Source organism: Pelobates fuscus, chromosome 9, assembly GCF_036172605.1.
Source record: "Pelobates fuscus isolate aPelFus1 chromosome 9, aPelFus1.pri, whole genome shotgun sequence".
NCBI classification, from domain to species: Eukaryota; Metazoa; Chordata; class Amphibia; order Anura; family Pelobatidae; genus Pelobates; species Pelobates fuscus.
This window is the reverse complement of record NC_086325.1, coordinates 55105327-55177415: the sequence shown is the minus strand read 5'-3', so window position 1 is coordinate 55177415 and position 72089 is coordinate 55105327. Positions and strand designations below refer to the sequence as shown.

General features: G+C 40.5%; 1 protein-coding gene across 2 annotated transcripts; it reads left to right on the top strand.

Annotated features, from left to right (window-relative positions):
• Positions 1-26283: 26283 nt before the first annotated feature.
• On the top strand, positions 26284-56141 carry FMR1 (fragile X messenger ribonucleoprotein 1). 2 transcript variants are annotated; one of them, XM_063431979.1, is made up of 16 exons: positions 26284-26662; positions 30080-30132; positions 30678-30771; positions 30892-30924; positions 40253-40324; positions 40553-40701; positions 43614-43707; positions 44448-44564; positions 46962-47132; positions 48256-48334; positions 50849-50958; positions 51688-51774; positions 52259-52454; positions 54268-54444; positions 55073-55155; positions 55710-56141. In XM_063431979.1, the coding sequence occupies exons 1-16, from the start codon at positions 26612-26614 to the stop codon at positions 55869-55871; spliced, it is 1728 nt and encodes a 575-aa protein (XP_063288049.1). In that variant the 5' UTR covers positions 26284-26611; the 3' UTR covers positions 55872-56141. The 2 variants fall into 2 exon arrangements, with proteins under 2 accessions (XP_063288049.1, XP_063288050.1); XM_063431980.1 differs by lacking the exon at positions 30892-30924.
• The last annotated feature ends 15948 nt before the right edge of the window (positions 56142-72089 follow it).

Sequence of the window (72089 nt, the reverse complement as noted above, 5' to 3'; positions counted from 1 at the left end):
CCGTTCCCATAGTTCTGCGGTACCCATGGTTGAAAAAACATAACCCTATTATCGATTGGGAGTTAGGAGAGATACTCTCGTGGGGCCAGGGCTGCCAGGATCGGTGTTTGTGCAAGGTTTCTCCATTAGCTAATATTAACATACCGGAGAATCCTACTCAGTCCACAGAAAGACAAATACCAGACCTTTACCTAGACTTAAGGGCAGTGTTTGACAAGAAGAATGCCGATTCTTTGCCTCCACACAGGTCATTTGACTGTAAGATTAAGCTTCTACCCGGCACTATGCCTCCGAGGGGCCATGTATATCCTTTGTCTGTTCAGGAAAACTCGGTTCTAGAGGAGTATATTCGGGAGAATTTAGAAAAGGGATTCATCAGGAGGTCTTCTTCTCCGGCCGGGGCTGGGTTCTTTTTCATTAAGAAGAAGGATGGCACGCTGAGACCTTGTATCGATTACCGAGGCTTGAATAAAATAACTGTCAGAAATGCCTATCCTATCCCACTGATTACTGAGTTATTTGATCGTCTTAAGGGCTCCAAAATCTTCACCAAGTTAGATCTCAGAGGGGCTTACAATTTGGTGAGAATCCAGCAAGGTCACGAGTGGATGACGGCATTCAATACCCGGTATGGCCATTACGAATACACTGTTATGCCATTTGGACTATGCAATGCTCCTGCAGTATTTCAAGATTTGATTAATGAGGTACTTAGGGAGTTTCAGCATGATTGTTTTATTGTTTATCTGGACGACATACTAATACACTCTAAGGAGATTGAGACTCACCATAGACAGGTCAGAAAGGTATTACACAAGCTGCTGCAACATGGTCTATATTGCAAATTGGAGAAGTGCAGTTTTGATCAGTCTCAGGTAGACTTTCTTGGATACGTGATTTCTGGGGAGGGTTTTAAAATGGATCCTGTAAAACTTCAATCTATTTTAGACTGGCCCTTGCCCAAAGGACTCAAGGCTATCCAAAGGTTTATTGGTTTTTCCAACTACTATAGGCGCTTCATTAAAGGATACTCCTCTATCATTGCGCCTATTACCAATATGACCAAACAAGGGGCTGATACTAAGTTCTGGTCTAAGGAAGCTCTGGGTGCTTTCAAGACTCTCAAGGAACTTTTTGCCTCGGCTCCCATTCTAGTCCATCCTGATACGACTCTGCCTTTCTTGCTCGAGGTCGATGCCTCTGAGACAGCAGTTGGGGCTGTTCTGTCTCAAAGGTTAGGGGTGGATAAACCGTTACACCCTTGTGGTTTCTTCTCTAAGAAATTTTCTGGGCCTGAGAGCAGATATGATATCGGGGAAAGGGAACTGTTAGCAGTCATTAAAGCCTTAAAGGAGTGGAGACATTTGTTGGAGGGGACCCTACACCCTATTACGATTTTGACGGACCACAAAAACTTGTCCTATATTGGGGAGGCTAAGCGCTTATCCTCTAGACAAGCTCGTTGGTCCTTATTCCTGACTCACTTCAATTATGTACTGACTTACAGACCTGGTTCTAAAAACTCTAAAGCCGATGCATTATCTCGCCAATATGAACCTTCTACTGTACCTGAACCAGTTCTTTCTTCTATAGTTCCGAAATGCAATATCATTGCTAATACGAATCTCAGGATTCATTCTCCATTACTGGCCGAGATCATTAAGTTGCAACATCTAGCACCTAAACAGACTCCTGCGGGCCGTCATTTCGTTCCTCCTGCTCTTCAACTGGAACTTTTACAGTGTTTACATAATAGCAAGATGGCGGGACATCCTGGTATTCGCAAAACTTACGCGTTGATCTCTAAGGACTTCTGGTGGCCTGCTTTACGGAGGGATATTGAGGAGTTCATCGCTGCATGTGAAGTTTGTACTAAAACCAAACAACCCCATACGCTTCCATGTGGATTCCTGCAACCCTTGGAGGTTCCAGAAAAACCATGGTCCTGTTTGGCCATGGACTTTATTGTCGATCTACCTATCTCTAAAAGACAGACTGTTATCCTCACCGTGGTTGACAGGTTTACTAAGATGGCACACTTCATTCCCCTGCCTAAACTCCCGTCTTCTCCCGAATTGGCAGAGATATTCGCTAAGGAGATTTTTCGCCTACATGGGATACCCTCTCAAATTGTATCGGACAGAGGCTCCCAATTTGTTTCCCGCTTTTGGAGGTCCTTCTGCTCTCAACTTGGTATTAAATTAAACTTTTCTTCTGCCTATCATCCTCAGTCTAACGGAGCTGCTGAACGTACCAACCAGAAAATTGAACAATATTTACGATGCTTTGTTTCTGAACACCAGGATGATTGGGTCGGTTTGATTCCTTGGGCGGAGTTTGCACACAACAATCTCGTTTGCGATTCTACTCATTCAAGCCCCTTCTTCATGAATTATGGTTTTCATCCGTCTATTCTTCCTTCGGATTCCCCTTCCCAGGGGGTGCCGTCGGTTGATGTTCATGTTGCCAATTTGAGGAAGTTGTGGGATCAAACTCGACAAATCCTTGTGCACAACTCTATGTTGGTCAAGAAACACGCTGATAAACGTAGAAGGGCGGCTCCGGTCTTTGTTCCAGGTGATAGGGTATGGCTGAGCACGAGGAACATCCGTTTAAAAGTGCCCTCCATGAAGTTCGCTCCTCGTTATATTGGACCCTACAGGGTGCTGACCCGTATCAATCCAGTTGCGTATCGTTTAGCTCTTCCTAATACCTTACGCATCCCGAACTCGTTTCACGTTTCATTGCTGAAACCACTCATATGTAACAGATTTTCCTCCACAATAGCCCCTCCTCGCCCCGTTCAGGTGGAGGGTCAGGAGGAGTATGAGGTTAACTCTATTATTGATTCTCGAATCTCCCGGGGGAGAGTACAATATCTGGTTGATTGGAAGGGATATGGTCCTGAGGAGAGGAGTTGGGTACCTCAGGAGGATGTTCATGCTCCCCGTCTCCGCAGGGCGTATCACTCTCGCTTCCCATCTCGTCCCGGTTCATTCCGCCCGGTGGGCGTATCTGAGAGGGGGGGTACTGTCAGGGTACCTGTGGTCTCTACCTCCGAAAGAGGTAGAGACTTAGCTGTTCCTCCATCCAGACGGTCTGATGGCTCCCTTCCCCGCGGTCTATCCGGTCATGCTAGGCCGGCCGCGAGGGAGTGACTGCCTTTTACAGCATCTAGGCAGGAAGTAGTCATCAGGACACTCCCCCGGAACAACCTGTCAGTCAATGGCTGCAGGACCAATCAGGACGCCTTGGAGGCGTGGTTACTGCTCTGAACAGGGTATTTAACAGAGCTTCTTTCATTAGCTCATTGCCCTGTCGTGGTTCTAGCTTGTTCTAGTCACTCAGTGCTTGTGTATTCTATTATCCCTTTTGGTTTTGACCCGGCTTGTTTACCTTACTCTGCTTATCTCTGTTACCCTTGATTCGGCTTGTCTCTCGCTTACCTGTCTTCTGTTACCCTCGACCTCGGCTTGTCTTTGACCATTCTATACTGTACTACTTACGTTAGTCCGGCCATTCTAAGGTCCGGTATACGTATCTGGCTACTGTTTGTACTCTGCGTGTTGGATCCCTGTCCCGATCCTGACAGTTATGGACAACATCTCCCATAATGCTCTCACAGCCAAAATGTTGGAAAAACATCAGTGAAAACTTAGTCCACAACATTTGGAGTTCTGAAAGTTGACTTCCCCTGTACATAGCCCCCTCTTGAAATTGCTTAAAAAAAAAAAAAAAAGACAGTCATAAAATCAGGAAACACATAACTCACTATTTGAGGAACCAAGAAGAAACCATGACAGGGCAAGGACATCGGGGCTAAATGTTTACTTAAAGACTGGGCACTGATAACTGAGAACTCTAACTAACCCAAAATCTATACATAATCTTTCCTAACCCAGTGGCGTAACAAGGAGAGCAGTTGTCCCCAGGCACTAGTCTGAAGGGCACCACTGGGGCCAACTGCCCAGCACTCTACTGTCATCAGAGAGTTGCTTCAACATACACAATCAGAGGCAGAGGGATGCTAGGAAGAACAAGAATTTCTCCCAAATGCTCACAATTAATTTATTTTAGTCATTAGTCATGTAGCATCAGTTGTTCTACTCTTTGTTTTCTGTCTCCATAGCCATCTCAGTACCTTGTGACGCTTGGAGGCAGATTGTTGTTAATGAAGAGGGCAAATGCATGGGGAGAGGAGAACACAGAGCATGCAGGGTAAGGAGAGATGAGCCATGGGGGCTATGAAGTGTAATAGGAGGAGTGGCAAGGAGATATCAGCTAAGAGGGTTATGCAGTGTAAAAGGGGGAGTGTGAAAGGTTGCAGAGTGATGGGTGCATTCAGAATAGGAGGAGGGATGTATTATTATTAAAAATAAATTGTTTAAGAATTAAATTTGTATTGTATATAACTATGATTTGGTTCGGGCACGGATAAAATAAATGACCCTGGGCACCTCATGACCTTGTTATGCCTCTGCTTTAACGCTTATCAACACTAACTCTTCACAATCCTATCCACGCTCCCTAACCATAGCTTTATTTAACCTCTAAAAGTCATATTAATGATCTTAAGATTATTCTGATGCTATCTCCCAATTCCTTTATTGAAACCTTAGAATGTAAATGTAAAATTTGAAAACTGTAATGTGCTGTCCAAAATAAAATACTGTAGCCATTAAGAATGTTAGCATGTAGCTGAGCAGAATGTATTAGAATCATAGAATGTAGCTGATAATGTACTGGCATTTATCATGTAAACAATATCCAGATAAAATGCTGTGAAGATGCAAATAAGTAATGAAAATAAATGTATCTCTTTAATTTTAGCAGAAACATGGAGTAGATACACCCTTTATAAATTAACCTAGTTTGTCTAATTTTATATATTTTTTACACAGAATATTTCAACTGGTGGGCTTTTTCACTGCCCCTAATAAAGCATACAAAAAGCAAACTAAAAATCAAATGAAAAACTGAATTGGCTTCTTCCAAGTGTGGCTCTGTAATTTTAGGTTGCTGGCAAAACTATGTCAAACAGGAATTGCAATTTTCTGTAAATGTCAGTGAACATAATTGGGACTTATTCACTAAACTCAGAAATGTAGAAAACGGAAAACCAAATTGCTAAATCTAGGCAACAAAAGCTGAAAATTCTCCAAACTAGTTATATTCACTACATTGTATGATTGGCTGCATTTTGCAATTCACTATCAATGCATCAGGCATACATAAATTGCAATGCAGGGAGCACTTTAAAAAAAAAAAAAAATAGCAATAGAAGAGATGGTAGTTACAACATCAAAAGTGCCAAAATGTCCATAGGTCAACAACTTTGGGTATCTATATACTAACCCCTTAAGGACTGAGCCAGATGTACATGTTGTGATCAAAACAAAATGTAAACAAAAACTTGAATTTGTGCTATATGTCTGTTCAGGCGTAATTCGCCTCTTTCATATTATGTGCACCCACACTTATTATACATCATTTTATTCAGGGGAAACAGGGCTTTCATTTAACATCAAATATTTAGGTATGAAACATAATTTTATATGAATAAAATATAAAAGAAATGGGGAAAGAATAAGAATTTGAAAAAAAATAATTGTTCTATGTGACATTCTAACGGTGAGTGTCATAATACTGTTTGCTTTTACTGCAATAAAATACACATATTTGTATTAAGCGATGTCTCACGTGTTAAACAGTACCCCCTATGTACAGGTTTTATGGTGTTTTGGGAAGTTACAGGGACAAATATAGCATGTTAAATTTTTCAGTTTTTTTCACATTGAAATTCGCCAGATTGGTTACGTTGCAGGAATGAAAATTACTAGGGATCGACCGATTATCGGTTTTACCGATATAATCGGCCGATATTCGGTATTTTCGGCAATATCGGTATCGGCCAATAGAGACAACGATACTGCCGAGAACACCTCCCAGGACCGCCGGGCTCATTACAAGCCCAGCAGTCCTGGGGGGGCCGGCAGCAAGCACTGACTTACCCTCCCAGCAACTCCATGTCTAAATCTCGCAAGACCCGCGGCCGCAGAGCGTTGCCACGGGTTACCATGGCAACGCTCCGTGCGGCACTAAGTGCAGCGAGATTTACACTGGGGAGCTGGAGGAGCTGCTGGGAGGTATGTCAGCGCTTGCTGCCGCCCCCCCCCAGGACTTAACAAACCACCGGACCACCAGGGAATACTATATCCCCCCTCCCTGGTAAGAAGCAGGGAGGGGGGACTAAAAGAAAAGAAATAAAACACTATTTAAATATAAAAAAAAATAATTAACATAAAAAATCCCCCCCCCATTTTACACAAATTACATCACTACACAAACACACTACACACACTGCATTACATACATGCACACTACACAAACACATACACGCTGCATTACATACATCACTACACAAACACACACACACTGCATTACATACATCACTACACAAACACACACACACACACACACACATACTGCATTACATACATAAATACACTACACAAACACACACACTGCATTACATACATACACAAACACACACTGCATTACATACACACACACTACACAAATACTCACTGCATTACATACATACACACACACTGCATTACATACACTACACAAACACACACTGCATTACATTCATACACACACTGCATTACATACACACACACACACACACACTACATTATATACACACACTACACAAACACACACTGCATTATATACACACACACTACACAAAAACACACTGCATTATATACACACACTACACAAACACACACACACTGCATTCACTTTACCCACACTACACACACTGCATTCACTATACACACTACACAAACACACTCTGCATTCACTATACACACTACACAAAGACACACTCTGCGTTCACTATACACACTACACAAACACTCACTGAATTCACTATACACACTACACAAACACACACAGCTCCCCTGTCTAAATACACTTCATCCACTACATGTGGCATGTATATTTTGTGCATTTACCGTTAGAAATAGTTTATTTTTTCAAAATGGTAAATGTACAGAATATCGGCAAGGTATCGGCTATCGGCCTGAAAGTTCACAGATTATCGGTATCGGCTCTAAAAAATCAATATCGGTCGATCCCTTAAAATTACCCCCATAATGGCATACCATTTGCAAAAGTAGACAACCCCATGAATTGCAAATGGAGTATGTCCAGTCTTTTTTAGTAGCCACTTTTTACAAACACTGGCCAAAGTTAGTGTTAATATTTGTTTGTGTGTGAAAAATGCAAAAAACTAATTTAAATGCCAATTTTGGCCAGTGTTTGTGACTAAGTGGCTACTAAAAAAGATTGGACATACTCCATTTGCAATACTTTGGGTTGTCTACTATTGCAAATGGTATGCCATCATGGGGGTAATTTTCATTCCTGCAACGTAACCAATCTGGCGAATTTCAATGTGAAAAAAACTGAAACGCAAGCCTTATATTTGACTCTGTAACTTTTGAAAACACCATAAAAACTGTACATGAGGGGTACTGTTATCCTCAGGAGACTTCGCTGAACACAAATATTAGTGTTTCAAAACAGTAAAACATATCACAACAATTATAGGACCTCGCGATCACATGGCCCAGGGGGCCAAAACAGACGGAGGGGGACTCCCTGTGCTGCCAGGTAAGTCCCCATTCCGGGATCACTGGCGACCGGGTAAGTAGAAAGGACAGATTGGGCGTTCTATGCCGCCCTCCGGCGTTTAGAGCTGGTTCCCTAAGGACGGCATGGCGTGGGATCGCCAGTGACCGGGTAAGTAGAAAAGATGGCGCCCCCCCGGCGTTTAGAGCCGGGTCCCCAAGGACAGCATAGCACACCTGCCGTCCTTAAGGTGTTAAAAATAGAATACCAACGCTTTCAAAATATCAGTCTGATCTGCTTCTTTCTAATTTCACCCAAAAATAAAATATAATGCTTATGCATATAATGTTTAGTCCATATTGGGTCAAATTATTGCATCCCCTGAGGATTTACTTTTAGTTGTAATAATTGTATTACAATGAATATAAGCAAAACTGTAGTTTTTCATATTAAATTAGGTTATTAAATTATGAGTAAACTTGGCATGATCTCCAGTAAGCACAAAACTGGCCTGGAACTTAAAGACTGTAAACATGCGTGCAGCTGTGCCTGGATATTCCATAACATTTCTGCTTCGGATGGCTAACTTGCTGGCAGCCTGTCAGCCTGGCTGCATGCAAGCCTGAATGACATACCCACTTTACAGCTGTGCGCTTCACCAGTGACACAAATTTTTATTCCTATATGTGTGTCTGAATATATCCGTAAATTTGAATTTTGAGAGTGTTTGTAAGCATACCTGTATGTGTTTATTTATTTATAAAATATTTTACCAGGATGGATACATTGAGATTTTGTTGCATTGTTACAATAGGATACAATATTAGAAAAATACAATATACAAACTATATATATATATATATATATATATATATATATATATATATATATGTATGTATATATATATATATATATATATATATACACATACACACATATATAAATGTAATACATAACAGGTAGTGTTGTCCCGAACAGTTCGCCAGGAACCGTTCGCCGGCGAACACGCGCGATGTTCGGTCCGCCCCCTATTCGTCATCATTGAGTAAACTTTGACCCTGTACCTCACAGTCAGCAGACACATTCCAGCCAATCAGCAGCAGACCCTTCCACCTCCATCACGAATAGGGGGCGGATCAAACATCGCTCGTGTTCGCAACCGCGAACACGCTATGTTCGCCAGGGAACGGTTCCTGGCGAACTGTTAGGGACATCACTAATAACAGGTAATAAATATATTCAACCATGACAGGTGCATTCTGTGCTGAGGTATATTGCCATAGATCTCTTAAAGGGACCCTCAAGGCAGAGTAGTTTACTCACCTCTTTCCAGCACCGGGAGCCTCATGAAGCCGCGCCCCCTATTTAGTCAAAATGACGAAATAGGCGGGCGCGAGCAGGGAGTAATCAGATGCTTCCATTTGGAAGAGTCATTGATCCCTTGTGCGCATGCACAGTGCCTTCTCTCTCCTGCACACGTCAGACGTATTTTAATACGTCTGACGTGTACAAGGCCTTTTTAGAGCCCTACATGATATGAAGTCCCTCTGTTGGCCGTCTGAGTAACGGCCAATGGAGGTATTCCTATCAATCAATGTAAACACTGTATTTTCTCTAAAAATATAGTGTTTACATTAGATTGCCTGCAGGGAGCTATAGATCTCACCTGAACAACTACATTAAGCTGTAGTTGTTCAGGTGACTATAGTGTCCCTTTAAAATATTTTAGATTAAATGAAGATTTGACTGTGTCCCTGAGGTTATTCCATAATTGCGTTGCGCTGCAGGAAAAAGAGGATCGAGAAACTTTATTTTTGTTTTGCGGTATGCAATATATCATGCTAGCACTGGATCAGAGGTTGTAGGAGGTGGGAACAGGTGGGGAGAGCATTTTACTCAGGTAGGGTGGGAGCTTCCCAGAAATGCTCTTATTCACAAAGCTAGAAAGATGAAGATTGCCTCGGGATTCCAGCGATAGCCAGTTTAGCTCTTTTAACATGTCACAGTGGTGGGTAAAGTGAGTTGTCTTTGTGCCTGTGAGGATGTTAACCTGTCATTACTATCTTTACATTTTGGAATGAAAATGTAAATATATATGTTTTTCTTATACAAAGAGCTATATATGATAACCCATCTCTTGTCAGTGAGAGTGAAAGTGTTTAGAATCAGAGTTTACAAAACATAAAACAGCATTTTAACATGAATATAACCTATGAGAACAATACAACTACTAAATAATAAAGCTGGGCAATAAGCATTTTGGTGCTTGATGGTTTTAAGTGTATTGGTTTACTAGTGTTTGAGCAGTAGTTTTCAAGTAATAAAACAGTCCTACTTTTTCCTTCTGCCAACAATAGGACCGGGATATGAATGGAGCAGTGGGTGCCCTCTTAAACAGGAACCTGGATAGCTCATTCAGTAGAGCATCAGATGTTTCATTTATGGGTCTTGGATCAAGTCCCTGTTTGGACACTTTTTAGCTCGCCTATGTAAAGTGGGGGTATCTGCTCCGTTTTCAGAACGCACTTGATGAAAGGTAAGATCTGCTCCACTGAAAAGCAAAACTGCAGCTTCATAGTTACTTAGGCTGAAAAGAGACGTGTCCATCAAGTTCAGCCTTTCTCACATCTGTTTTTTGCTGTTGATCCAAAAGAAGGCAAAAAAAAAAGCTTCTTGACCCCAGAGTAGCAGTCAGATTTACCCTTGGACAAAGAAACTATTACCCCACAATTAAAAAACTGTATCCTTTAATATTATGTTTTTGCAAGTATGCATCTAGTTGCTATTTAAACATCTGAACAAACTCTGATAAAACCACATCTTCAGGCAGATAATTCCACATCCCTACTGCTCTTACTGTGCCTTAGGCTAAATCTCCTTCTTCCAGTCTAAACGTGTATCATATGTATAGTTCTGATTGTGAATACAGACAATGGTTTGTATAGGCCCCGGGTATTTTTGTATAATGCTTTCAGATCCCCTCTGAGGTTTTAGTTTTTCTCAATTAAAGAGGTTTGTAACGGAACCGCTGGCACCCCGACCGGGTACCCTCCGCTGACGGATGCTCCTAGTGCTTTCCGAGGACTCCAAGCACTCTGCCCGACACCATAACCACTGCAGACCCCACAAAACGCCGCAGCTTGGTTGGGGTCTCACCATCTCCACCCACTCTGGGCCCAAGACCAGGGTCCAGCTTCCAGTAGGTGGACATCTCCGAATTCCAGAGAGCAGGAACAAAAACAAGCTCTTAGCAGAGCTTAGTGATTATACCCTGGGGAGTATAGTGATTATAGCAATCCCCAGAGTGTAGTTCTCCAATCCCCCAAACATGAGCCGAAACTTCATGAAGGTCCAAGATGATCTGACGTGCTAGCACACCCAGTCTGGCTTTTATTACAGTTGTTGCAAATACAGGACCGCCCACAGGGAGGGATAAAATAACCAATCATATCACAGTTACATCCCACATATTCCCTCCCCTTATCCTGAGAGAAAACCCAATTATACATACAGTTAAAACATACTTTTTACCCAACTTTCATAACTCTAAAACCATAATCCAATCTCCATAAAAATTACATATTCAGACTCAGCATACTTTAAACATAAACATTCTCAAAAATCATACAAATCCCTCCAGTAGATAAAAAGTTACACGGAAGTCCTTTTATGACCGACCGCAAGCACATTTTCTGGCCCAAAACAGTTCCATGGATTTGGGCTGTGCGGTCGGTCAATTTCCTGTATAAAAAACGGCTAAGTCCCGTTCGAAGTGTTGCCGGTACTTCGACTTTAGTCGAAGTGTCGAAGCGGAGGCGATGGTATGTGTCGGCAGTGTTCGACGATAAAATGGCCGCCGCCACGTGGTCCTTTGTCCGATGCCGGTCACTTGGACGACTTCGACAACTTCGGCTTTAGTCGAAGTGTCGAAGTGGAGGCGATGGTAAGGGTCGGCGATGTTCGACGTTAAAATGGCCGCCGCCACGTGGCCCTTTGTCCGATGCCGGTCACTTCGGCAACTTCGGCAGCATCTGAAGTGCCATATAAAAAGTGACAATCCTTCTCCCACAGTAATTAAAGGGCCAGAATGAGTGACATGCACTCTGTTAGGGCTAAACACTGTTTTTAAAGGGCCCAATCTCCCAGGGCCATAGTCCAAAGGTAGGAGGCGGGCAAACAGGCTTCTCCAATGCCCAGTGGCGAGGTTGGTTTCGTCACAAGGTTTAAATGTGTTAAGCTTTTTTCATAACTAGAATGTTCCATTCCTTTATTAAAGAACCACTATAGTGCCAGGAAAACAAACTCGTTTTCCTGGCACTATAGGGTCATTAGCCCCCCCCCCCCCACCCTCAAGGCCCCCCTCCCGCTGGGCTGAAGTGACTTACCTTTCTCCAGCGCCGGGCTCCCTCGGCACTGGTGACCTCTCCTCCCCCTGTCGAAGTCAGATCTGAAAGCGAGCGCACATTCAAACCACACATAGGAAAGCATTACTCAATGCTTTCCTATGGACGTCCAGTGTCTTCTCACTGTGATTTTCACATTGAGAATTGTGGAAGTGCCTCTAGCGGCTGTCAGTGAGACAGACACTAGAGGCTGGATTAACCCTCAGTGAAACAATGTTTTCAGCTGCAGGGTTAAAACTAGAGGGACCTGGCACCCAGACCACTTCATTGAGCTGAAGTGGTCTGGGTGCCTATAGCGGTCCTTTAATTTTGTAGTGCCATAATATCTTTCTTTAGAACAGGTGCCCAAAAGTGCACAGTATATTCAAGATATGGTCTTACCAGTGATTAATAAAAAGGCAAAATTATATTCTCACCCCGAGAATTAAAGGACCACTCTAGTGCCAGGAAAACATACTCGTTTTCCTGGCACTAGAGTGCCCTGAGGGTGCCCCCACCCTCAGGGTACCCCTCCCGCCCGGCTCTGGAAAGGGGAAAAGGGGTAAAACTTACCTTTTTCCAGCGCTGGGCGGGGAGCTCTCCTCCTCCTCTCCGCCTCCGATCCTCCCTTTCGGCTGAATGCGCATGCGCGGCAAGAGCTGCGCGCGCATTCAGCCGGTCGCATAGGAAAGCATTTACAATGCTTTCCTATGGACGCTTGCGTGCTCTCACTGATTTTCACAGTGAGAATCACGCAAGCGCCTCTAGCGGCTGTCAGTGAGACAGCCACTAGAGGATTTGGGGGAAGGCTTAACCCATTGATAAACATAGCAGTTTCTCTGAAACTGCTATGTTTATAAAAAAATGGGTTAACCCTAGCTGGACCTGGCACCCAGACCACTTCATTAAGCTGAAGTGGTCTGGGTGCCTAGAGTGGTCCTTTAATGCCTGTTTTCATACATGACGTAATTAAAGGACCACTATAATGCCAGGAAAACATACTCGTTTTCCTGGCACTATAGTGCCCTGAGGGTGCCCGCACCCTCAGGGAAGCCCTCCCGCCGGGCTCTGGAGAGAGGAAAGGGGTTAAAACTTACCTTTCTCCAGCGCTGGGCGGGGAGCTCTTCTCCTCCGATCCTCCTCCTCTCCTCCCATTCGGCTGAATGCGCACGCACGGCAAAAGGTGCGCGCGCATTCAGCCGGTCTCATAGGAAAGCATCAATGCTTTCCTATGGACGTTTGCGTGCTCTCACTGTGATTTTCACAGTGAGAATCACGCAAGCGCCTCTAGCGGCTGTCAGTGAGACAGCCACTAGAGGATTTGAGGGCTGGATTAACCCATTTATAAACATAGCAGTTTCTCTGAAACTGCTATGTTTATAAAAAAATGGGTTAACCCTAGCTGGACCTGGCACCCAGACCACTTCATTAAGCTGAAGTGGTCTGGGTGCCTAGAGTGGTCCTTTAATCAGACTATAGAACATCAGACTTTTAGTCTGACGGTTCAGGGTATAAAGTACAACTTTATACATTTGATAGATTTTGGCCTCATTAATATGCAGTATGTTTGCTTGCTCAAAATACATAAAATAAGTAAATGTTTTGATGAATATTGCATCACAAGCCTGCCTCCTCAGCCACACCTCTCATGCCAGAAAGACTTCCTTATCAAATACATGCACACAGCCAAGCAGGGCCGGTGCAAGGATTTTTGGATACATAGGCGAAGATGAATTTTTCCGCCCCCCCCCCCCTCTAAAATTAACATCTTCACCTATGTGCCTCCTAACCAGCCCCTCCCTCTTCCCCGTCCCTTAGTGTTCCTCTCTCCTCCCCCCTCTTTTCCCTGTCCCTTGGTTTTTCTCTCCCCTTTCCTCTGTCCCTTGGTGCACCCCCCACTCTCTTAGCGGTCACACTCCCCTTCCTGGTGTGCCTCCTACCTGTCTTGTAGCGTTGCGGAGCAGACCCTCTACAGGAGCTTCAGTTTTCTGTACCTGGCTGGACTGACAGGAAGTGCTCTCTCAGTGAGCACATCCTCTCGGTCTGGCCGGGTACAGGAAACAGAAGCTCCTGTACTGCGCTCCGCTCCGCCACGCTACACTCAGTGGTGTATACACACTAACAGCCACACACACTCAATGACAAACACACAGACGTCACTGACAGACACAGACTCACTGATCTGACACACACTCATTCATTCATTGACAGACACTCACAAACACACACACACACACACACATTCATACAATCATTCACAGACACACACATACACACACTCACATACACAGACACACACAGTTACAGACAAACACATACACAGACACACACACACACAGAAACACTCACAGACAAACACATACACAGACACACACTCACAAACACATACACACACTCACACACACTCACAGACAAACACATACAGACACACACTCACAGAAAAACATACACACACAAAGACAAACACATACACACACACTCACAGACACATACACACACACTCACAGACAAACACACACAGACACACACATTTAGACAAACACACACTCACACATACACTTTCAGACACAGACACACACAATCACAGACACACACTTTCAGACACACACACTCACAGACACACACACATTTAGACAAACACACACTCACACATACACTTTCAGACACAGACACACACACTCACAGACACACACTCACACATACACTTCCAGACACACACACTTTCAGACACACACACACACTCACAGATACACACAGACACACACATACACTTTCAGACACACACACTTTCAGACACACACACACACTCACACATACACTTTCAGACACAGACACTCACACATACACTTTCAGACACACACAATTAAATATTAATATCCACCCAGCCTCCCTACCTGGAGAGCTGGTGTGGATGTGTCCCTGGGGTCCAGTGGGGCTTCCGTGCGGCTGGCGGCAGCGTTCTAATGAGAGGCTGCGAGGGAGCTCTAACCTGTCTGCTCTGCTCCCTCGCGCGCTGTCTGCTGATGCCGGGAGCCGGAATATGACGTCATATTCCGGCTCCCGCAGCATCAGCACACGGCGCGCGAGGGAGCAGAGCAGACAGGTTAGAGCTCCCTCGCCGCCTCTCATTAGAACGCTGCCGCCCGCCGGGGATCCAGAAGGTGACCTGGCAGGAGGGAGCGCTTCCCTCCTGCCGGTCACTGAAATCTGGCGCCCCCAGAGCCGGTGCGCCCTAAGGCGGCCGCCTGTGCTGCCTTATGGACGTGCCGGCCCTGCAGCCAAGCCACTGACAACAGTAAGCTGCTTTTAATTCAAACCTTGCTGTAGACAGTCAGAGAAACTACAAACAGGTAGTGATATTCTTACTATATGCCTCCCAGGGGGTGTGCATACATTTGATAAGGAAGTATTTTTGTGAGTGGGTGTGGGTAAAGAGGCAGACTTATGGTGAAGCATTCTGATTTTTTTTTTATATATTTTATGCAAAAACTATAAAGGTTTGAGCATGCGCAAAAATAATAATCAAATGATTTAAAGTAGTATTGGTGCCTCTGAGTGTCCCTTTAAATGTCTATTTGTGTACTCCCCACCATTTATATCACCTTCATAAAAAGGTCCATCTGCAACGCTACCACACTCAAACATTTAATGCAGTTTAGGACTTATTCTCCACTGAATAGCAAAACTACAAAATGGGACACTGCAAAGCAAGTTCATAAGGCAGTCCAGCTTAAAAAAGGTCTGTTGCCTAAACTTAGAGTCCATTTACCATAGTCAATATTCTTGTGGCAGATGGACATATCAGGGTTTCACAATAAAGAAAAATTATTCCAGCACACCCTTCAAACAATGCCCCTTCCGGGTGAAAGGTAAGTGATCCCAACAGTCCATCCCCCCCCCCCAAAGACCACCCAATGGGCAGGGAGCATACGGCTTATGCAGAAAGCATGCATGAAAAGAACACAAAATAAGGGAAGCATGGACATCAGAGGAAGAGACCCATGAGCGATCCTCAGAAACATACCTGAACCCCAAGTGATGTGCAGGAATCAAGGAGAGACTGAACCTCACATTCATCATGAGACAGGCTTTGGTACATACCAAGTAAACTTATTCTGAATCAAGGGCTTTAACAGGGAAGTATGAAATGTATTAGGGATACAAAGTAACCGAGGCAAGTAAATGAGACAGAATTTACCAGCTGAAGAACTCAATAAGGTGAGAACTTCATAGAAGGACATCAGAGATGTATGTCTTACGTGATAACCAAACTCTATCACCAGCCAAATAAGATGGATCCAGAGCCCGAAGGCGGTAAGAATTTTTTTTCTGGGACATGTCTGTTTGAGACAAGGTGTTCTGAATGTGCTCCCGCAAAACATGTAAAGTAGCAAGATGTGTGTCCAAAGGGGGTCTTCCCTTTTCAGAAAATATACCGGGAAGGACACAAGGTTGCTCACCATAAGCTAAAAGGAACGGACTAAGTCCAGTAGAAGCATGAGGAGCTGCATTTCTAGCAAAGTCAGCCCATAGAGCAGGCCAGTCCAATTATCCTAATGCTCACATGTAAAACAGTGTAAGTACAGTTCCAGGGATTGGTTTGCTCGTTCAGCGGCTCCGTTCGTCTGAGGATGACACACAGAGGAAAATGGAAATGGATACCTATCTCAAAGCAAAAACTTCTCCAGAATCTGAAATAAATTGGGATCCCCTGTCAGAGACTATTTCTAGAGGAAATATATCTAACCTGAATATATCCTTAGCAAACATTTTGGCCAAGAGTTCGGCATTGGGTAATTTCTTCAGAGGAATAAAATTGTATCTTAGTTCTATCTTAGAAAACCTGTCTACCACAATCAAGATACATTTATTGCTTGAACAAGGAGCACAACCACAAAAGTATATAGAAAAAGATGTTTATTACATGGGTCAAAATAATAGGCTCTCATAAACAGTATCAATGCATAAAAAAGACAATAAATGTCCAATAAAGAATACAATGCAATATCTATAAATTCTTAAGTTGCATACAAGCAAACTGCATAATGCATAAAAAATTATATATGAGTATACAAGACAGCTATATGAGATGCCAAATTCAATAACCCCCCCAAAAAATGATAAATTACACAAAAATAAAGACAACATAACAGACCTAGTGAGAAGAAGGACAAGAGTCAACAAATACACCCCCAACGTTTCGGCAGAATGCCTTTATCAAGGGAGCCTTAATTGTGACTACCACAATCAAGATAACCAGGATAACTCAACAATGAAGTCAATGGACAGATGTGTCCAGGGTATATTTAGAATGAGCAATGGCACGAGTACACTAGCTGGTGTGTGAAAAGCTGATTTAGACTTGGCGCATGTAGTACATGCTTGAATGAATTCAACAACTTCCTTTTTCAATGAAGACTGCAGAATAATTGTGAAATGGACTTGTAGGTTTTATTTACATGGTCTCAAATCCCCCTTTTTCTTGAGACAAAAAAGAATACTGCTCTAGCTGGAGCTGATGATCTTCTGATGAAATCCTTAGCCTGTGATTACCTAATATATTCAATCATAATCTCATGCTCCTTTACGGAGAGTGGATAGACTCTACCCTTAGGTGGCTTAGTATTGGAAAGTAGATCTATCACACAATCGTAAGGACGATGTGAAGGTAACCAATCAGCCACTTTCTTTTTAAATAATATCCATAAATCATCATATTGCAGAGGAATAGAAGTGGACAAAGGAGCAGCTGTAGGTAAATGTATAGTGTTAATGCCAGTGGTGTATCCTGGTTTTGTGCTGCCCTAGGCACACACTCACACTCACTAACAGACAGACATATACACACACACACACACAGACACACACACTAACTCACTAACAGACACACACTAACAGACACACTCACTAACAGACAGACATATATACAAACACTCACTCACATTAACACATTTTTGAGAATGCTGGGGGGGGGAGGGTTCTCTATCTCCCTGGGGTCTAGTTGGGCTGCTGGGCTGGTTGCAGGGTGGGCGGCTGGCGAGGAAGCACTTCCTCTGAGCTGTCTGCTCAGCTCCCTCGCGCGCCGCAGAGTGAGGCTGGGAGCCGGAATATGACGTCATATTCCAGCTCCCAGCTTCACTCTGCGGCGTGCGAGGGAGCTGAGCAGACAGCTCGGGGGGAGCTCTCCCTCGCCAGCCGCCCGCCCTGCAACCAGCCCAGCAGCCCAACCAGCATTTCAGTTAACCGCAAGGCTAACAAGACATTTGCCCAGGGCATTTGGGGGCGGCTTTTCTTGCCGCCCCCTGGAAAATGCCGCCCAAGGCAAAAGCCTTGTTTGCCTCGCGGCTAAAACGTCCCTGGTTAACGCCATGCACTGGTGTAAGGCATTTCTTATGACACTCTTTACCCCATTACATGATCTCTGATTATTCCCAATCAATAGCAGGGTTATGTTTAACCAACCAATGGAAACCCTAGATGACTAGAAAAGATGGAGAATAAATAATTTCTGTAATGCTCCTATAGACATATGCAGTTCTTGTTCTTCATTTGTGATTTTTGGTTCAGATAATGGTCTACCATCTATGGCCTCAATGGCCAAGGGTGTTGCCTTTTGGATAAGAGGTAAAGCAGAAACACTGAATAAATCATGATCAATAACATTTTCTGCTGCCCCTGAATTCGTTAAGGCGTTGGTAGTAGGTATAGTAGTATAATTGACATGTTTTAAGATTGGTAGAATTAGTCTAAGGGCTAAAAAAGTAGGGGACAATGTCATTACACCCAAGGCCAGTCTCCAATTTGGCCATAGGTGTGGGAGTTTGCCGGTTGGCTAGGACACTACTGTCTTAAATGCCCTTTTGACCACAATATAGACAAAAGCCTTCTCCTGTAAGATTCCTCAGCCTCTGTCAATTTAGTTATACCTAGTTGCATAGGTTCAGGTGGAGGTGAAGGAAGGAACTCAGTGAAGGGTGATCTTAATGCAGGACGGTTGTACAATCTTCTTTGTCTCTCCTTATTCGTACATCTTTCTCTGTCTATTCTGTCGATTCTCTCTCGATTGTCTATGTGAATACAGTAATCAATCTAATCACATAGATCAGTGGTTAAGTCCTTGGCAGCTATTTCATCTAGTATATAGTCTGCAAAACCTTCTTGAAAAGCTGTAACCAGAGAATTGTTATTCCACACCACCTCTAAAGTTAGTTCTGAATTCAATGGGAAAAAAAATGTGACACTTTGTCATGGAGGCCTTGCCTGCAGAAAAAACACGACTTGGCATATCAAAAGCCCTGCGTAAACAAGCAAGAAATTCAGGATAACTATACACCACAGAGGAATTAGACTCTTTTATATGATTTGCCCAAGCCAGTGCTCTGTCTGATTTTTTGGAACAGCCACCATAGACTGTCTGTAGGATATGAACGTGGGTTCATTTCCAAATGTACTGGTATATCAATTTGGTTTTGGAACCCAAGACATAAAATAGGATCACCATTATGGGGGTGTCATGTAAACAGGAGGGTAGTTTCCTGTAACAGGTGCAGGAGAGACTGGTGTATGCTGTAGCAGTGACTTGAGCTTCCAGCTGTACATGGGCCATACGTGTCAGATTGGTTTGCAGGGCCTTGGCGAATTGATCCATACGGTGATATAAATCATATATCCTTGTACCACACATTTCCATTTGTTGGGCTACATATTCAGGTTCCATAAGGTCCTGTTGTAATGTCAGGCTCGATGTGGAGCCTAAACATGCAGATTAAAACATATTAAATAGACAAGCTGTATACTGGTCCTTAGAGGAGTCAGAGAGAATGCTGAGATCAGGGACAGGAGAGATATGCATAAACAAGCCAGTTGTTCGTATCCCCCTTGTATTTCCCAAATGGACGCTGTGTGGTTCCCCTTTTATACTTCCCTGAACAATTAAGTATTTAACTCGAGTACTTTCCCTAGGTGGCCGCCATTCGTATAACCAAACTCACGTGCTTGTCAAACTTACCCATTCCGGAGCTCCCCGATCCAGCGGAGGGTCAGACGCTGCACGCCCTACGTGTGCGTCTATTTATGCAAAGGCGCACCGACATCATAATGGCGCAACTCAAAGTGCCAAACCAATCGGTTCGCACAAACAGAGACTCCTGAATTTGGCGTTCGGACGAATTGGGGTGTTTAGGCGCTCTACAGTAATGCAGACCAATATTATTGGTTCCCTGGCATTATAAGCCAGGGCTTTTCAGTAGCAAGTTGCCCTGTTGTGGTTCTTGTATACCCAAGAGTGTGCTTTATATATTTTGGATGTCTTGTTACTGGCTTTGGCTTGTTTCATTGTTTCTCCGCTTTCTGTGTTCCTGACCTTTGGTTCTTACCATTTTTGCTGTACTCCACTACATTTGACCTTGGCTTTCTCCTTGACTACTCTTTATGCTAAATCCAGCCATTATAAGGCCAGGTAATATGTTATACCTTTCCTTTAGCAAATTAGGGTCTGTGTGTTTTGGGTTCTTCTACTCTAGCCATGACAGTACAACAAGGCCATTATGGACCCTACGGACCTGTATCAGCAGATGGCAGTACAAGGAGCAAGAATGGACGGGCTTTATCACCGTATGGATCAATTTGCCCAAGTTCTTCAGACTATATTGCAATGTACTGCTCATCTGCAGCCTGAGAGACAATCTGCTGCCAGTGTGTTAGCTATCATGTCCTCTGCCTATGAGACTAGTCACTATGCTCCGCCTGCTCATTTGAAACCTCCACAACGCTATAGTGGAGATCAGTTGAATTGCTGAGGTTTCATCTACAAGGTTAGCATTCATTTTGAAATTATTCCTCTTTCTTTTTCCACGGATAGGAGGAAGATTGCATTTCTAGTTAATCATTCAGCTGATAAAGCCCTAGCCTGGCTAACCCTATTCACCTGTTGTCCATAGCTACGCTAACTTTTTTTCAGCCTTCAAGAGTACTTTTGATGCGCCAGGTCGTGATCATTATGCTGGCAAGTCTCTAATAAGAAAAAGACAGGGATCTTGCTCAGTGGAAGAATATGCTATTGAATTTGGCTTCTGAGGTAGTCTGGACTATCAGTTGGTTGGTTACGGCTTTCCAAGAGGGTTTTAGCTGATAACATTCAGGATGAAATAGCGGCCAAAGAATTTCCTTCCGACTTAAATGATCGGATCGATTATTGTATACATTTAGATAATCGACACAGAGATAGACGATCACTAAAGGAGAGACAAAGGAGAATGGTCATGCACCCTGCGTTGCCCGGTTTGAGAGGTGTTAGCATTACTTGCCCCAGAGCACATGCAATTAGGTGTAACAAAGTTATCCTCCTCCATTAGATGCTCACCCCATCTCCACTCCTTAAAAAAAATCATTAAAAACCCACTTCTTCATAAAAGCGTATCAATTAAACGGTTAATAGCTCCCAACTGATTCCTCTTTTGCAACGGTCACTAGTCTAATATTATCCTTACCTTTTTGTGTCACTTTACCCCACTCCCTCTAGCATGTAAGCTCATTGAGCAGGGTCCTCAACCCCTCTGTTCCTGTGTGTCCAACTTGTCTGGTTACAACTACATGTCTGTTGACCCCACCCATTGTAAAATGCTGCAGAATTTGATGGCGGTATATAAATAATAACATAATAATAATAATAATAATAATAATAATAGTATCCGAGGCTGAGAAGGCATTCAGAAGAAGAGAGGGACTGTCTTTATTGTGGACAGAAGGGTCATCTTAGGAAGGAAGGAATGTCGCAGCCGTCCGGAAAACTCTCACACCTAAGGCCTAACAGGGGGCCTGCCTTGGGTGTAATGACTTTGTCCCCTGAACCTGAAACATCTAGGTTCACATTGTCAGTTTATCTTAAGATCAAAGAACAGAACATCATTGTTAAAGCCTTGATGGATTCAGGAGCAGCAGATAATTTCATTGATTCCACTTTTGTTGATGATTCTGCTGTTCCTGTCCTTCTAAAGGCAGTAGATGGTAGACCACTACGCACTCCTCTCATCGCTCATGAGACCAAACCCGTCTCTATGACTGTGGGTATCTTGCATACGAACATAATCACATTTCAGGTTCTATCCTCTCCTTCCTGTTCTGTTGTTCTGGATAACCCCTGGTTGGTTAAACATAACACAGTTATCAATTGGGAAACTTTCTTCTCTTAAGCCTATACTGCCGATCAATGTTCCCACTGCTACCCATCTATCCGCAGAGGTACTTCCACAATATCTAGATGAGGTATCAAATGAGGTATTTGATAAAAGGGAGGCTGACAAGTTGCCACCACATCGCTCTTACAATTGTGCGGTCGATCTCCTTTCTGGGACCATGCCACCTAAAGGAAGGGTTTATCCACTTTCTGAAAAGGAGAACATGGTTATGGAGGAATATATCAAAGAATCATTAGCAAAAGGTTTCATTAGAAGGTCTTCTTCCCCAGCTGGTGAAGGGTTCTTCTTTGTATCTAAAAATGAAGAAGACCTCAGACCTTGATTATAGAGGATTGAATCATATTATGGTTCGATCGTCTGAAAGGTTCCAAGGTATTTACCAAATTAGACATCAGGAGTGCCTATAATTTGGTAAGAATCCGTGAAGGAGACGAGTGGAAGACAGCCTTTAACACCCGTAATTTACATTATGGATACTTGTTTATGCCTTTTGAGTTGTGTAATGCCCCGGTTGTCTTCCAGGATCTCGGCAATGACTCATTAAGAGAAAATCGTTACCTATATGCGCTGTTCTATATCTGGATGACATTCTTGTACTTTCACCTGATCTTGAGACACATTACAAACATGTCCGACTGGTTCTAAGTTATTAGAGTACGGTTTGTTTTGTAAATTGGAAAAGTGCTCTTTTCATCGCGCTTGTGTTCAGTTTCTGGGTTATGTCATTTCAGAATCTGGTTTTACCATGGATCCCTCCGACCTTAAGGCTATTCTTACTTGGCCCCTTTCAACAAGTCCTAGGCTATACAACGCTTTTTGGGGTTTTCAAACTATTGCAGGAAGTTTATACACAACTTTTCTTCCATTATAACACCATTAACCAATATGACTAAGAAAGGAGTCAATCCTCTAATTTGGACTCCAGAGGCTCTAGCCGCTGTGGAGAAAACTTAAGGCAGCTTTTTCCACAGCCTCTGTCTTGACTCATTCTGATCTTTCTATATATTTTGGAATTGAGGTTGATGCCTCAGAAAACGGTATTGGTGCTATATTATCCCAAAGAACTGATCAGGACCAACCTACATCCATGTTGTTTCTTCTCAAAAAAGTTATCCGATGCTGAGAGAAATTACGACATTGGTAACAGAGAATTGTTGGCCATTGTGTTTGCATTCAGAGAACGGAGACACTTGTTTGAGGGTACCAAAGATTCTGTTTTAGTACTAACAGATCATTAGAATCTTTCATACATTTCAAAAGCTAAAATGTTGTCTGCACGTCAAGCACGATGGTCTCTTTCTCTCTCTCGTTTCAATGACATAATCACATATAGGCCTGGTTACCGCAAAAAGAAGGCTGATGTTTTATCTAGACAATTCTAAAACCCAAGAAGTGAGAACAGAAGGTGAACTACCTATAGTGCATGCTGAAGTGTCGTAGCCGCTACACGTATGACTATTTCTTCTCCGTTGTACGCAGCAGAGAGGGAGAGAAAGGAGATACGATACTTAATTTGCATCATTCCACTAAGGTCTCCGGTCACATGGGTGTGAAAAAGACACAACAAAACATAATCCTCTCCTTTTGGTGGCCGTCATTATAAACAGATGTAGTTGACTACATTAAGGCCTGCTCTGTTTGTAGTCGCAGTAAATTATCTACACAAAAACCTGCTGGTCGATTGCTATCTTTACCTATACCTTCAAAACCATGGACACATTTATTCATGGACTTTATAGTCGACTTACCACCTTCTGAGGGCAATACCGTTATAATGATGGTAGTAGACAGGTTCTCCAAGATGGCTCACTTTGTTCCCTTGAAGAAATTACCTACCGCTAAATCCTTGGCTAAGATCTTCTCCAGAGAGATTGTTAGACTTCATGGCATACTTGAGGAGATTGTTTCAGAAAGAGGTTCTCAATTTATCTCTAGGTTCTGGAGGGGTATTTGTTTTGAAATGGGGATACAGTTTTCTCTTTCTTCAGCCTCTCACCCTCACTCTAAAAGGCCGGTGAAAAGGTTAATCAGTCTCTTGTAACGTGCCTACACAGTTTCATGAATGTGCACCAAGACACTTGGACTACTCTTACCTTGGGCTGAGTAAAGCAGGAACACTGCTCTGCACGAATCTACAGGTCATTCTCCTTTCTTCATTGTCTACGGGGTGCAACCCAGTGTGCTTCCGGGTGTGTTTTCCAACCAAGGTATACCTTTACCTTCGTTAGATGCTCATCTTGAGGATTTGCATTCTACTTGAGAAAGGTTCAAGACATTATTGCAGAATGCTCCTGAGTTCGTCGGTGTTCTAACAGGAACCCCCGAAAGTAGACCGGCTGTTGCCCTCATTTCTCTGAAACAGTTTTGGGCCATCATCTCATGGTCGGCCAGAACTTTACCCAAATGGCGATTTCGTTCTAACGAACGGATCTGAGCGCTATTTGGACAACTTCCGCACTCAGATCTGGGCTATAAAACTTGTGTGGTTTCTGTGAAATATTAATGTTTTTTGGGTGTTTTATGTTTGTTTCATGTAGTTTCCTAGGGGATAGGTAGGGGTCATTTCCTAGGGAGTGGCTACTAGTCCCCCAGGGGGAATCAATGGCCCTAACTTTGGGGACGGGGTGGACTACAGCCATGACCACCCCCATTAGGTCCTCGGGAAACAATACAATTGAACTACATCTGCATCCCATTGGCAGTGGGTGAGTTGCTATTTTATAATCTTAGTAGAGGACATGCCATTGGCCTACTCCACTCATGGGCTTTGGGTGGGAGGTATGGCCAATGGTGTGTTCAGTAACTTGGCTTACTAAACAGCCCTCATCCACTGCCCATGGGTGTCATCTGGAGCTGGGACAGTGGGTTTCCACCCCAATTATTATATTAGTAGATCCCATCGCCTATGGGGGGCGACTAGGGGGAAACTCCAATGTCCTTTCTGGTTTAATTTTAGAAACACCAGTAGTGACCTATGCCCCCAATTAATGCCCACAGGAGCAACCAGTGCCAGATACCCCCAGTAGTTTAAATGGGGATATGGCTCTTTTTCGATATTAAGCAGCAATAACTGCCCAATAGCTAGTTTTACAGTGAGCAGCTGCTGACTGCAGCATGGCAGGTGGGGGGCATAACAGAGGTTTTAAACCTGTCTAATATGGTGGTCATTTTGAACCATATAGGCTTTTGCTGGCTAACAAAAACATTGGTCAGTCGCCATATCACTTTATTTATGCACCACCATGGGTTTTTAACTTCTAATTATCCTTGGTTTGAAAAAAAAGCAAGTGAACCAAAAAATAAAATGTGCAAATATACATCCTACCGATGCATTCGGTTGCGACTCCTATAATTTCTATAGGATTCCAATCGAGAAAAGCCCCGATTTTAAAGTTGGCACCAAACGCAAACGGACGAATTTGCGGCTATTTCATTGGGTTGACTAAATTCCAACTGGAATTGGCTTCAGTAAATATGAGAATTCTGCCATATTCACCCAATTTTGCCTATCCAGAAAAAATAAATAAATCTGTGTTTAGTGAATAGAAAAATTCAAAATAATAATAATTTACCAACCAAGTGATTTTTTTTTAAATCAGAAACCTGAAATTTGCGCGCATATAGCGACAAATAGGGGGTTATTCACTAAACACCTGACTGCAGAGAAGTTAAAATCTATCTAGGGCAAATCCGCCAAGCTCTATCGAATCCTCTATTTTATCCTAAATTCTCTAAAAGTCCCGGGGTCTTCTTACTGGACCCCCGTGCATGCTATGGGAGCAGTGGAGGGGAAGCTGGCATATCCCATGTCTAGCCCCATTTCCACCCTACTTATCGACCGCCGCTAGACGCGCTCTTTAGTTACACCTCCGTCTGCTCCCCTCGTAACCACGACAACCCCCGCCATCTCCCTCCTCCTCCGACGTCACCCCCTCCCTTCCCATCACATCGCCTGTAGTGGAAAGGACCCTCCCCTTTCCTCTCTCCTCCTGGCTGGCTCGCGCTCTCGTCCGCCGCCCCATTGGCCGTCGTGCAAGCCAGTCTGCCGCTGACGTCAGGGAGGGCGGGGCCCGGAGCGGCAGTCAGGTTAGGCTGCGCCGAGCCGTTTGTGAATGGGCATGCTCCGAGCTGCGGCCTCCGTCACGTGACCGGGTTTTTTAATGTTTACATTCGAGGCGGTTCAGGGGTTTTCTTGTCGCCTGGCGGGGCCCGTTTCGGTTTCATTTCCCGCGAGGAGGAGGTGGTGGAGGCGAGGAGCAGGACAAGGAGGAGGAGTGGCGGGCAGCTGGGCCTCATGCTGGGCTCCTACCCGTGACAAGGGAGACAGAGGCCCGGGCGGGGGGGGCAGTCCGATCCACCGCCTGAGAGCGAGGCAGCATCGCGCCCAGCGACATGGAGGAGCTGGTGGTGGAGGTGCGGGGCTCCAACGGGGCTTTCTACAAGGTAAGGCCTGCCCTGCGAGCGGGGGGTCTGCCGCCACGGGGGCCGAGCGCGGAGTGCAGGCCCCGAGCTGTGTCCGGGCCTGGGTGCGGATAATGACTTGCAAAGCTCCCCTCCCTCCATTCATAGGCTATCCCTCCCCTCACCCTGCACCCACTGCCTGCCAGGGGAGCACCCACTGCATGCCGGGGGAGGACATCCCTGCCTGCCAGGGGAGCACCCACTGCCTGCCAGGGGAGCACCCACTGCATGCCGGGGGAGGACATCCCAGCCTGCCAGGGGAGCACCCACTGCCTGCCGGGGGAGAGCAGCATCCCAGCCTGCCAGGGGAGGACATCCCTCACAGAGCTCCCAACACTCTGCCCCTAGCCTGATTCTGGCCAATACCATTCCCCACCTGCCAGGGGAGGACATCCATCACAGAGCTCCCAACACTCTGCCCAGGCAGGCCTCCTGGCCAAGACCATTCCTCTGTCTGCTGTGCACATCACTGCCATTCCCCACCTGCCAGGGCAGTATCCACAGCCTGCCAGGGGAGGACATCCCTCACAGAGCTTCCACCACTCTGCCCAGGCAGGCCTCCCCTAGCCTGATCCTGGCCAAGACCATTCCCCACCTGCCAGGGCAGCACCCACAGCCTGCCAGGGGAGCATCCCAGCCTGCCAGGGGAGAGCAGCATCCACAGCCTGCCAGAGGAGGACATCCCTCACAGAGCTTCCACCACTCTGCCCAGGCAGGCCTCCCCCTAGTCTGATCCTTGCCAAGACCATTCCCCACCTGCCAGGGCAGCATCCCAGCCTGCCAGGGGAGGACATCCCTCACCGAGCTCACACCACTCTGCCCAGGCAGGCCTCCCCCTTAGCCTGATCCTGGCCAAGACCATTCCTCTGTCACTGCCATTCCCCACCTGCCAGGGCAGCATCTCCAGGCTGGCATGGCATGACATTGGCACTCCCAGCAGCATGATGCAGACCCTTTTTGTACTGTTATTTTATTGTGGACCCCACACTTAGCAGGCATCTCGTTATTATGTCTAACTTGTTTATGGAAGTAATGGCAAAAAGCCAGTATTAAGGTTCTTACCTAGACCTTGTAGTACTCCAGGTGCTGTGGTCTACAATAGTCATGATTACCATCCAGCACATTATCATGTCTGGGTTGTGCATCATCAGTGTCATGTTCCAATGTTAAAAGCATCCTCGGGCTGCAAACTGGTAGGTTTAATAACTGGTAATTAAAGGGAAAGATTGTTCAGTTTTGGGGTTTGTTTTTTGTTGTTGTTGTTGTGTGTCTTTGTGTTAGAATGTTTTCGTAATAATGTATCAAAATGTGCAGAACAAAAATATATTTTAGAGATGCCCTCATGCTTTCACATCTTTTGTTATCAAAAGGCACATCCCTCCCCTCAGCCAGGAAAAGGCTCCACCAATCAGGATCCGCTCATTTTGATCTATGGGGTCACAGTGTCTCAGCAGGAGTTTATGGAAACATTAATTTACTTTCAGCAACAATTCCGCTCATCGCATGGGATGAATGGAGCTGCTTTAAAAATACACTTCAGCCATACTGCAGTTCTATTTTGTGAACCAGGCTGATGGGCAGAGGAAAAGAATAAGTGCAGGATTATCGCTGCACCAAAAAATCTTGAAATATGCGAAGTTGGTATGGGCCTCAATATGACCCTTTAAAAAGGATCTGTCAATTCCCTGATTTTAGCAGAGCGAAATGGGTAACTGAAAGTTGGCTATTGGTTGTGCTAACACTATATTTAAAAAAAAAAATGAAACACAACACATTTTTTTTATTTTATTGTTTATATGCTCTGTCCAGCAACACTGGAGCATGCAAATTATTTAAGCTCTGTAAAGCTGGGCGCATGGGACATGCGCACACACACAACATTGGTGCAGAGAATCACTCACACTCCTGCTTTTATTAAAACCAATATGGATACTTCTTTCATGAGTAACAGTTTCTCAGAGATTGTGAATGCACCTCATAAGATACACCTAATTATTTTACTTGTTCGTTCACATAGTATGAACCTTGTTGATACATGAAGGTACCATATATGTTGAGGACCTTGGCTTAAAAGTTTGCACAGAGCCACTTGTTTTTTTGACTGATGGGAGTCCATTTGCTGAAGCAAATCGTTGAGTAAAAATGCAATGGAATGCAAAGGTAGGAATTAAGAGTAGAGGAGAGTTCAAAATAACCACAAGAAAGATAGTTACATATTATGAATATGAAGATAGCCAATAAACATGAGCTGCAATGGCTAATCCTAGCATTGAGACAGTTTGCTATTTTTTTTGCAAATTTCTTGTTAAATTTTTCATACTAAAATGTATTTTTAGTTTTTGCAAAAAGAAAATTATGTAGAATGGCCTATCTCTTCTGCGCCATGCCTTCAGCCTAAAAATACTTCCTTCTTGCTGAGTTCTGTACTGAGGTATACGATAAAATGATTTGCCCACTCTAATTGGACTAAGTTTTGTTCTGGACTCTTTACCAGATTTGGAGGTTCATTTTGAGTTGGACTGCAATCCGTCCGAATTAGGCCGATCAAGTGATTGAATCAATGATTGAATTCATGAGCTCAGAGTCAAAATGTACTGTAATCACAAACCAACTGAAGTGTGCAATTGCTTTGGGGGGTGTGCTTCTTGATTCCTCCCATGGTGCCTAAAGAGGGATTATTGATGGCTATGCAACAGTCACTGAATGTTGATTTTATTCACAGATCAGGGTTTGTGTAATAATATAAATTATTTATTTATATTTTTACTGCTCTTGGTTTTTCTTGCTATTGGATACTTGTTCTCACTCGATCTGTGAACCAATTGGTGGGGAAATGCTCCTATCTGTATTATGCAGTACACTGGACCTATTTTGCTCCCTTTGGTTTGCCTGATTTAGTTCCTGAACCAGGTTTTTGGTAATGATATTCTGCCTAGCTGAACCGACATTCTGCAAATTTGGCCAAATGTTCCTGCTGTGCATAAGTCTACTTTATCTCTGTCTGCAGAATTATTGTACTTTAACAATAGGTAAAAAAAAAAAAAAAAATTTAGATAGGTGAACTACATTTCTGTAAACATCAGATCCTTGAAACAAAAATTTAAAAATTTCAAGATTTCCTTTAAAAGGTACTCCAATAGAAATTATTTTTAGTAATTAAAAAAAATGGTAAAATAATTTTGTCAAATGCCATTGCCTGAATTAAACTATTACTAAAGTGCATCATTTTATTACTCAGTGTCCAAATAGAAAACAATTGTAGACAATTATCTAAACATCTTAAATTCAAGTGAAACCTTTGTTTGCTTTTTTGGAAATCCCAATTCTTCCTGATAATATCAAAGCATGCTGATAAATATGTAAAATCTATTAATGTGTTTTTGTTTCCTTCTTTCCTAGGCATTTGTTAAAGATGTACATGAGGATTCCATAACCGTTGCCTTCGAAAATAAGTAAGCACATTAAAATGTGATGACATCTATTTTTGTATTAGTGAGACTCCACTCCCCCCCTCACTTTTTCTTAAATATCTTAATTCTGGTTTATTGTGTGAACAATGTGTAGTTTTAAGGTAGTTGCACGCTGGATATTTATCAAATTTTAAAAACGGCTAATTAAAAAAGTTCATGTGAGATTTTATTTTTTTAATATTCAAGTATTCAGCTCTATAGTAAAGTTTTAAAAAGCTTGGAATTACCTTTTATTCCTCAATTTGCTGGATTGAGGTAGTTTTACAAGTTAAAAAAAACTGGACTTTGCTCTACATAGAATATTCCTAGAAACGAAAATGGTTCTGAAATACAAATAAGTATTTCTCTACAGTTTGTGTTGAACTGATTCATAATAATCTGTGAGGTGGCTTAACATTTGGCACTGTAGCTGTTGAGTATTGTCAGAGTATCGGAAAAATGTGAGCACCAACACCTGCAATTTTAAATGTTGGCCATCACTATTCCACTTGCTGTTGGGCCACTGTGTGATAAACTTGTGCTTGCAGTTGGCAGCCAGAGAGACAGATCCCATTCCATGATGTAAGGTTCCCGCCTCCTCCTAGTTCTAATAAGGACATCAATGAAAGCGATGAGGTAGAGGTAAGTACCCCATTCATTGTGGTAACGTTGTGCATGGAACCTTCATTCCTGTGATGTACTAAACTTTGAACACAATAATAGATAATAAACTCTTCTTCTTTTTTCATTTATTCTTTTTAGTTTTTGAGGGTGAAAGGCGAAGATGATTTCATGGTAGGTTGTGAGGAATGACAGTTTAATAAACAAAAGTATTTCCTTTTACAGATGAACCATGTTCCCAGCATAATTAAACTATTTTGTGCTTTATGTGTACTGCTTTTCTGTCTGACTCAAAAACATGTTCTCAATATTTGTACATTTTTATAAAAGGAAATTCTGCATTCTTTTAAAAGAACATAAAGTTGTGTATAAGTTACTTTTATGCATAGTGGACCGTTTCAGAATGGTGCACAATGATTTTAGAGTTGACCTTGCATGCTTTATGGCTGCTATAGGGTGCATGTGCAACAGCCAGGACAAAACACTCAGGTAGAAATATAATTTAATCTAAAAATTTGCTAGTAATTTAACTATGTGAAGGATAGCATATTAAAGGAGCACTATAGGGTCAGAAAAACAAATGTGTATTCCTGACCCTATAGTGTTTAAAAACACTATTTAGGTAGCCATCCCCACTTGACCCCTTTAAATCAGTTTAAAAACTTACTTTTATTTCAGCGCCCTGCCCTCAATCTGGGAAAGCATTGAATTGGCAGAGCTTGTCAATTCTGATGACCTCAGCCAAGGAAGTGAGGCGAGGGCAGAGCTATGCACCGTGCCGACCAAACAGCATCTCCTCATAAAGATGCATGGAATCAATGCATCTCTATGGGGAAAGTTCAGTGCCTCCTTGCAGGGTTCGGAGACACTGAACGTCAGTGCTTTATGTTGTGCAGCACTGACCCCGGAAGCACCTCTAGTGGCCGTCTGAGTGACAGCCACTGGAGGTGTCCCTAGGCAGCAATGTAAACACTGTCTTTTCATGTGTCTCTGAAAAGGCAGTGTTAACAGCAAAATGTCTGCTGGGTCATACTATACACACCAGAACTACGTTAAGCTGTAGTTGTTCTGGTGTTTATAGTGCCCCTTTAACCATTACTTTATACTGCAAATTTTATATTGGCTAAAAATGTATGCCAAGTAAAATGTACAATATGACTAATTTTAAACATCGATTAATTCTTACCTTTTTCAAGATGTTGACAGCCGTACTCCATAACAAAATTATATTTTTCCTGACATATGGTGGCAGTACAATAGGGATGTACTCTTTTTCCCTCGGGACAAGCATCTGAAATAAATGATTAACATAAAAGGCTCCTCCCCTTACCAGGTATAAGAGACACCATCAGCTCTAGGACCTCAGTTCTCTTTCTTGTTCCAACAGGAACGGACGGCATCTGGAATATGGATGGTGAGGCACATGGGTTGCAGGGGGATCCGGTCTGATAGCCTCCCGGGTGGAGAGCTGAATGGCCAGGAACACATCCTGCAGTCTTACGGAGCAGGTATGTAAGCCTGCTTTTATGCCACGTGCGGTCACCGGCTAAGCAGGGAGGCGGTCTCTTGTGACAGCAAATCACTGTCCGTGTGAGACGCATGCGCACAGCGGTGGAACGCATGCCCGGGTGGTTATGCGTTCCACCGGAGTTCCGACCGTGCTATCGCGCATGCGCGGTCTGAACTCCCCGAAATGGCGCCAGTTTCGAATGGATTTGCCTATTTATACTGTGCAGATCTTCCTGTCAGCATGGATGCTAGGCAGTGAAGATCTCCCGTGTCACCAGCCCCCCCACACGGGTCAGAGGTTTTAGAGGTTAGGTTTTTTTTTTTTAGGTTTCTAATCTTTTTATTTGTTTAAACTACTAATTTGGTTTATTTGATTGTGTATTGCAGATAGCTAAAGCAGCATTAGCCGGGGCTTCAGTGGTAAGAGCTCAGAATCTTTGGCTTAATTCTTTGGAAGAAGGTCTGGGTGATGACCAAGACAAAGACCTGTCCCTCCTGTTCCCAAATTTAAGGTTGTCTAATGAGTACCATATGGATATTGTCACAGAGGTTAATAAGCTTTCGGCTCGTGTCATGGGTTTGACATCTGTGGCCCGAAGGGCACTGTGGCTTAAGGCCTGAACAGCAGATACTGCATCAAAATCTCATTATGTGAACTTCCCTTGGAGAAGAAAAAATTGTTTGGTTCTCCTCTAGAAGCGTTAATCCGACAGATGTCGGAAACCAAGAAGGCCTTGCCTCAAGACAGAAAATATTCCAATTCCAGAAATTTCCAATTCAGACACCGTAGGGGGTTTCAAGAAAAAAACTGTTTTTTTTTTCGTCAACAAAGGAAAAATCCAAGATTTGACACACAAAATGACAATAAGGCATAAGGCTGACAGAAACAAACGTTTCTGACGCCATCAGAGTGGGCGGAAGGTTGCAAGGTTTTATTCACAGATGGAGGGAGACAACTGCAAATCCATGGATTTTAAATCTGGTGCAAAATGGATACCGAATAAAATTCTTAGATGTTCCAAGGCCAAGTTTTCTTGTCTCCTCCTACTCGTCGAAATTAAAAAACCAAGCCCTTTTTTCTGCCAATGTCTCCCTATTAAGAAAAGGTGTTGTAGAAAGGGTTCCAAATTCCCAAGTTTATCAAGGGGTGTACTCCCGTTTGTTCCTAGTACCAAAACCGGACATGTCTTTTCGTCCAATCTTAGATCTAAAAATCCTGAACAAGCTCATCCCTTACCAACACTTCAGAATGGAGACTTTAGCGTCTGTCACTCATATCCTTCGGAAAGGAGATTTCATGGCTACCTTGGATCTAAAGGATGCCTATCTGCATGTTCCTATGGATGTGAGCTCAAGAAAATACCTAAGGTTTGCTATAAGGAAAGGGAATACTATCCATCATTTCCAATTCAAAGCCCTTCCATTCGGGCTAGCTTCGGCACCCAGGATTTTTACAAAGGTCTTCACACCGTCACGGCTCTTTTAAGGTTGCACAGAATCACAGTAGTACCATACTTGGACGACTGGTTGATAAAGGCAGATTCAAGAAGCGCTCTAGAATCAGATGTGGCCTATACACTTGAAATCCTGGAAGAACATGGTTGGATTATAAACCTAGAAAAATCACACCTTACCCCTACAAGGTCTATCCTGTTTCTGTCTATCCTGTTACATTTTTCCCCCAGTAAGCCTAATCCCGAGAATTCTGCAAAAAGTGACATCAGATTAAGCTCGTCTTCTAGCCATAATGCCGTACTGGCCGAACCGCAGCTGGTTCTCGGTTTTGAGGAAAATGGCTTTAAAGTACTGGATTCTTGCAGTAACACCGGATCTTCTGGAAAACGAGGGGATTACGGTGGGAATTTTGAACATGTTCAAATTGACAGCTTGGCTGTTGCAAGGCTAATTCTGCATAATCAGGGTATTAAGAAAGAGAGGTTTCGATTACTATTAAGTTCTACCAGGATCTCTACCTCTTCTATATACTTGGAGATTTGACGAGATGTCTTCGCTGGTGCATTTCTAATCGTTGCATAAGATCTTCTACTGATACTATCCTTCATTTTTTTGCAAGATGGTCTTGATCAGGGTTTTAGTCTGTCTACCCTCAAAGTCCAAGTTTCTGCTCTGTCATTTTTTGGTAAAAAATTGGGCTTCTAATCCTCTCATTAGGAGATTTTTTTTAAAGCGGTAAGGCTTTTAAAGCCTCCTAAGAAAATCTGTTTTCCCTCTTGGGATTTGTCTTTGGTTTTGAAATCTCTGTGTACTCAGCCTTTTGAACCTTTGGAAAAAGCTTCGTTGAAGAATCTGTCCCTGAAGACCGTGTTTTTAGTGGCCATCACTTCAGCTAATAGGGGAACTCCAGGCCCTTTCTTCTTCTCCTGACTTTAGAAAATTTTATCCGGGGAAAGTGGTTATGTTCCCTAAACCTTCCTTTCTTCCTAAAGTCATCTCCTCCAAGGCTATCAACCTTCCTATTTTTTCTTCCTTCCTTTATTGGTCCGTCTAAGCCAGATTGGGAATTTGATTGGAACCTACTAGATGTGGGTAGGTCTCTGAAAATCTACTTAGTTCGCTCCTCTGCATATAGGATGACTGATCATCTATTGGTGAATTTCTTTGGAAAATTTAAAGGCAATGTTGCCTCCAAGGCCACTTTGGCAAGATGGCTGGTGGATGCTATAAAAATGGCTTATTCTTCCTCAAGCCTTCCTCTGCCTGCCTCCTTAAAAGCGCATTCTACTAGAGCCATGGCTGCCTCTTGGGCCGAAAAAGCGTGTGCCTCTCCGGAAGATATATGCAAAGCGGCTATCTGGTCTTCTTTCAACACTTTTTTTGTCAAACATTACAGACTAGATGTATTCTCTGCCTCTGACACTGATTTCGGGCAGAAGGTGTTACAAGCTGTTAATGCCTAAATTCCCGCCCTTAGTCTGGGATCTCGATATATCCCTATTGTACTGCCACCATATGTCAGGAAAAACTGCAATTTTTACTCACCGTAAATTCCTTTTTCCTTAATATGGTGGCAGCACAGCTTCCATCCCTTTTTGTATATATTCAATTTTGGTGTTCTATGGATCCACTGTGGTGTTCTTGGTACGTACTGAGGTCCTAGGGCTGATGGGGTCTCTTATACCTGGTAAGGGGAGGAGCTTTTTATGTTAATAACTTATTTCAGATGATTGTCCCGAGGGAAGAGTACATCCCTATTGTACTGCCACCATATTAAGGAAAAATGAATTTACGGTGAGTAAAAATTGCAGTTTTTATCTCTATTCATTCCCAGAAATCTACTTATTGTAAATACATGTTCTATGTCTAGGCTGTGAACTGGGTTTGAAAAAATGAATTGAGGATGCAAAATAAGACTTTTTCCATCCTTGTATTTGAATGCAAAACACGATTTACTCTGGAGAATTATTTTAGGATTCCAGTCACTGTTAATAAAGCTCTTTGTGCAGCTCCAACTGGAAGGACTGCATGTGTTTGTTTTTTGTTTGTTTTTTTTTTTTTTTCTCATGTATAAATGTTATATTTGGTAAATATTTTGATAAAATGCTACTTTTGCAGAATGTCTATGCTTTGTTACTCACGGACTTTCAAGATAAAGTTAGCTTTTTACTTGAACAAGCCGTTAGGTCCTCTCTCTTTATATTTTTATTTTTATTTTATTTTTTTACAAGCTAAAAACTAAGTGTCCCTCGGTGCTGGATCTGGCTCTGCCCACACTCCTCCCCTGCCAATGTCAGCCGGTGGGGGAGACCTAATGCGCACGCGCTGCAATTGCTGCTTGCGCATTAGACTTCCCCAAAGGAAAGCCTTATTCAATGATTTCCTATGGGGATTCCAGCAACGCTGGAGGTCCTCATGCATAGCGTGAGGACGTCCAGCGTCGTTTAAAACACTTTTCGTGTTTTAAGAACCCGGAAGCCCCTCTAGTAGCTGTCTGATAGACAGCCACTAGAGGAGGACTTAACCCTGCAAGGTAATTATTGCAGTTTATAAAAACTGCAATAATTACACCTGCAGGGTGATGAGAGTTTGCACCCAGACCACTCCAATGGGTAGAAGTAGTCTGGGTCCCTTTAAACCAGTTTTTGGAAGGTTCAAGGAATGTATGAAGTGACATGAAATTTCTTAACCTAGTTATATAACTAAAGGAATGTCCCTTGGGTACAATGAACACCAATGGTTTTATATTTAAATTCAGTATTTTATCTCTGCTGTGAACAGGGTAAAGGTTTAGGGAGGGGGGGAAATACGGAGGTTGAATAAGTAAGCTTGAAAGGGGATTAGAAGGTTGAGGAGAGAGGTTTGAGGAACTAAATAAATGTGGGGAGATGTAATGGGGGGTGTTCATGTTTTGTATAATGTCAGAGAGATGAGGAGAGTAAATAGAGGAACGTGATAAGTGAGGGGTGGTAAAATGAATGTGATTAAATGGACAAATTTAGTAGATGGGGAATAAAGAGGACAAATTTAGTAGATGGGGAATAAAGAGGACACCTTTGGAGAGGTATAATGTTGCAGTAATGATAGGTTCTGTGAGGATGTAGATGCAAAGAAAGAAGGCAGATGATATTTGGGGCTCGATAAGAAAGCTGGAGTGGAGAATAAAGGGGAGCTCTAAGCTCCATATCCACTACATCTTATTTTGGTGCCGGGTGTCCCCACTGTTAAAGGTAAAAACGGTTTTGAATACTTTGTCACTAAACTGGGTTCCACCTGTGATTTGAGTTTGTGCAAAATACACATCTTATTATAGTGGAAGTTCTCCTTCCACTTTACCGAGATCTGTTATAACCATCTTTGGAAAGAATGTATATGCTGAGAGCCTCAGCTGGTATTCTTAATACAAAGAATTCCTTACAAACTTAACAAAATTAATGTTACTAAAGCAAAAGGTGGTCGTTGGTTTTGGGGATATCTGTAAAGTAGATATGGACTGCGGGTGCCCTGGTAAGTGTCAAACCAATTGAAAATAATTTGACTCTTATCAGAGGACTCCTGTCACCGTTCTTGTTATTGTTTGCCATCTAATTCCGCAGTGCTTTACAATATTAAAAGGGAACAAGACCATAAAAAATGTTACAGGAACAATAAGCTAATGAGGACTGCTCAAATGAGCTTGCAATCTAGAGCAGGCAGTCATTATGCCGTAATGGTTCTGGTACTTAAAATTCCCCATTTCTCCATGAAGAAAATGCATATTTGAAGTTTTGCCATTAAGGTAAGAAAACATGGCTCTATCATATTTGGAGTATTTACAGGTTCTGCAAATACCTTCTAAGTGTCGTGTCATGTCTTCTTGATGTGTAGCAGCCCAGGGAGAAGCTAAAGGAATATAACCTTACTAGAAGGTTGCCCTCTGTTTGTAGTTCCTGGCGAAACATCTGCAAGGAGTCCACAATGTTATACTTTTTGCAAATGTGCAAGAGCACAAAACGGAATATAGAATTGACTGCAGATCCTTCATAGATTTTCTTGCACAATACGCGGGAAGATGCATTTTTCGCACAGCCAACGCTAGAAAAAACTGTTGGATAATGAGAAAATGGGGAGCTTCTGAGCTTGTTTTTTTTAAGCCTTGGTTTTTGCCCATCACAAAAGTTAGTTCCTAGTTTATCTTATGATACCGATTGATTGAGTTGGAATTTCAATGAAATATCAACGCCATCAACACTATTATTTCATGTTGAAGTTTACTATATGCAATATTCAAAAGTGGCATAGCTGCTGTAAGCCAAACGGTATTGTTTTTTACAAATCTTTAAAAGAAACACTAAGCATGCATATTCAATGCTCCTGCAAATTTTGTTGAACTCCTCATTGCCCATATATTGGTTCAGAAAAAGCTTAAGCAGCACACTGAAGAAAATTCACATCACTTCCTTGAATTATGAATCCCACCTATCTGCCTATGTAATAAATATGAAAAACCACGTTTTGTCTGTTGTATTTTTGTTTTACATTGTTCACCTCTAGAATATATAATATCTTATAGCCTCTAATGTGTTTTAGCTGAAGGACAAATCTGGAGTAAATTTAATAATTTTTCTGTATTGTGTACGTAAAGTATTAGAATCCCTTCAAAGTAATAACATATATTTAAAAATGGAGGCCGAACTTTGAAAGTGTGTGTGCATTGAATTATGGTTATTCAGTGTCATGGATTAACCCAGCCAATCGTTTAGCTTTAATCAATTTGATTTGGGGAATTAGTGAGCATAAAAGAGAGATTCGAAGCACCAAAAATGTATTATTTTAATAAAGCAGTTTTGGTGTATAGCTCACACCATTGCAGTGTCACTGCTAAACTGTCTTTCATTAGGAATTCTATCTCTCTTGTTTTTGTTTATGCTGTCCTAGCTTCACTTTTCTTTGACTCTCTTAGCGAACATGTAAAAATTTGTTTTATTTTCAATCAGATCATGGCAAAGTGTATTTCTTTTAGAGTTTATGTCCTGCTCTGTTAACTAAACTTTAATCACACACAAGAGACTCCTGCAGGCTTGAAACAGAGGAAGAAATAGGAAATTCTAAATTAAACACACTGTAAATTTACAGAAGGTGTTTAGGTAGGCTGAGTAAATAACAGGCAGGGAAGCTGTGCCTAGGACTTCATAAACAAAGTGACCTAACTTCTAAATTGTGGAGATTTGTGCAGTGAGACTAAAGGTGTTTTGGTACTTTTGAGTGTCTTTTTAATGCATGTACGAAGACACATGCGAATGCTACGTAATTGTTCAAGTCTATAGAGAAACACAATCACGAGCAGTACAGCAATTGTACTTTTGCTATTGACTTTAAATAAGGAATACAATAAAGTATGTTACTGGAAATGGCTATTGGCAACTTCCATTCATTTGTACAAGAGTTGCCTCGTTCATTATTTCATGTAAATAGAGAAACCAATTCTGCTCTCTTCCCCATATGCACATCAGTGTCAGAGTAAGATTTTTTTCTTTTTTTACATTTTTAATAAACTGTAGCATGCCTTTACTTCCCTACCATACTTAAATGGAACAAATTGGTTGAATAAAGATCGTAATTATCATGCAGACTAGAGACCCCATTGATTGGAGTGAGGCTATAAACATAACTTTAAGTTTGGTGGTTTTTAAAAGGATAATACACTAGTTCACTTAACGAATCCTTGCATTGATATTTTTATATTTTCCAACTTAGGAGTGATTTTTTTTTTTTGTTTTAAAGGTGTACTGTCTATTCTGGAAATTACACAAATGATTTAGAAATAACTTGTTAGCTTTGTGATGTGATGATTCTCTTTTACATTTTTATAAAAACACTTAGTCAATTACATTATGGTCAAGTTCAGATAAGGCAAATCCAGGACAAATACTGAAAAAGAGGAGGAGAAATAGAAATGTTTAATTTCTCGCTTTCTCTATGCAGATCACCAGGTGCAATGGATAGAGCACATGACAATGATTAACAACATGCAGGAGCCCAGTTGCAGGATAAAAAGTGTGAATTTCTACATTTCTTTTTTTTTTTTCACACTTTACAAATAATTTTTGGGTTTAATATAGGGATTAGTAAATATAGAAATATTAAGAATCATGGGAAGTGACATATGCCCTTGAAGTCCAGATTTGTTGGTTATTCTTCAAACTTTTTAAAGCTGCTGTGGTGTCATTGGAACATTTAATTAATGTAGGCTATTTTTTTCTGGGGACTGTACAGGATCCCTTATTAAAATTCATGAGAGCACTTTGGTACTTTAGCATGAGTTGTACAACTTTGTAGAATGAACTCCTGTCTGCTTGCATCCCTTAATGTCATGCGGCTATTTTTTGTTACCATGCATTGCTTTGTTTTTTGTTGTTGTTGTTTATGTAATGGGGAATTTAGTGTTACATTTTTGCAATTGTACAAATGCATATAAGGAGGTGCTGAAGATTATGTTTCTTACATTTAAGCATATTCTTAATTTGTTCATCTTGAAGGTCCTCTTAATGTTTTCTAGGTCTATTCCAGGGCGAATGAGAAGGAGCCATGCTGCTGGTGGCTTGCTAAAGTTAGAATGATAAAGGGTGAGGTAGGAATATGTCTGTTTTATCCTTCTTATATTTATTATATATGTAAACCGTATTAAATGTATGTATTAAAACAAATTGATTTAAAGATTAGTACATATTTCAGGTGCTATGGCACAGAATATTAAATAATAAACATAAAAATTAAAGGACCGTTAAATTAGGACAGAACAATGTTTGTTTCAAATTAAAACCAGGATTTTTCTTATTTTATTTTTTTTCCCACTCAGTTTTATGTTATAGAATATGCAGCTTGTGACGCTACATACAATGAAATTGTCACCATTGAACGGCTACGAGCTGTGAATCCCAACAAGCCTGCAACAAAAAACACTTTCCACAAAGTCAAGTTGGAAGTGCCTGAAGACTTGCGACAAATGTATGTACAATCGTTAATTTGTATGTTATTTAAAACACCTTTCAACTTCACCTGACAACCTCTTTACATCACTTGTTATACCTTTTATCCTTGTCAAAATAATTTGCCAAGAATGTTTAGTCTTCAAGTGAGAAGCTATGAAATGTTCATGCTTAAACTTCCATAACCAATGGATAACCCTATAATATAGGGGGAAAGAAACTTAAATAAATGTAAATTTCCAAAATTCTATTTTCTTCAGTATCACTTAAATCGGTTAAAATTATTAATTTGCAAAATTATCCTAGTTTTCTGTGCTATTGTTCATTCAAGATTTCAAATAAATGTTATGCAAAATGTTTTTTATATAGTGTCAGGAATACAAACGTATTCTAGACACCATTGCGGCTGACTCCACCTTTGTGGCTGAGATAAATTTTGCTGATTTTAGGCAATCCAATGCTTTCCCATAGGGAGGCTATTGCATTTTCGCCATAAAATGCGCTAATTAGCATCTATCTATCTATCTATCCATCCGTCCATCCATGGAGATGCTGAGTGCCAGTACTGCACACTGTGTAGACTTGATGGGCATGATAATAGACTAGTTGGGTATTACCAGGACATTCAAAAAATACATAAATACATTTCTAAACAAGTAATGTTAAAGTTGCAAGTCTCAATTAAGGCATTAGTCATTAAAAGCAATTCTGAACCCTAAATTAGGTGTCCCTTTCCCCATATTAGTTTGGAATTAAAAGGACATTGCAAGCAGAGAATTATCTAGGCCAGGGATAGGCAACCTTCGGCATCCCAGATGTTGCGGACTACAGCTCCCTTGATGCTTTGCCAGCATTATGGCTGTAAGAGCATTATAGGAGATGTAGTACAAAACATCTGGAGTGCCAAAGGTTGTCTATCCCTGGCCTAGGCTTACCATATATCTTGTGGTGCAAAGAGCTTTTGAATGCACTTAATGGCAAGACGGTGGCGGGAGAATCTAGGCACTATAACAACTTGAGATGAAATTGGTCTGGCTCCCAGAATATCCCTTTAAATTAACATAAAGCATATAATTGGCACCCACACCTCTCACTTGGAACCTAAGCTACACACATTTCAGAAAGTCATGGAGAGCTGCTTAATTTGTTAGCCATTTGTGAGATATTGGAAATTTGGATTGAGTAACCCACTGACATTATCCTCATTACTGTTAATATAGATTTGTTTTTACCTAAATGCAGTGGAGTTTCCTCAAATGTTGACCCTCAATGAGGGTCATGAAATAATATTCTCTGTTGAAACTCTTTCAGCCATAGAAATAATTTTTGAAATTTTCACAATTGGACAGCAAACGTCTTGTTCATGTTAGTCTGTAACCTATTCAATTTGTTAGCATGGTTTTAAATAAAACCATTTAATTTTGCACAAAAACACCTTGTTCTTTTTATTCCTGATAGAGGTGTTCCAAATTGAGTTTTAATTGATTCAATCATATGCCTGAGCTATGTCTCAAATTTATTTGACCTGGCAGGTAAACGAGAGATCATTGTTGACATTAAGTAACAGTAGTTCCAATTATCTGAAAGGCACGAGACTTCTGGTTTCCTCCTGATTTGTGCACGCTGCCGCTGTCTTGTTTTATATTGACACCAATGCATTTTCCCTTTTAAAGAGTGTATTGGTGAAGGGCTTGAGGTCCAGAAATATTAGCTAAAAGCAGGTTTTTTTAAGTGTTGACCCTTTTAAGCACAAATACTTGTAGTATTTGGTAATTTATTTAAGAAAAAGACTGATATTGACTTGATTCACATTAGGTAGTTCTTCCTGTACATGTTTGGCATAACATGTAATTTTAGTTATTCTTTGTGCATACAACAAAAAGCCAGTAAACATCCATTGGTCTTAAAAAATAAAGTATAACTTTTATAAGAATAGTAATAACAAAACCACTGTGGCAGCAAAGTAGTGACCGTAATAAAAAGTAGATGACAAATCTGAAATGACATACAACATATGTTCACACTTGTGCAGAAAGGATTCTCCAAGTCCGTGGTTTTATTTTTTGGGGGGGTGGGGGGTTTTATCTGCTTTCAACCACATTTAAACATAAGCACCAAGTATCTGGCATAAGATGGAATGTTTATTTTTACTGTTGCTCTTATGGTTCTTAGGTGGAGTCTGCAACTACAATACTTGGTGACATGGAGCATAAGAAAGACTAATTAATTCATAATAACTCATCGCTCTTTTGAGTTAATCTGTCAGGTCAAAGACACAAACAAAAAATCTCTCGTGACCAACACTGCTGGTTCCTTTAATTTCGCAAATAATTTACAGACACAATAAATACTAACATCACTAATAGAATAACTGTTTCGATCTTAAAGTTCTAAAATACAAATGCAGCTAAACCTACAGAAAGACCAAATCTGTAACTATCCTCTGTGTACACCCTGGCATTGAGTAACCGTAGTGACAATCTGGAAAGCCTTGTGTATTTGACATTTGGTGCTGCAATATAGTGTAGATATGATAGAGAAACTGCAATGTTTACATAACAGGGCTGTGGGACAAGTACACTGCACCCAGACCACTTCTATAAGATGAAGTGGTTTGGGTGCTTATAGTGTCCCTTTTTGTTCAATATGTAATTTGTTTAGTAAGATTGGAAATAATCTTTCAATTCAGTCAAGTGACAGACAGCTGCATGAAAACTCGCCCGCATGATTTTGGTGAGATTATTATTATGGTACAGCGCTACGGAGTCTAATGGTGCTATATAAATAATAATAATGGTCTGTAAACCTAATCTAAAAGTTCTTTTTTTTTAAAAAAAATTTATTTGTATATTGTAAAAAAAATATATATATATTTGTTTCTAGTTCCTTCCGGTGTATTTTTTTGGTTTAGTTTGTGATGTTCTCTTCCAGGTGTGCGAAAGAATCTGCACATAAAGATTTCAAAAAGGCAGTGGGAGCATTTTCAGTAAGCTACGATTCAGAGAACTGCCAGCTTGTTATTCTGGTAAGAAGTATTCATATAGCCACCATAACCACCCTAAATAAAAATCATGAAATCATCAATCTGACAACAGAAGTTGTATAGTAACGCACTTTATTATTAAAGTATTTTTTTTTTATTTATTTCTAGCAGAATACAGAGCATCTATTAACTATACATAATTCTTCCCCCTCCCCCCCAAGTTTTTTTTTTTTTATATTTATTAATGCATTACAAAATTTGGACCAAATACAGCCTTGAGTGTCCCAGTACACCTGCGAGCACTAGTATGTATGGAGATTATCTGGGTGTGCACAGTAAAAATATTGGCTTGTAATTTTCTGAACATACTTTAAACACAGATGCATATTTTATCATTTTACACAATTATGTTCACATTGATTTCAATCACATGTAGTCAATTTTCTCAAAACAGGGATACCCAGGTATTACACAAATGATCGAATATCAACACTCATGCACACAAACCTATACCTACATTAACAGAAAAATATTCTTGACAATCAACACAGAGTTAATTTCTCAGCAGAACCAGTAATCGTATGATAGTAATTGAGAAGATTTGTAATTTTGTATGATAACATAGATGAATTGAGAACAAAAAAAACTTCCAATGTCACTGTTTTGTATTTGTCTGGAATACTATATTTAATTCCCTTCTCCTTTCCCTCTCACTGAGTTTGTAATTCATGTGATTATTGATTTGCTCATATATCTATATACATTCACCTCTTGTTATTCAGTCCGTCAATGAAGTTACCATTAAAAGGGCAAACATGCTGAGTGACATGCATTTCCGAAGTCTTCGTACTAAATTGTCCCTGATGTTGAGAAATGAAGAAGCCAGCAAACAACTTGAAGTATGCTTCAATTATATATTTTTTTTCTTATTTTATATCATTAGATATTTTCATATTAAATTATACACTCGAGTATTTAAAGCATCTTATGTGGCATGTATAAGTCTATGTAAACCTATGTCCTCAGTGCATATATACCTTTCAGAGCAATTATTTTATCAAATGTTTTACATATTTAACTCCGTGTGCTGCAATTTTTTTTATTTATTTTTTTAAAGGTACAAACATTTTGCGTTACTATGTTTTGTTCTAATTATTGTTTAATTTCTTTCCTTTACCTAGTATGTTTCTCTTGCATACCTCACTTTTGTTAAGTTGTGTCCCTTTTGGATTTCATCTTTCTTGTTTGGGGAAATTGGTGTGATATTAATTTTTTTTATATTATTGCATTTAAAATTAAAGCCCTTCTTTAACAGTCTTAAAGATGGATTTTTTGGTTTTGTGGCATTGTGATTGCATAGTGCCATTAAATGGAAGCAATTCCAACCTTTTATATTTTCATAGAGTCAAACTAATACAGTGCTTTTTCTATTCTTGGACACAAAATGCTTCAATTTTTAACTTGTCATTGGAATTTAATCTGATGGAAGTTCAAATTATAGTTAAGAAGCATATTGTTATTTCAAAGGCTTGTGTAAAGAAAAATGCATTTGGAGTCTTTTTAAATCATTTATAGACTGTTAGAGGGAGAGAGCTGTAACGGCATGTTTAACCCCTTAAGGACCAAACTTCTGGAATAAAAGGGAATCATGACCTGTCACACATGTCATGTGTCCTTAAGGGGTTAAAAAGGTAAACTGTAATAAACTTTTTAAAACATTTTGTGCAAATAGGAATTTAAGGATCCAGGCTGCTTTTGAATAGTTAGAGGCTCAGGTTGTATAACTTAATGAGAACTTTGTCAGATTCACCAATTCGAGAATGTAGAGGATGCATTCTGATTATTGGTTGGAAATTGACAAGAATGCATCTGATTATTAATATGCCGGCAGAACTTGACACCATCGGCATATGGTTTAAAAAAGAAAAATCTAGTCCATTGCAGATGTCTAACTGAATGTTTATCAGAAGATAATGTTTAAAGGAACATTCGCATTGTGAATACAAATGTTATACTGTTCTAGTAACTAGATGACCCTTCCTCCCACCCCCACCATTAGCTCATTTCCCCTGGCATGCCGGTCTCCATGAGGTCGGCCTGGCCCAGCATCCTTGGCTGAAATAATCAATCCTGGTTCTGGTGGAGAGTCTGAACGTTGTTCTTGCATTCTTTGCAGGAACAAAACCAGGAAGTACTTCTTGCAGAGGTTTACACTGCTCAACCTGCAGGGGCACCAAAACCACCAGATTAAGCTGTAATGGTGCCTGTAGTTGCCCTTTACATCAGAGTCCTTGATCAAGCTCTACAAGTTTGCACATGTGCTCCGAATGATGTAATCCTCTTTTCTAGACTCTTAAGTCTTGGCATCTATTGTGTCCCCAGTATGATTACCTCTGTTTTAGTAATGCTCAGCTTAAGACATTTTCCACTAACCCACTCTAGAAGACCAACAAGAAAGTAGTTTTTCATTACTCTATTTTTTATAAATAATGCATTAACTATATGAAGTTTCAATAATGCAAAGTAATGAAGATGTGCATCTTTTAAAGTTCCTCAATTTGTTCCTTGAGATTTGCAACTTCTGAATAAACCCAGGTAATGACTCTTAACAATTGTTAGTCTCTCGATGTTTTTAAAGATGTGAAGTGCATGGTTAGTGTAGGTTTGGTTATTTATTATCAGCAAGTGCACACCATTCAAGTACTTAATGGCTAGAGAGGATGCTTTTGTTTTATCATTTTGTGACGTCTGCTGGGTGGTTTGGCTGACTGCTGCAGTGATATTTTGCTCATTGCAGTTGTAAGGGGTTATGTACAATAAGGGAGAGGGCACCCTCTTGATTGTATTGTACAGAGAAAACATTATTCTTGGACTGTCCTTCAGATTTGAGCTTTATCTCAGGTACTTATTCCTTTTCATTTCTATACTCATAAATTCTAACTGTAACATGACAAGGATGTTGTTTGCCAACCAAATTTCCATTTATTATAAGGGAGGTTTGGATTGGATTGGTTTAATAAAAAGATCTTAATCCTGATCCCTTTAGAGTTGGTCAAAAAAGCACTATACTTTTTTGGAATAATTAAATCTATACGTGCTTTTATTAAGCTTTTTTGTTTTCTTTTTATTTATTTTTCATGTTCAAAAGGTTGCTTTTATTAATACTTTCTAAATGATTATACCTAATTACATGTTTAAATTGTATTTGTTAATTTCTTGAACACAGATTTTAAATGTATTTTTTTTGTTACTGTAGCTTGGCACTTTGAAGGTATATCTGTTATTTTTCTTTTTAGAGTTCAAGGCAGTTAGCATCTCGATTTCATGAACAATTTGTTGTACGGGAAGATCTTATGGGTCTTGCGATTGGTACTCATGGAGCCAATATTCAGCAAGCTAGAAAGGTTCCTGGTGTAACTGCAATCGATTTGGATGAGGATACGTGTACATTTCATATTTATGGAGAGGTATGATTTTCAGTTAGTCAATATATACTTTGTTAAAGTCATTGAACACTACAGCCTTTCTGTATATAGGCGGTATGCTTTAGTAATACAAATCTACCTGGCCTCTACTGGGGGTGTGGCTAAGGCAGAGATTACACACTTGTAGTCATACCCATTCATAAAAGCAATGGAAGCTCTGATAGACTAAAATCTGTCAGCCAATCACATCCATTGTTTTCAGGCCAATACTTCTTCATTCGCCAAAGCAGCTGAAAGGGCAGCACCAGGGGATTCCAGACACTATAAACCGTTCAATTAGTCACAGAAACTATGCCTACACTGTCCCATTTAATAAATTTTCTGTGCTGAGTTAACAGAGAATTGGGTATACACCTGTTGTTTATTATTTTTTTTTTTTGGCTCGGTTATGTTTAGGGTGTGACTTTATTTTGATTCAATTTTCTTTGAAAGTTGATTGTGTTAGATCACTATCTCTGCAAAGAAAAATAGATCGAAGTATTTTTTTTTATTTGACATGTATCAAACTCTTTTAAATGTAAAGGAGGGGAGGGTATGGGTTGTGTGCATTTATACACTGGGTAACTCCTAGAGCTTCTCTCTTGCGTTTTGGTTTATCATTTTGTTTGTTCGTTTACTTAGAAGTAGAAAAACAAAGACCCCCATGTTGAAATGTATATGCATAAGTATACCATATTTATTTGTTTTGTGCTACATTTGTGCTAGTTGACTGCTATAAATGCAAAAAGCAAGCATGCACTGTTCAACTTTTTGTAACAGGAACTGAGACAAATTGGTTATTGTAACATTACACCTATGCCTTCCATTTTACCCTGTTGTAAAAGGGTTTCTAGAACCTCATGATGAGGACAGTAGTCAGTTCATACTCAAACTTTTGTTCTGATCTGAATACGTCTGTAAAGCTTTTACATTTTTTGCTCTGTTAGTATCCTTGAACTTAACAGGAGAACTAAGATTAGCAGAGGGATCTTGACCATTTTGTAGTCTTTGTAAGTGTTCACTGTTCCTTTTTGTATTTTGAGCTGTACATCTACAATAGAAAAGTAATTAACTAATGTGTCATTGTTTTAAAAAGTAAAAAAAAAAAAATCTGGTTATTTTGTAGGACCAAGATGCTGTAAAGAAAGCCAGGACCTACCTTGAATTTGCAGAGGATGTGATACAAGTTCCTCGAAATTTAGTAGGTATGTAATTATCAGTATTTTCTTTAATGGGTGTTTTTGTTTTTAATCATCATACAGCATGTATTTTTTGTGAACACACCATAGGAATGTTTCTTCCCAGTAGAGTCCTTGTGGCTCTATGGCCTTTCTCTGCAGGTTACAGTTGTACATCTGAAATGCAGGTTCTACACACGGCTGAACAGTTCTGAGGTGAAATTCATGCAATGGTTGTAATGCATTCAACCTGGAATTGTGAAGCACATGCACAAAGTAATTAGATGTTTCAGTCCAAATTCAAAAAGAGAGAGGCAAGCTCCTAATAATGACTCCTCATATGACATTTTCAGATGGTTAACCCAATCTGTGGATTTATCAATCCAAAGAACACCTTTTTGGCTAGATCATGGATCATGTTATAATAGATGGTGGATGGCAGGAAATGTCTCCCCCCCCCCAAAGATAAATAGAACCAGTCTAAAGAACAGTCTTCGTATCAAAATTAATTTTGAAGATCATGGTTTCAAACAACGGTTTTACCACAGATTTGGGGATTCGGGAAAGTTTTCCGGCAATATCACAGGAATATAAGACTGGAAATTCTGCAACTACACCAGTGAAAAGAAAGCATGTAAGCCAGATCTAAAGAGGATTCTTGCTTATTAGCGGTCTTTACAGGGTACAATTGGATTGCCTCCCTCCTCATACATCTTTGTGTTCAGATTAAATTCGGTGAAATTGGTTTGTCTGGTCAATGAAGTGGACACTATGCAGTAATACGAGTTGTCTCTCTGTCAAGGCCTTAGTCAAGAATCTTTATAGTAAGGGAAACTTCTGGCACTTACAAATTCAAGTGTATGTCCAGGAATATCATCTTTGTGTAATCAGGACATCCCTTCTCACTGCCTGTTTTCTGATTTCTAACTGTGAAATCCTAAGTTCAAAGAGTGCTGACCTTGACATAATTACTATCTTGGTTTAAGCTAAAAAGGCAACAAAGTATATATATCTGTTCCTTTGCAAAAATATTGCCTCTTATTGGGGAATGCTGATGATACTTGGTTGATGTTCTTTAGTTTGTTGTGACTTCCTGTATTATTTAATCGTATTTATTCAACCATTTTTGCATGGTGGCCTTTCCTAGGAATATTTTTCTTTTGTCACAATCTTTATAGAACAATGTGGTTCTATGGAGTCCTAGAGAATGACCTATTTCCATCCTTTGATATTAATTTGGGACCTGTATATTGACAATTGCAATATAATGTTTTCCAAATATATTCACGTTAAGTTTGAGCAGATCTGGCAAAAGTTGGGGCTTATTTTTCCACAGTATGCAAATGCCTTAAAGGGACACTATAGTCACCAGAACAACTAAAGCTTAATGTAGTTGTTCTGGTGAGTATAATCATTACCTTAAGGCTTTTTCATGCAAAATACTGCCTTTTCAGAGAGAAAGCCGTGTTTACATCGTCCCCTAGAGCAGGCATCCGCAACCTTCGGCACTCCAGATGTTTTGGACTACACCTCCCATGATGCTTTATCAGCATTATGGGTGTAAGAGCATTATGGGGGATTTGGTCCACAACATCTGGAGTGCCGAAGGTTGCTTATCCCTGCCCTAGCGATACCTCCTGTGGCAACTCCAGGTGGCCACTGGAGGTGCTTCCTGGGGTAGTGCTGATGTTCAGGTTGCTACATTTTCCTTATAGAGATGCATTGATTCAATGCATCTCTATGGGGTGGTGCTAATTGGCCAAAACTAGTGTTTAGTCCCGCCTCCTTGCTGATTACAGCCATAGGGAAACCATTGGATTGGCTAAAAATCTTAAATTCTGATGTCACCAAGGAGGGCGGTGCATGGGTGGGGCCAGCGCCAGCAGGGCTGAAAATAAGGTATGTTTTAACCCAGGCTTCCCAAAACTCCGGCCCTCCAGATGTTGCTGAAATACAACTCCCATGATTCTCAGCCTATCTATTTCATTCATAGAATCACGGAGTTGTATTTCAGCAACATCTGGAGGGCCGGAGTTTGGGAATTCTGCAATAACAACAATACAATTACGTCATTGCATCATTATCTTATTTGTATCAACAATATAATCCGCATTATATAATTAATTCAAAAGATAGTTTAATATATCTGTCTACCTAAACAAACAGTTGCAGGATACAATAATAACAGTACAGTTACTTCATTATACTGTAGCTATGTATTCTTGTATTTCCTTTACATAAGTTAAACAAAGTTTTAATCAATTTAGAATAACAGTTCAACTATTAAAAGTTGTAGAAAGTTGTAAAAAAGAATGTTGACTATGTGATAGCAACCAGTCAGAAACTTTTTATATTTGATGCGTTTGATTCTGGTGGATGTCATTCGTGTTATAATGAAGTCCAGGGTAGCTGTACAATTTAGCTACAAACTTACGAAGAGACCTAACATTCATCATCAAAAGTTATAAGCATTTAAAGTGCTATATTAACATCCCTTTTTCGTAAAAACATAGATCACGTTATGTTTTTAATTATTCGCAGGTAAAGTGATTGGAAAAAATGGAAAACTCATTCAAGAAATTGTTGACAAATCAGGAGTGGTTCGAGTGAGGATCGAAGCTGAAAATGACAAGAATATTTCCCAAGAAGAGGTATGTGTGGGATGCTTTTTCTGTTTTTGTTGTTGTTGTTGTTGTTTTTTATTGGATGCAAGTTTCAAAATCGTATGTATTGTACTTTCAACTTGGTTCTAAATTATTAGATGGTCATTCACAGGTTAATTCTTAATGTTCTATGTGGGGGGGGAGGGGTCCATTTTATTTTGTGTGTGTGTGTGTGTCTTATCGATAACCTATTACATTAATGTTTCCATATGTACATCACATTCTTCAGATTTTTTTTATTTGTTTTTAAACAGATATTTGATTTCCTTGACAGCTAATAGTGCTGCTTCTGTTTTACTTTTAAAACTGATAATAAGCAATATTAAAGGAACACTATAGTCGCCAGAACAACTACAGCTTAATGTAGTTGGTCTGGTGAGTATAGTAAATCCCTGCAGGCATTTTGCTGTAAACACTGCCTTTTGCTGCTTAGAGACCTCTCCAATGGCAGTCACTGACGGCCTCAAGAGGTGCTTCCTGGGTCAGTGCTGGACAACGTGCTGAACTTTCCTAAAAGATGCATTGATTAAACAATGATTTTTTTTAACACTATAGGGTCAGGTATTTCCTGACTGTACTGTGTTAATTTTATGTACATTAAACTTTTATCAAGCCAGATATTTTTTGGGAGGGCGGGGGGGGGGGTTTTTTTTTTTTTTTTTTTTTTGTGGGCTGCTGTCTTAGTTAAAAATGTAATTATTTTTCTTTCCCTCGCAGGGAATGGTTCCATTTGTTTTCGTGGGCACAAAAGACAGCATTACCAATGCTACTGTTCTATTGGATTATCATCTAAACTATTTAAAGGTAAATATATTGAACTCTAGCTGAACTTATTGATTTATTTTTTATAGTCTGAATATGCTTTATTAAAGTGTTTCTTTTAAAGCAAATCTGGCGTGGTACTGTACATATTTTTATGTTGACACATATAACCTAAAAATAACATATATTTTAACATCAATATGGGAGCACACATATATGCATACAGACACGTGTTCCAATCTTTAATTATGTATAACATAATTATATAGGTGTTGCTTTCACTTGCACCTTGACCGGATTACATTTTATAAATTGAATAAAGTGGAGTGTTCATCCACCATCTAAAGTTCATGGCAGGTCCACTTTTTTGTTTTGTGCCACTGCAGTATTGAGCTGGTATATTCAGTCACAGCATGACTCTTCACATATTGAACCGTTTGACAGTGTCTGTTATAGAAGTCTCAGAAGTAGGACAACATTTTATGGCAATAAACTAAATGTACTTTCAACTTTTTTGAAACATTAGGAAGTGGACCAACTCCGCCTTGAAAGGTTGCAGATTGACGAACAACTTCGTCAAATTGGAGCCAGCTCTAGGCCTCCCCCCAGTCGCCCAGACAAGGAGAAGGGATATATGAGTGAAGATTGTAGTGGCATGGGTCGGGGAAGTCGTCCTTACAACAGTCGAGGACGCAGCAGGCGGGGCACAGGCTATGCCTCAGGTAAGTCTTTTTTTATTTATTTTAATACTGCGCCCTCTGTGTAATCATACGCCGCCTCTTTTAAACTTCACGCGTTTACCACCTTTTGTTCTTAAGTGTCTATCTTCTCATGTTAATTGTTTGTTCACCTATTGCATGCAATATCTTGCTACTTTATAAATATGTATGACTTCTCTTTGTATTGCTAGCGCTATAGTATCCCTTTAAACTTTCAAAACACATGAGGCTGCTGCAGTCTCTTGTAGGAAATTGTCAGAATAGGATATTAGAATGTCTAAATTAAAGATACTTTGATAGAGCTTCATAAAAAGAACTATTTTGTAGCCAGGGGAGAAGTGACTAGGATTACGTAAACAAATTGATTTTATACCTTGACCTTTTTATTCCTCGCTATCCCTGTACTCTGAATCGCTGTTTAATTATACTATCATATTTTAAGGTCCCCCATCACAAATTCATACACAATATTTGTCAGGAAAGTTTAAAGGCATACACTGTAGTCGCCAACACAACTCTACCTTAATGAAGCAGTTTTGGTGTATTGATCATGCCTTGCAGTCTCATTGCTCAATTGTCTACCATTTAGGAGTTTAATCACTTTGTTTTTGCAGCCCTCGTCATACCTTCCTGCATGTGATCCGTATGCCTTCCACTTCCTGTAAAGAGAGCTCTAATGTTTAAACTTTCTGTATTGCACTGTGCGTTTAATTTAGAATTTATCTCCTGCTCTGTTAATGGATTGTTAGAGCCTGTTGGAGCCTCCTGTGTGTGATTAACGTTTATTTACAGAGCCGGAAGTAAGATTTCTAAAGTTTAAGATCTGATTGAAAATTAAACAATTTCTGTTTAATCCAGGCTGTGTAAGTCGCAGCCAGGAGAGGTGTGGCTAAGGCTGTATAAACCGAAATAAAAGTAATTTTAAATCCTAAATGGCAGATAATTGAGCAGTGAGACTTCAGGGGCATGATTAATACACCAAAGCCACTTCATTAAAGGAACACTAGTGTTTTTTTTTTTTTTTGGTTTTTTTTTTTTTTTTGGTTTTTTTTTTTTTGGTTTTTTTTACTATTTAGGTCCCCAGCTCCCCTTAGATTGCATGGGTAAAGTGATTTTACTCACCTTTTCTGTCTCCATTACGGAGTTATCAGTATTGATGATCTCAGCCAATCCAATACTTTCTCATAGGCAAACATTGTAGGGCTAATGCGCATGCGCAGCATAAGACTGCACCAATCAGCATAGCCTCATGGAGAGGCATGTCTATGGGGACCGTTCAGCCATTCCATGCAGGGCGTGGAGATGCTGAACACCTGTGCTTCACAATGTAAGCACTGGACTAGGAAGCACCTCTAGTGGCTGTCTGTGTGCCTGCCACTAGCTGTGTTCCTTGGCAGCAATGTAAAAACTGCCTTTTCTCTGCTCAGACTGCAGGGACAGGCTATAGATACCAGAACCACTACATTGATGAACCAGAACCGCTACATAGCTGTAGTGGTTCTAGTGACTATAGTATCCCTTTAAGCTAAATATATTTTGATGCCTATACTATTCCTTAAAAGATAATCATACTCTGTATAATCTGTATCATTTACATTTTGGATCTGTTACTTTTTGCTACACAATATTTGCATGCCCTTGGCTTTTCTCTACAATTGGGTGTGTAGTAAATATCACCACATAACTGTTTAATTTTATGACAAGAATCTAAAAATAAAGCACGAGATGGCAAATTGAGTTTACCAACCTTTAGGGAATAGAGCCCATACCTTTTTAGAGGGCTGTTGAATCATTTTGTGGCGTAATATTTTGTCAGGTACGAATTCAGAGGCTTCTAACGCGTCAGAGACCGAATCAGACCACCGAGATGAACTAAGCGATTGGTCCTTGGCTCCAGCTGAAGATGATCGTGATAACTATCTACGAAGAGGAGATACACGTAGACGTGGTGGAGCACGGGGTCAAGGGTTAAGAGGACGTGGAGGCTTCAAGGGTAACATTTTGCATTTGTTTTTTCCCCTCCTATTGTAAAAATATATCAAGATCATTGGAAAACCTCAAAGCAAAAACGCACTGATAGCAGTAGATTGAACAGTAAGCACATTAACACAGTAATCCTGTCATACCGAACATGACTGCTTTGTATTGCTGTTACATCATCTTGGCAACAAACAAAAACAATGGCAAATTAATGTTTTCTGCAAAACAAAAAAAAGGCAACACTATTTCCACAGTAGGGATCATTCATACATCTGCTCAGCTTGGCATGAGTCCAATTTTGTGGTCAGATTGGAGACAAATGCAATAACCAAACTTTCAATGTGGTTGGCAGTCGAATAATCACAATGTGTATAACAATTGTATAGGTAATGTAGTTATATTGTTTAGTTCATTCTATGAACTTGCTTTATTTTAATCATTAGCATATACTGACCCAGGACATACTTGAAAAAGAGAGAAATTTCAATGTATCTTTCCTGGTAAAATAGTTTATAAATAAAATAATATATAATTGTTTAAATATAATGGAAATTGCCATCACCATCTGTCACACACACATATATATATATATTTGAATTGAAAATGAAAATGTAAAAGAAAAATTTGTTTTTCCCTCTTAGTAAATGATGACCAATCACGAGCTGACAACAGACAGCGCAATTCAAGAGAGACTAAAGCGAGGACATCCGATAGCTCTCTACAGGTTATTACATAACATTTTTATTAATACACAAATATGTAGTGTAAAGCCGTTTACATGGATAGCTGGAGATAGGTTGAAGGAGTAATTATGAGCTGAAGAAATCCAAAAAGCTTCACTTTTATTCTGGCATGTAATATAGACTTCCAGACTGACATCACAGCACATCATGCTTGGTGTTTTGCACCGAGAGGTGCTTAACCATAAACAACCTGTCCCAAGTGAATTATATGCTTAGCAGAGGAAAACACTTTTCATATAAGACGAATAGTTGTTTATGCAGCATTGAATTGCTTATTGTGTGTCCTCAATTAAGGGAATGCTCCAAGCACCATAACCATTAATGTTTACTCTGTCCTTTGGGAAAGTACATATGTTACTTCATTTAATTTGTCTATTTTAATCCTAATTTAATTTTGTCAATTTTAAGCCTAAACACTGCAATTCAAGGCGCGGTCATGTGGAAATGATAGTTGAGAGCATGTCTGTGTACTTTTATAATTGTATGGGCTTGTGCGTGTGAACATTTGAAATAAATCAGTGTTTGTTCATTTCAGATCCGGATTGACTGCAATAACGAGAGAAGTGTACATACTAAAACTCTGCAGAATGCATCTATTGAGGGCAACCGCTTGCGCTCTGGCAAAGATCGCATTCTAAAGAAGGAGAAACCAGAGGTGGTGGATGGCCAACAATTGGTGGTTAATGGTGTCCCATAACCGTACATGTCTAAAGTCATCACAATCTGAATAAAATAAACGTAATTTGCATTAGAGAAACCTGTTAGGCCAAAGACAAATGGGCAAGACGATGCAGGGCATAAAACAGAGCCACTGTTAGCCTTCTTTCGTTTGCATTGGCTGTTAACAGTTTTCAAATGTCAGACATTGGGAACATATTCAAACCTTCTGAGGCTTTCAAGTTCATATTGCACTTGACTTAAAAAATATTTTTTGTTTAAAAGAGAAAATAAATGGGAAAAATACTAAGATGTGTGTTGGTTATACTTGTGTTCAGTTGTACAATTTTCAGGCAGCTGATTTAAAAAGAAAAATCATATCTATATTTCAAACTTCAAATTGAATAGCAGATAGATGCGTTAATTCAGACGGTCTTATGTTTCCTATTATGCATCATGTCCTATGTCCTTTTACGGTTTTGGCCCATTCTACAGTGTCTTAGTGGGACCTAAGATTTGTGTAATTACAAACTGTCATTTTCATTGGCAAAAAGAAAAAAAGTTGTATGATCTGTGCCTTTTTTATATCTTGGCAGGTAGGGGAATTATTTGGATGCAGGAAGTAAGGGAGATTCTTTGAAAATACTAAATGTAAAATATATGTAGCAATCTCATCATTAGAACTTTTTAGGAGAATGCATGCTTTCCATAATGTTTTACATACTTAAACATCAGCCTCAGCTACAGAAAATGTAGAAATTTGTTTTTTGCACTGAAAAATTAGCAATGAATAGTCATGACAAGGACACGTCTTTTATAGACATATTGTTGAGGATTGTTTTATGTCTTGAAAGATTAAAATATCTTTTCTTTTTCATTTTTTTTTCCTGAGAGGTTAATGCGTTCCTATTTACAAAATAGTCTTCGTTTGGCCTAAACTGATCTGTTTTTTTTTTTATATATATATTTTTTTTAATTTCTTCTTCCTACTGTCAGTTTTTTTTTTTTGTTTTTTTTTAGTTTTTTTCATCACTTTCAAAGGGAGAGTAAATGCTTGCATACATCACAAGCCTTTAGACAATACAGGTATTGGATGGGCTTTGTATCAATGAAAGTGTTTTCAGGTTCAAGAAATGCATGTATGCTGTACCTGGTGTATTGTAACTGCAGGTAATGATACATAGAGAGGGAGGAATTCAGATTTTTACTTTGATCATTTCTGATGAATTTGAAATCGGCTCACTACTGGAACAACTGTGAGACAGTTTTCCCTATCTTCTTTCAAACTCCAGTTGGTTCTGTCTTGGTTATCAACCTTTTATATGCAGAGATGTACAGCTAAACCATGTGTCTGTATGACGTGAAGATAACTATTCATTTGTTTCATATTATTTCCTTATCTTCCCTCCCTCTTTTTGCTCTTGCATACAAGTGAATATACAAAATGGCAAACACTGCACAAAATTAAACCATTATTAAATATCTCTAAAATGTCTAGTATTGCCAAACACTAATGTTGATTTCTCGTTTATTTATTTTGGGAATGTATAATAATCGGAATAAACACACAAAAATGGATCCTTTCACACATCATCTGTATGCTGTTTTGGTTAAAATACTGTAGATACTTAACCAAGGTAGACTAACCTTGTGATGCTCTTGGGGCAATACCTCTGTATATATTAGCTACAACAGATTGGATTTTATGTTAACATTTGTTTGGTTATAGTGCAATATATTTTGTATGCAAGCAGTTTCAATAAAGTTTGATCTTCCTCTGCAACCTGATGTGGGTTGAATGTTTAGAATTTTTAAATATTCAAACCTTCTCTGAAATAACTCCACTTTTTGTAGCTACTTGATGTCTTATTTATGCTCATTTAGTGACTTGCAGTGATTACTCGCACACATTTTAAGCTGCATTCTAGGATGACTTCCGAAAACATTTGATCTAGAAACTTTTTACTAAAATTGTTTTAAGTTTAAAAAAAAAAAAAAAAAAAAGTTTTCTGGTTATTTTTTGCTCATTTTTAACAAGACTGTAGGAACATGCCTTGCAAAATTCATAATTCCTTGATGCAAACACTGAATATCTTAAGATTAGTATATTTTCCACTGGCAAGTGATCTTTCTGATACTATTTAATCTAGTTTTCCAACAACCATTCTGTGTAAAGAGGGGGGGGGGAGGGGGCGGGGGAAGTCTGCATTCTAAATAAGTACATATTTTCACCAAAACATTTGAGTTCAGTAGCATTTTTCTAATCTTAATTAAAAAAAAAAAAGTTCTTCAATATTTAACTTTTTTTTAAATGCATACTGACATTAAAATATAATAAATAATATAAGCCACCATTAGCATGCATGATTGCAGTCGTGCAAACAAGACAACCAATTTTTGCCTAGGGGGGAATCGGGCAAATGAAGGAGACTGTCCTGCACAGTATTATCAAGCCATGTGTGCTGCAAATATTTGGATATCTCATTGTATAAGTTGGGATTCTCTGTGTAGCGCCAGTGGGTAGGGAGATGGCGCTTATGCAATGCATATTAAGACAAAAGTAAAGGAAGTTTAACGGCACTATAGTCACTACAACACATACAGATTACAGTGCTTGAAGATGGGCGGACTACATGCGCCGAATGGTTCTTAGCTGCCGTCACATACTAAGTTACTATGAAGCTGCCCTTTAAAGTGGCAACGGTGTCGTGTTTACGGAAACAAAAATGCAACAATTTATGCTCCATACCAAATCTGTTTAAAGTAAAAAAATAAAAATGTTTAGCCACCTAATTGAAAATTATTACTTAGTATTAATTTGCAATGCTTTCTTCAGGAGCATAACATGTAAAAGAAGAGAATATACTTTTAATAGTGCAGAAACTTGAATTAATGCTTTCTTGTGGGATTTTGCACGACACTGGACATCCTCATGCAATCCATAAAACAGCGGGAATCAACTGTACTGGCTCTTTAATAGACAGCCACTAGAGGCAGTCTTAACCTTGCAATGAAAACATTGCAGTTTCTCTACATGAAAAATACTAAATTCTCATATGAAATTTTAGTATTATTTCACAGTTAATGAAATACTGCAGGTCCTGCATTACTAAAACATTCCAAGTACAAATATATGAGTGAACTAAATACCCTTTGTAAGTTTCTGGGCTCTTTCTTAGTGTACAGGTAACAATCGTAGATGAACAGAAAACTTTAAACTACTCATTAAGTGCTGGTAGCCGGTTTAATTTTGGAGGCCAGTTTCCTTGCTGTGGTGGGGACCTGACTTTGTCCTGTTAATAGGATGAGTGGTACCCAAGATTCTCTAAGGAATATATTTATATTGTACTATTTATATCAACGGGCAGCTAGGTTAATCAGGATCCCTTCCATTGTGCTAACCTTAGGAAAGGCAGGATGTAAAGATGGACTTGACCAGGTGTTGACTAGAATCAGAATGGGGTGATGAATTTGAGTAGCATATAAATTACAAAGGTTTTAAAAAGTTATACATTGACTGAATTTTAAATATGGAGATTACATGGTAGTTAATGGCTGTATGATACTGTGTTAATCCATCAGAAGATCTTCAAGGGAGGCGCATAACGATGTACATTATTGTGAGCAAAGAGCCAAATCTTCTACTGAGTTGATAAGAAGGTTCTGATGTGTAGGAAATTGCGCGGGCAATCCCAGTCCCTTCTGGCAGCATGCATTAAACCATGCATGGCATAACCAATTCCTTTAACGTACATTTTGTTTCTTATAATATCATTCTTCAACACTGCCATATATGATTTTAAAAGCTACACCAGATTTTCTGAATCCCCCCCCCCCCCCCCACCCCTTTGATTACAACAACCATGGATTTTGTTTCTGAAAATAAGTATTTTTCTTGGTGCCACAGATGGGTGGAAGCCATTGTTGATAAAACAGGGACTTTGGCAATACAATTCATGGCTATGTGTGACCCTGGTTTCCTCAAGTATCAGTCATATTTGGATCATTGGTTCAGTTGAAATAAGTTTCATCAAACCACAGGGTAGCTTACATAGCACATTGCTCTCAGTATATACAAAGCAGTGTCACAACAACTACCGTGTTTCCCCGAAAATAGGACCTACCCCGAAAATAAGCCCTAGCCGAATTTTCGGGGTGGGCTGCAATATAAGCCCTACCCCGAAAATAAGACCTAGGCAGGGCCGGCACTTGCCGGCCCTTTAAATGCCTCAGCCGCCTGAGCGCTCTATAGAGAGCGCTCAGACGGCTGCCGCACTGCCTCACCTCCCCTTCCCTGTAGCGTCGCCGAGCTCCTCTCCGGTCCGCGACCTGCCCGGACTGACAGGAAGTGCACACTGAGTGTGCACTTCCAGGTCAGTCCGGCCGGGTCGCAGACCGGAGAGGAGCTCTCGGCCACGCTACAGGGGAGGTGAGGAGAAGATGGAGGAGGGGGGGGGAGTATTACAGGGAGAGAGGGGGGATGGGGAGTATTACAGGGAGGGAGGGGGTGTGTATTACAGGGAGGGGGGGGAGTATTACAAGGGGGAGAGTATTACAGGGAGGGAGGGGGGAGAATATTACAGGGAGGGGGGAGAATATTACAGGGAGGGAGGGGGTGTGTATTACAAGGAGGGGGGAGTATTACAGGGAGGGAGGGGGGAGAGCATTACAGGGAGGGAGGGGGGATAATATTACAGGGAGGGGGGAGAATATTACAGGGAGGGAGGGGGTGTGTATTACAAGGAGGGGGGAGTATTACAGGGAGGGGGGAGTATTACAGGGGGGGAGAGTATTACAGGGAGGGAGGGGGGATAATATTACAGGGAGGGGGGAGAGCATTACAGGGGGGGGAGCATTACAGGGAGGGAGGGGGAGTATTACAGGGAGGGAGGTGGGAGTATTACAGGGAGGGAGGGGGGAGTATTACAAGGAGGGGGCGTATTACAGGGAGGGAGGGAGGGGAGAATATTGGAGGGAGGGGAGAATATTACAGGGAGGGGGAGGTGAGGGTCTCTGGGGGGGTTACACAGCGCGGACACCGGTTAACAGACTGGCTCTAAGCCCTACCCTGAAAATAAGCCCTAGTGTGTTTTTTGTGATTAAAATGAATATAAGACCCGGTCTTATTTTCGGAGAAACACGGTAGAAATCACAACCTTTTTTTCGTGTTAGTTCATTAGTACTCTATGGAGAGAAAAATTTGATTTTTTTTTTTTATGTCCTGCTAATATAGTTTGAACAGAGGAAGCTATTATCTTGATGGTAAGAAAAGTCTGAGCCTGGAGTCCTCCCTTTTCAAAGGAGAATATTGACCAGAGAACGCATTACATTTGTTGTTAAGAGTCCCTGGTCTGTAAGATGCAATCTAATTTAATCTAGGAAGACACTAATACAGTCTCTTGTTTTGGGAAACACATTTTATTTTCAATGAAAACCAAATCCCAAGGGGTCTATCACCCTCCTGTAGATGACCCAGTCTTCAACATCTAGAATAAGTCAGGAGCTAATGACTTAAAAATAAATTTGGCTGCCGAAATGGGCATTCTTCAAGTTTACAGAATAGGCAGTACTCTCTTAAGTCTTTAAAAACCTTCAATAGGGGATAGGAGAAATGTACAAAGCTGTTTATACAGCTATGTGTTCATTCATTTGAGGGACATTCAACTGTGCCAAAAAATCTTTGTATGCCTCTGTGAGTTGCAGTTGGTGCAGACTTTGAAAAAAATGACAGCAGACGATACTGTGACAGATGACGGTGTTCAGGACACTGTTACAGGTAAGAATGGTGGTGAGCAGTCAAACTGTATGATGTACACAAAATAATTAAACCATTTTTACTATAGTTCTTCAAATGTAATATTTGCATTATCTAAACAAATATAATTGATTATAATGATCCTGGCTGCTCAGATACACATGCAAACTCCCTAATTTCACATAAGTAACAAAGACAACATATACAAAGAAACAAGCACTAATGGTTCTGTGATATCTGTCAAAATTAGAAGAATAAACATCTGTGTCTTTCAGCAACGTCTTTCAAACCAATCAAACCTTTTTCTTTTCATAGAATGCCCAGATATGTGAAACTTGTAAAATATAAAGTAAGTAGAACAAAGCTTAATACAGTTGTGATGTGTACAATGCATCAAGAAATGGGAATTCACGGTAGTTGGAATCCATGTGCTTGGCTCTGGGTTTGAGTGTTGGGGCACTTCATAAGAGAGGCTACCCTCTTACTGCCTTCTACAATATAGATCATAGTTTTGGATCATTGGTTATTCATTAGTATGTTGTTGTCAGAATGCCCAGGGATTGGTTAACTTAGATCTATCTTTCTTGCTCAGTTATGTTGAGTTTTAATGACAATGGTTCAGGTTGCTTTAAACAATTGTCCCCTATTTAACATCTCCCCTTGCTAGTCTCATGGCTTGATTGTTTAGTCGCCCATGGCTTACCTTGCCTGTGTTCATGTGGACCCAAAATAACCAAGTCACCAACCCCATCATCAGCTGCATTCCTCTGTTTGTGTCCTAACTGTCATCTTGGGTTGTCTTTATGTTTATCTATTGATTCCTGCACTTAATTACCATTCCTGTCTGCCTCATCAGATCACCCATTTTTCCTGACCATTATTCATGGCAGCATTTACTCATGGGTTAGCTCCTCCCCTCACAGCAGAAAGGACAGGAAACAGAACTCTGAAACTGGTATAAATAGATCCTCCCCCTTCCCATCACTCAGTCTTTTTTACCTGTCCTGCACAGCAGTTTGGAAGGAGTCTGCTTATACAGGCCTAGATTTTCTTTTATGCTCACCAGGCAATATTTTTGTAGCCCTGCCGGGGTTCAGCCTCTAAGCCCTGAAGACCCAGCAAAGCACTATTGTAAGGTAGCTAGCCTGGGTACCCCCTTTAGTGACCGGGGGTTGGACCCAACCTCTCCCTCTGGGGATGAAAATGTTCCATTGCATGCCAGGGTTCAGCCTCTTATCCCTGAAGACCCAGTAACAGGCCAGCTTGGGTAGCCCCTCAGGGGATGAATGTGATATACAGCCTACATGAAGCCAGGCAAGGGTTCAGCCTCTCATCCCTGAAGACCCAGCAAACAGCACATCTGTAAGAGTCGCCAGCCTGGGTACCTACTTCAACAACCAGGAGTCTAACCTATCTCTCTCTCAGAAGTAATGACAGCGGAGCCGAGTCTAAGCCTTTATCCCTGAAGACCCAGCAAACAGCACTTCCATAAGGTGACTACCTGGGTATACCTATTCTATGTATTCCACTTGGGTTTGGTTTACACCTTCTCCCACTGGTGATGGGGAACGGCATATGGGGTACAGATGGAAGCCTATAGTTTAAACAGTTTAGGCTGTCAGTTGTTCAAATCCCCATTTTGCCGCTGAAACACAGGCCTGCAGCTGTTCAGGTAAGTGCATTGGTAATTTTGATTAAAGCTAGTATAGGCACCTGGGTCTCTGTTTTTTCAGTCCCTCCGAGCTGCTTTCATTAGGCTTCTTTCTAACAAATAGGTCACATTTAGGAGGTTTGTGTGGTGAGCATTTAGGTAAATTTATACATGCTTGGTGCAAAAGAGTGCTGATAATGTATACCCTGGCTGTATAAAGTCTGCTGGAATTCCACAGTCCTGAAGACAGAGTAATATCCAAGGTAAGAAAACTTTCCTGGATGTCTGATTGAAGTACACACATGTATATGCAGGGCCGGTGCAAGGATTTTTGCCGCCCTAGGCAAAAGTAAAGTTTGCCGCCCCCCATCCCCCCCCGATATGACATCACAATGCCCCATGTTAACTAACGCAAGTGCTGCAGTGCCACCGTGTTTACATTAAAAGGCCTGCAGGGACAGGCTATAGACACCAGAACCACTACATTAAGCTGCAGTGGTTCTGGGGACTAAAGTGTCCCTTTAATGTGAGGTAAATTAGAGATTAGTGCCACGAATAATATACTAGATTGCCTACTTACAATCAGATGAGGATGGTGATGGGCTCTACCTGCAGTCTGGCTCCACTGGTCTGGTGTAGAACAGGCTCTCTGGAGGCTGTTTGTGTTCTGGGAGAACAGGAAGAAGGCTCCATTTTTTTTAAGGCCCTTTGCACAGCTCAAGGTCTGGGCCCCAGGGTCCACCTTCATGTTCCACCAATTAGTTTGTTCACAGGAGTAGGGGATGTCCTGATATGTGTGTAAGGAATGCATTGTGTGAATCTGTGTTTGTATGTGTAAGGGCTGCAATGAGTGTTTCTGTGTATGTACGGGATGCAGTGTGTGCGTCTGTAAGGGGTGCATTGAGTGTGTGTAAGGAATGCATTGTGTGTTTCTGTGTGTGTAAGGGATGCATTGTGTGTAAGGGTTGAATTGCTTGTGTGTGTGTGTCTGTGTGTAATGCATTGTGTGTTTTTCTGTGTGCAAGGGGTGCATTGTGTGTGTGTGATGGATGTCAATCTCTCCCCCCTCCCTTGTCACTCTCTTCTCCCCCTCTCCCTCCCTCGTCACTCTCTTCTCAACCCCCCTTGTCCCTCTCTTCTCCCCCCCATGTCCCTCTCTTCTCCCTCTCTTCTCCCCCCTCCTCCCTTGTCACTCTCTTCTCCCCTGCGTGTCCCTCTCTTCTCCCCCTCCCTTGTCACTCTCTTCTCCCCTCCCCACTCTCATTCCCCCTCCTAATCCCGTCAATTCCCCTCCCTGTCAATTTATCCCCCCCCTTTCAATTTATTCCCCCCACCCTGCCTGTCCATTTATTCCCCCACCCTGCCTGTCCATTTCCCCCCCTCCCTGTCCATTTATCCCCCCCGTCCATTTATCCCCCCCTCCCTGTCCATTTATTTCCCCCCCTCCCTGTCCATTTATTTCCCCCCCTCCCTGTCCATTTATTTCTCCCCCTCCCTGTCCATTTATTTCTCCCCCCTCCCTGTCCATTTATTTCTCCCCCCTCCCTGTCCATTTATTTCTCCCCCCCTCCCTCTTCATTGATTTCTCCTCCTCCCCTCCCTGTCCATTTATTTCTCCCCCTCCCTGTCCATTTATTTCTCCCCCTTCCCTGTCCATTTATTTCTCCCCCCCCCTCTTCATTGATTTCTCCTCCTCCCCTCCCTCTCCATTTATTTCTCCTCCCCCCCTCTCCATTTATTTCTCCCCCCCCTCCCTCTTCATTGATTTCTCCTCCTCCCCTCCCTCTCCATTTATTTATCTCCCCCCCCCCCTCTCCTACCTCTATAGTAGCGTGGCCGAGCTCTGTATCATGGTCCGCGGGTACAGGGAGCTTTTGTTTCCTGTACCCGGCGGACTGACAGGAAGTGAACACCAGTGTTCACTTCCTGTTAGTCCGTCCGAGTACAGGAGACAGATGCTCCCTGTACCGGCGGACTATACTGCGCTCGGTCACGCTACAGAGAGGGAGTGACAGGAGGGAGCGCTGAGCGCTTCCCTCCTGTCAGCCCCCTCCCTCTCCTCATGCTGTGCCCGGGCGGTGCGCCCTCATGGACGCACCAGCCTGGGCAAAGCTGCAGCCGCCTGAGGCTCTCTACAGAGCGCTCGGGCGGCTGCAGCATTAGGGGGGCCGGCGCTCCTGGCGGCGCCCCTTCCCAAGGGGCGCCCTAGGCGGCTGCCTAGTCCGCCTTACAGGTAGCGCCGGCCCTGTGTATATGACAGGTTTTAAAAAACTAAAAATAAGTCCACACACACACTTGTTTTTATCATGACATGTGGCATTGATTGCTGTTATCTGTGAATTATCGCAAAAAACAAAAAAAAAGCAGGCTTTTCCAGAGGGTGGTAGACTGAGTACATTTCCTTAAAGCACAATCTTTATAATTTGGAGAATTTACTGAATTTTATATTCAGTATTCTCTTGTACTTTGGGGACCTGAAAGTTTGGCAATCCCGTTTAGTATATGTCAGGGGTGGCATGCTTTTGGTTCTTAAGGAGTTATTGATCAGAAAATTCTGACAGATTCCCCTGTTGTGAAGGGCAACATTATAATTCTTTTCTGTAATAAGAGGTATTCTTTTAGGCTCATATACTCCAGGTAACTTTGATGCTGTGTTTTGCAAGTATTTTAATTGACATTGGAAGATCTTTCTAGTCCCCAGACCATTCTACCAGGTTTACTATCTCAGGTAAAGTTCACCTGCTACCAGAACAATAAAGGAAATCCCTGAACATGTCATTTCATTCAGACATTGGTTCTGATATTCATGGGGATTCTTTTAGGTGTCCTTTATATCTGGAATCTGCAACCAATGTGTGACTTTAAGTGGTTGATTTATCCTGCATAATATAATGTAATGCAGCTTGTTGAGGACAAACATTTGACTGATCTGTTTTACATGGTCTCTGTACCTAGAGCGGTATAAGTTATGGTCTCTCCTAACATTGCATGGATGTAATACCTGTGGATTATATACTTGGAATCGTGTTGATATCCTGCAGATAAAACAAACTGATTATTATCACCATAGGCTCTGCCATAGTACTTCTTCACTATCTGAAGATAAGGTAAGAGTAAGTATGCGGTTGTTTGTTCTCCTAAGGATAACAGAATATCTCCTACTATCCTGCTTATTATGTGTCTGTTGCCACAATGTATAATGTGCCTCTGGTTACCACCTTCTCATCAGTATGCTGCCTATTCCATATCTCCTATTATATTGCACATCAGTCTCTAATAAATTTGACTATACGGTTTAGCATAATCTGTACTATTTACATGTTTATATTTGAATGTAGGTACTGACGTGGTTGGCCTACTTATAATTTAGTAGTTGCCACAATTTCTACGGTTCATACCGATATTTCTTTTTGTCTATAACTAATCTGTATATGATTCTTCTTGCCTTTGCCTAGGTTTATACCTCTACCGTGACTGATCATTGCTGTATCAATTCATCCACAGTGTGAGGTATTGTTGTGAGTCTGGTTTTGCAATATATAGTCGTTATTGCGCTCTGCCTCTTTCTGACAGGCAAATATTGATTTGTTTCCTGTATCTACAGGTAAGTAAAATACATCCAGAAAGTAGTAGGATTCTCAGTGTAATTCTCCCCATGTTTAATAGCATGGTGTGACTGTTCTCATCCAATATTATCTGCTTGTTCCAGTATGATATCTGGAAGTTATGCCTTTATCAAGGTTCTGATTTAATGATGTCATCCATTGGTTTTTAAATTCATATCAGAAAATAACATTATTTTTTTTAAATCCATCACAAGATGGTTTCCTTATTGCTTACGAGAGTTTGTCTAGCCTTGTTCCTTGTCTAGGTTTGGCTGTCATGGCCTTAATTCCTATCTGGCCTTTTCAGGCTATTTCAGACATTTGAATGCCAGGAGGTTGCAGTCCTTGCAGCCGCTAGGGTAAATTACCTTGTTTGAACAGATTTTATAACAATATCCTAATGATTACTGGTTTGGCTTTTTTAACCCCTTAAGGACAGAGCTTCAGAAGCTTGTCTTTCACTTAATGACAACGGCATTTTTTGCATTTTTTGCTATTTGCGTTCAACTGCAATTTGCATTTTACTAATTTATTGCACCGACACATATTATATACCGTTTTTTAAAGGACAGAAAGGGCTTTAATTTGATGTAACACATATATATATAAATGCTTATTTATTATAAAAAAAATACAGAAATATGCAAAAAAATGAATTTTTGTGTGTTTTTTTTACAGTTTTTGCAATAATAATGTGTACATAATTAGTGCAGGTTAAGGAAAGTAATTAAAAATAAATTCATTTAGTTGTTCTGAATTACAGAATATATAATGTGTCTGGGATTTTCAGTTTTTTTTTGGTAGTTACAGGTCACAAAGCACAAGGAGTAAAATAAACTTTTTATGTGGAGCGATTTTAGAATTTGGTATGTTTGTCTTGTAAGCCTAATAGCCATAAAAGAAAACAAAATTGCCACACAAAAGTATATATTTATATAAAGTAGACACCACAGGCTATTTACCTAAGGTTGTTTTGACACTTTCTACGTAGCCATTTTACCGCCAACCTCTGCTAAATATTGGAGTAAAATTGTGTTTTTTGGGGGTTTTCGTACACAAACTTATAACAAAGAACTTCTCATGTGTATTTTGTAAAGTTGGTGTGTGCTATTCCTGTACAAAGTTTTATTATGTGTTCAGTTACTTCTGCTGAGTACAACGGTACCCCCATTGTATGTCTTCGGCACTATTTTGTGAAGCTACAGTGCCATATAGGAGACCTGTCCTTTTCAGTATTCACAGTAGAATTTTGAGAGACGGATTTAATGAGCTTATGCTTCCATTTGGGGTATTATAGTAGTTTGACTGTTCAAAAAAACCCCACAAAGGCCTACCATTTGTAAAAGTAGACACTCCAGGGTATCTCGTAAGGTGCATATTGTGCCTTAACATGCCCCCATTTTTTTACCATTACATGCCAAAGTATGTGGTAAAAAATAATTTTGTGCATATTTTACATACGGATTGCATTTTTGCTGGGCATTTTGTATATTTCATGTGTGCCACTAAGTTCAAACCCCCCAAATTATGTTCAGCTAAGTCTTCTGAGTAAAAGGACACCCCCATTGTATGTCTATGGCACTATTTCGTGAAGCTACAGTGCCATACAGGAGACCTGTCCTTTTCAGTATTCACAGTAGAATTTTGAGAGACGGATTTAATGAGCCTATGCTTCCATTTGGGGTATTATAACAGTTTGACTGTTCAAAACACCCCACAAAGACCTACCATTTGTAAAAGAAGACACTCCAGGGTATCTCATAAGGTGCATATTGTGCCTTAACATGCCCCCATTTTTTTACCATTACATGCCAAAGTATGTGGTAAAAAATAATTTTGTGCATTTTTTACATACGGATTGCATTTTTGCTGGGCATTTTGTATATTTCATGTGTGCCACTAAGTTCAAACCCCCCAAATTATGCTCAGCTAAGTCTTCTGAGTAAAAGGACACCCCCATTGTATGTCTATGGCACTATTTTGTGAAGCTACAGTGCCATATAGGAGACCAAGCCATATCAGTTTTGACCGAACTTTGAATTTTGACGCCGGGCCTATGTGCAATTTCCAAGCATCTTTGCAGGTTTTAAATTCAAACTACCCCACAAAGGCCTACCATTTCTTAAAGTAGACACCCCAGGGTATTTCAAAAGGCATATTTTGGTAGTGGTCAGGTCAAAACCACTGCAATGAAAGGCATTTTAAAATGGTGGAGCAGTAGCAGGACTAATTTAATTTAAAAAAATAAAATAAAAGGGGGGGGGGGATTTTTCAAAATCTAAAAGTAAAATAAAAAGAAGTGAGTGAGCAGTTGATGACTCACTGACCCATTCCACACTTTCTTTTTTTTTTTTTTTAAACTGCCCTTTATTTAAATTAATATACTAATACATCTTCAAGGGCACGGTTTTATTCCAAAATTGAAGCACGGTCACTTACGCTACTGACTGGATGTGTGGAAAAGTTTTGTTGTTCTCAGGGTAAATGATAGGAAAAAGAAAAACAATCATCATTACAAAAAAGTAAGTTTTCTTACTTAGAATTGTCACATAGACAACTGACATAATAATGTAATGATTATAATATAATGATAATAATGTAATTATGACAACCCACAATTGGCATTGTAAAAATGACTGATATTGTATCACCATTGACATAGAAAATATTGGAAACATTCTATTCAATTGAGCACATTTTTAGGTGCTTTATTCCATTTGACTTCGTCTGATTTTTTTCCATGTATATTTTGAATGGACGATATTAAAATGAGCTGTAACCCACATAGACACAGCTCATACTAACTGGATTAAGTTTTTTTTTTGTTTGTTTGTTTTTTCAGATGAAGTGAATATATTCCCAAAACATTATTTCTAAAAGGTGGGTTCAATAATGAAGCCTTCATTTTCTTATATGTCAAATGTTAGAGTTTGTTCAGTATGTGTAATAGAGCATTCTATCCTATACTCATGTGTGAGCACAGAGTCACATAAGAGGTGACAGGACGGAACATCTAGCCACCACAATAATGCTCGCAAACATCAATAAAGATAGCCCAAAAACAAAACATAAACAAACAAAAAAACAACACCACATTATTTATACAACTATCACAGCTTTCAGTTCAAAGTTAAAAAAAAAAAGAAGAGAGAAAGAAATTACAAAACTGTAACTATTTATAGCTGAGTCTGCACAGTCTGAATGATAGTAAATGAATGAACCTCTTCAGAAATATTGTGTCTGAATGCCTATAAATTGCGCAGAGCAATTTGTTTTTCTCATTTTACTCCTTCCAAGTCTAAGCATGGTAAATTACCGTTAAGCAGCTGTTTTCCAACAGAAGTCTTTAAAGTGAGAAAATATTAGAGGAATCATATTAACAATAGGGAATTATTTCAAGCATATAGAAATACATAAACAACCGATAGCAAATATGTGGGATACGGCTGAAACAGATCTAAGGGAACATAAAAATATATACAAATAGTGAAGTACAATTAACACAATCTATCATGCGCTACAAATGGATGCACTCACGAGAACATGTAGAAAGTATCGCTTATAAGGTGCCTTCCCCGATGTAATGGGGGGCTAGTAATCCCCCTCTTTGTTGTGGGATAACCAGTGGTACTCAGGACTTCAGACGGGTTGAAGGTAGAAAATCATTTGTATTTATTAATATAAAAGGTGAACAATCACCATCAATATAAAATAGAATAGGAACAAAGCGGTATGGTCCTACGCGTTTCATTCCTCAAGGAACTTCTTCAGGGACCGCAGTGACAAATAAAAACAGTGTACAATATTACAAAATGTACAAAACATATCCGAAGAGGTGGACTAGTAGCCCCCCATTACATCGGGGGAGGCACCTTATAAGGAATACTTTCTACACATTCTCTTGAGTGCATCCATTTGTAGCGCATGATAGATTGTGTTAATTGTACTTCACTATTTGTATATATTTTTATGTTCCCTTAGATTTGTTTCAGCCGTATCCCACATATTTGCTTTCGGTTGTTTATACATTGTAAAGGTCGCAGTCTTTGGGTAGCGACCTTGAGAGGCTCTACTTTAACTTAAAGCTAATAAGTAATTCTTTTTACTTAATATTTTACTACACTTATTCACATCTGTGGTGTTTATATTGTGTTGTTTTTACCATACAAAAATACATGTAAGTACTAACTTAGACAGGGAAAATAAATGTATCTCTGTTATTCAAGCATTCTGCCAATCTGATCTACTCTTGAATTAATCATCAACTATACACATAACACTAGCAGCAAATTTTAAAAATAATTAAAATAAAATCTATTGATGCTCCATATCAGTGCATAGTCCAGCACTTCCATCTAGTGGTAAAAATGGATATACAATACAGATTATACATTGTGGGGAAAAATTGATACATACATACATACATTTGAATGATCTTGTTCTCAACTGTACAATATATTGGAATGTAAAATTTGTGAATGTGGAAGTTACAAAATTGCAAAATGTAGGCTAAAATAACTGAGCTGGAAACATTCTCCAGTTCAGCTATAATCCCAGTTTGGCTAGTTTAGCCTTAATTTTATGTTTGTGTTTTTTCAATTGACCATTGTGTATAAAATCATTTATTTTAAAATGGATTACGATTAACCACAAGTAAAGAGTAGACGGAGATTAAAGTGCCACTTTCCCTTTTGGGGGTCTTTGTTTTTTGTTTTTCTTTGCAATGACCTCCAATGTGACATGTAGTTTTGCTTGAAAGTAGTGATGTCCCGAATGGTTTGCTGGCGAATAGTTCCTGGCGAACATAGCGTGTTCGCGTTCGCCACAGATGGCGAACATATGCAATGTTCGGTCCGCCCCCTATTCGTCATCATTGAGTAAACTTTGACCCTGTACCTCAGTCAGCAGACACATTCCAGCCAATCAGCAGCAGACCCTCCCTCCCAGACCCTCCCACCTCCTAGACAGCATACAATTTAGATTAATTCTGAAACTGCATTCATTTTTTTTGTGTTTGTGTTTATTATACATTATCCCCCCCATAGCCAGTAAACTGTGTTTATTATACATTATCCCCCCATAGCCAGTAACCTGTGTTTATTATACATTATCCCCCCCATAGCCAGTAACCTGTGTTTATTATACATTATCCTCCCATAGCCAGTAACCTGTGTTTATTATACATTATCCCTCCATAGCCAGTAACCTGTGTTTATTATACATTATACCCCCATAGCCAGTAACCTG

Bases quoted from the DNA above. Each gene is read 5' to 3' on its own strand.
- FMR1 (XM_063431979.1), top strand. From the start codon at position 26,612: ATGGAGGAGCTGGTGGTGGAGGTGCGGGGCTCCAACGGGGCTTTCTAC. The intron at 26,663-30,079 runs GTAAGGCCTGCC...CTTCTTTCCTAG, and splicing joins CCAACGGGGCTTTCTACAAG to GCATTTGTTAAAGATGTACA. The intron at 30,925-40,252 runs GTAGGTTGTGAG...AATGTTTTCTAG, and splicing joins AAGGCGAAGATGATTTCATG to GTCTATTCCAGGGCGAATGA.